Source organism: Teleopsis dalmanni, chromosome 1, assembly GCF_002237135.1.
Source record: "Teleopsis dalmanni isolate 2A chromosome 1, ASM223713v2, whole genome shotgun sequence".
Taxonomy (NCBI): Eukaryota; Metazoa; Arthropoda; class Insecta; order Diptera; family Diopsidae; genus Teleopsis; species Teleopsis dalmanni.
The window spans coordinates 106,034,646-106,106,734 of NC_051846.1; the positions used below are offsets into that span (position 1 = coordinate 106,034,646).

The 72,089-nt window shown below is 34.7% G+C and overlaps 1 protein-coding gene across 1 annotated transcript; it reads left to right on the forward strand.

The window, feature by feature from the left end:
- Positions 1-5,805: 5,805 nt before the first annotated feature.
- LOC119670870 (histone H4 transcription factor) lies at positions 5,806-55,368 on the forward strand. The gene is made up of 4 exons (XM_038081298.1): positions 5,806-6,567; positions 6,621-6,874; positions 38,463-38,525; positions 54,895-55,368. Exons 1-4 carry the CDS (start codon positions 5,934-5,936, stop codon positions 55,087-55,089), a joined length of 1,146 nt encoding a protein of 381 aa, XP_037937226.1. The 5' UTR covers positions 5,806-5,933; the 3' UTR covers positions 55,090-55,368.
- Positions 55,369-72,089: the final 16,721 nt, after the last annotated feature.

The following is a 72,089-nucleotide window of genomic DNA, read 5'->3' on the forward strand; positions in this document are numbered from 1 at the left end:
CAGTGGAAAGAAACAACAATAGACAAAATAATCCAGTAAATCACTCTCAAAATAAACAATTTGCCCAGAATACACCGCATTATCGTCGGGATATACCAGTTCCAATGTAAGTGGACTATGGAACTTCATATTATCGAAGACCAAATAAACAACAATTCCATCAACAACCAAATGTATTTATCCCCCAACAACAAGGACGACAAATATTTCAAAATACCAAGCGACCACATGCTAGCAGCAATTCAGCGCAATCACGGAAATACAGTTTCACAAACTACAGAGAATAAATCATATAAAAGAGGAAAATAACGACTATCCTTTTAAAGAAGAAGTCACAACTGAGTCCCAGGAAAATATTCATTTTTTAGGATAAACTCGCTCTTACCATTCATTATTCGAACAACGAAAAGTGGTAAAGAGCTTCGAATACTAATTGATACAGGAACTTCAAAAAACTATATTAAAAAAACGCATTCTTAACGGGCATTCAAAGAGTGGAAAATCCATTCCAAATAAGATCCGTGAATGGCATTAATAACATAGTGGAGAAATACCGAATAAATATTTTAAGTAAAGTAACAACTTTTTTCATACTTCCAGTACTTGAAAGCTTCGATGGAATTATAGGATACGATTTCCTTAAAGAAATAGACGCAACTATTAACGCAAAAAATGATACACTTTTCCATAAAACAGGAAAAGAACAACTTCGTCATTTACGTTGTCAACAGGTCAACTCTATATCCATTAATTGCAATAATACACCGGAAAATTTTAACTCCGAAGTGAAGCAGTTGGTGGAAACAAATATCGAGGCATTCGCTAATCCCGATAGAGCATTACCTTTTCATACTCAAGTTAAAGCAACTATCAATACAATAACAAACGATCCAATTTATTCGAGAAGTTATCCGTACCCAATATCGGCAGCGGAATTTATAAATAACGAAATAAAAACATTACTAAGAGATGGTATTATCAGAAAGTCCTCTTCAGCTTATAATTCCCCCATCCACGTCGTAAATAAGAAAGGTGTGGACGAAAATGGAAAACCAAAGCTACGCATGGTAATTGACTTTAGAAAAATAAACGAACAAACGATAACTGATAAGTATCCTATACCGGATACAACAGTGATATTGTCCAATCTAAGACAGTCGAAGTTTTACACGACTCTAGACCTCAAGTCTGGGTTTCACCAGATAGTTTTAGACGAAAAAGATAGGCATAAAACAGCCTTCAGTGTAAATAATGGTAAGTATGAGTTTTGTCGCTTACCATTCGGCTTAAAAAATGCCCCTAGTATCTTTCAGCGGGCCATTGATGACATTTTGCGGGATGACATAGGAAAAACATGCCATGTTTATATGGATGATATAATCATCTTTTTCTTAGACAAAGTCAGTCATCTCAATCATGTCAGTAATATTTTAACCAAACTGAAAAACGCGGGAATGCGCGTTTTTACTGAAAAATCTAAGTTCCTTCAAAACGAAGTAGAGTTTTTAGGATTTGTTGTCTCAGCTAATGGCATTAAAACATGCCCGGGTAAAGTCAATGCAATTTTAAACTACAAACAACCAAAGTCGTTGAGATCACTGCGTGCCTTTCTAGGACTATCCGGATATTATCGGAGATTTGTAAGGGATTACGCGGCAATAGCAAAGCCACTGACTGCATACCTAAGAGGAGAAAATGGTCACATTGGAACCAAACAATCAAAACATACTAAAATAAATTTAAATGCGAATGCAGTAAAAGCATTTAATAAATTAAAGCAAATATTAGCTTCAGAGGATGAACTTCTACAGCATCCAGACTACGATAAAGCCTTCGAGCTTACCCCTGATGTATCATCAGTTGCTTTAGGTGCAGTATTGTCCCAAGAGGGTAGACCAATAACAATGGTCTCTAGAACCCTAAGTAAGTGTGAAGAAAACTACGCTACAAATGAACGCGAACTACTAGCAATTGTTTGGGCTTTACAAACATTACGTCACTACTTATATTGTGTTGGAAACCTAAAAATCTTTACAACTCATCAACTTCTCACATTTTCAATATCGGATAAGAATTTTAATTCAAAAATTAAAAGGTGGCGTGCATTTATAGATGAATTTTCCCAAAATTCTTCTATAAACCAGGGAAAGAAAACAAAGTAGCAGATGCCTTATCTATCAATATATTAATAATTTGACTTTAGACGGAAATACAGTCCACAGTGAAGAATCCTCATCTGATATAATTAAAACAGTAAACACCCCTGTAAACCAATTTAGAAATCAACTAATTTTGTCTCATTGTAATTCAAATAATAAAAACACTAAAATCCTATTTAAAAAATTTGTACGCCACACAATAAATTTTAAAAACACAGAATTTCTTTTAAATACAATCAAAGATAAAATAAACCCAAATGTAGTAAATGGTCTACATTGTGATCTACCAACTTTGGCAACAATTCAAAATCTGTTAAGGAAAGAATATCCAGGTGTTAAATTCATTCACACGGAGAAACTTGTCATCGATTTGACCAATAGAGAGGATCAAATGGGGACAGCAACAACAGAGCATAACAGAGCCCATAGATGTCTCCACGAAAATCATAAACAAATAACGGAAGAATACTACTTCCCAAAAATGAAAACGATTCTCAAAACTATCATCGCAAACTGTAGGATTTGCCACGAAAATAAGTACCAAAGAAAACCACCAAATCCAGGTATCGGTGAAACTCCAATACCAAATTATCCCGGAGAAATACTCCATATAGATATTTTAATAACAAATAAGTCGTACTTTTTAACAAGTATCGATAAACTGACAAAATTCGCAATAGTTACACTGATAGCGTCAAGAACAACATCGGATATTAAATTAGGTCTGCTACAAATTTTAAATAAATATAAAAAAACCAGGCTTATCGTTACGGATAATGAAAAAGCATTCCAATCGAATGCATTATCCACTTTTTTACGTGATCATTTTGAAATCACGCAATTTTTCGTACCAACTCTCCATAGTGAAAGCAACGGTCAAGTTGAACGATTACATTCAACGTTATTGGAAATTGCTAGATGTTGTAAGGCTCAGCAGCAAATAGCTGATATGACCGAGCTCATACTACTAGCCACTATTAAATACAATAATACCGTACATTCTGTAACAGATTCCAAGCCGGTTGATTTGCTTGACTCCGAAGATAGTAAAACAATTTCAAAAGTTAAAGAGAAAATTATGGAATCTCAAGAAAAACTACTAAGGAGAGCTAATAGGGATATACATCGTACATCCTATAAACCGGGAGACGTAGTCTTTATAAAAAGAAATAAACGATTAGGTAACAAGTTTAATAAAATTTTTGAGGAAGGGACTGTCGAACGAGATCTAGGCGCTACTGTCCTGATTAATGGCAGAAAAATTCATAAAAGTAATCTCCGATAATTATTTTCTCTCGTTTTTTTTTTATTAGGCTACTACTATTTTGTAAACTTGCAACATCAAGGATCATAGATTACACACCACCACATTTCATAGCGGTCACACATGGAAACGCCGCAATATATGAAAATTATTTTTACTTGGTACACTCAACCAACTTATCAGAATATGAGGAAATGATTATGGACAACACAAATTCTTTTGATCACAACGTCTACACTAAAGATATCCTGGTAAAGCAAACACAGGATATTCAGCGAATCATAAAGACATTGCGGACCACACGTCGATTTGCAAGATCGATCGACTTTATTGGATCAGCGCTAAAATTCGTAGCAGGAACCCCGGATCATGACGATTTCCAATTGTTATCAAGCAAACAGAATATGCTAATAGAAAATAATAATAGACAGACAAACAACAACTCTGTAATACAGAACCAAATTAACGAACTTACAGACAGAATAAACGACTTAAAGACAGCAAAAAATTCTGATAATTCTATCTCGAAAGATGAAGAAATTCTGAAACAACATATCATGAATAGAAATAATTATTAAATACTTATATTTGTGACCAAAAATTATTATTATAATAATTTGTTACCGGGCTAATTGGTCAAATTTTAATATAAATAAAAAGACATTAATTTATTATTTATATTTAAAAATCGTTTATATTTTATTTCCGATATTTCGACTATCTTCGATAGTCATCTTCAGGGAAAACTGCACAAAATATAGGATGTTCACATTTTTATAGCGGATTATAAAGAAAAATCATACAATAAATACAATAATAATGATGACAACAAGAGAAAAAACAACTTGTTGTCATCATTATTATTGTATTTATTGTATGATTTTTCTTTATAATCCGCTATAAAAATGTGAACATCCTATATTTTGTGCAGTTTTCCCTGAAGATGACTATCGAAGATAGTCGAAATATCGGAAATAAAATATAAACGATTTTTAAATATAAATAATAAATTAATGTCTTTTTATTTATATTAAAATTTGACCAATTAGCCCGGTAACAAATTATTATAGAAATAATTATGTTATCAATCATTTAGATAATTTAGCTCTTTCCGTGGTCTTGGCAAAAAATAATATGATTAATCCACTTATCTTAGATAACGTTGAAATAAATGATCTGATTGACTCTGAAAATGTACCACTTAGTTTAAATACCATATTAAGTGTATCCGATGTAAAAGTTTTACAAAATAAAGAAATCATTTTATATGTAATAAAAGTTCCTAGAATAAATAAATATTGTAACTATGTTAAGATATTTCCTGTTATTCATAATAATTCCATAATAAGTTTAGATATAGATGCGGCAGCGGATTGTGATGGCATTATGCAACCGATTCAAAATTGCTTAAATACTTTTATAGCAAACATCTGCAGCTCAGCAACATCATCTTGCCTGTCACAGTTATTAAATAATAACACAGCTGCATGTTCCACCGAATCATCACATAATCTACCATTAATTCAGCAGGTACAAGAAGGTACCATAATATTAAACGATGTTTCATCCACTACGGTTGAAGACGTTCATAAATTTAATATATCGGGCACATTCCTGATAACATTTAAAAATGAAATTACCATAAACGGCACAAAATACAAAGTCACAAAAAACATGACTGATCTCGAACCTCATGCCCCGAAATTTCTCGACATTAAGTTTCTGGAACATAACACGAAACTTTCTTTGCCATATCTTCACAGAATACATATTGAGAATACGAATCATATCTCAACACTAAGTGAAGAAATAAGTTTCCAAAAACGAAACTGGTGGCTCACTATTTTACTTGTATTAATTCTGGTAATAGCAGTAACAACATTTCTAATGGTTCGATCATGCAGAGAAAGAGTAAAATCAAAAACAATATTTGATGACATCATAAATCAATTAACTGGTCGAAACGGGGGCGTTCCGAATTTAAGAGATGTAAGATTTTATTCAAATCAGTTCTTTATCAATCTTAGAAATAAACGGTTCGGAGTAATCCGAAATAAAAGAAATCGTAAAGAACTCATTAATTTATATAAGAACTTGTACAATAACTAGATGAAAAAAAGTTATACAGCAGCGTGAAAGAGCGTAAAAGTGGCATAAGTGTGGTGTGATCACATTTATTTAATACGTGTAACGAAAGTGTTATATAAATAAATTTTTTTTAAGCAATTTTTTTTAGACTTGATTGAAGTTGGTATGGTTTACCTTCTAAAAAAGATATTCTCTGATGTTAGCAATCATGTATGATGGGTAGATTAAGTTATTGTAACAATGTGTTTATTAGTGTATGGCTGGTTTAATATAAAAAAAAGTGTTTTCATTTTTGTTGGTATTTTTTGCCGCTGTCATGTGTGTGCATTTGTTATAAGCAAAGTAGTTTTTTGGCTTTAATTTTATTTGAATGTTAATACCTCTTCATTTGCGTTGTTTAGTGTAACGAATATTGTACAAATATGACAAATTCTATAAAAGAAGTAATGGAAAGTGTTTTGTCATGTTTGTGGAGTCGATGTAAATACATATGCGAAAATTTGTTAGACTTAAGCAAACATATAGAGACACATTTAGAGTTAAATGAATCTCAAACTGAAAATAGCGACTATAATTGCTCTTGGACAGGTTGTAATTACAGTACAGTGCACTTAGACAGATTGCGAAAGCATGTTTTCTATCATGGATACTACAATTTTTTACTATTAAGGGGAAAATATGAATGTGAGAAACGTTTAGATATACCTAAGTGCCATGTTTCCGAAAAGGTTTTTGATTTGATTCCAGAGGTTATTACTAATTATTTGTGTGAATGGACTGATTGTGAACGTAGTTTCGAATCTATAATAGAGTACCAAGACCATGTCATTAAACATGTCATTTTCGAGTGTGATATAGTAAAAACTGGAAATGGAGCAGCTTTAAATATGCACTGTGGTTGGAGATATTGTTATAAACAATTCGAACACAAATATCGTTTAATTGAACATGTCAAAATCCATTCCAACCAAAAAGAGGCAGCATGTTGTCAATGTGGAAAAACTTTCTGTACAAAAACATCTCTCTTTGAACACCTAGTGCGACAAGATAACAACAGTAAAATAAATGAATTTCGAATATAATTTGAATGTAAACTTATTATATTTTAGATCAGAAATTTCAATGTTGCAAGTGCTTTAAATGCTTTCCCACAAAAAAATTGTTGAATTCTCATATAAAAAAACATTTAAATCTTTACAAATGCACTATGTGTTATGTGACTTGTTCATCAAAAAGTTCGCTTGCTACGCATATCAGGTATCGACATATATCGGATAAACCATTTCAATGTACAAAGTGCTCACATAAATGCGTTCGGAAAAGCGATCTGACTAAACATTTGCATCATGCCCACACAAAAAAGGTAAATTTTCAATACATTTCATTAAGTCAATAGAACATGAATTGAAATTCTTTTTAAAAAAATGTATTGTGTTATATCTCGTGTACCGGTACAGTTTGCCATATTACGTTGCCGCGCTTACTACTGTTGTACTATGGTTAGCAAGTGCCAACAATTTACATTAGGGGTATACAGGCAACAGATTAGTTGCTTAGTTGATTAAAAACTTAATTTAAAAAAAAAATTAGCATTTTGATGTTAATCTGTTGCTTGAACGACCCAAAATGCTTAATCTGATTAGTTTGTTGTGTGCAAATGCCTTGGCAGCACTCGTATTAACAGCAGAAGTGAATCATATGTTAACAATGAAATAATCAAATATTCGTAAATATTAATATCATTTAAATTTATCATATAATGCAGCATATAACTAAAATTGCAAACGTGTCATATATCAAAAAGTAGAATATTCAATTTTATACTTTTTAATTATATTAGTAGTAGTAGTAGTAGTAGTATTTTTTTATTTATTTTAGTTCAAAAACAATATAATATTTTAATCTTAAAACTAATCTTACACTTTAATTTATGTTATTACAAAATTAATTCCAAAATATTTACACATTATAATATTGTTACTTATTGAACTAAAGGCATGGCCCAAATGCCGTCTGCCAACAAACTAATTAACTAATAATGAAGTGTTCTAAAGCTAATTAAAGTTAATCCAATAAAGTGTATTATGTCCTCTGGCTGGTCTAAATTACATAATGAACAATGTGTTGAATTTACTTACACATATGGTCTATAGTTTAAATTAAGGAGTTCGCCCCAAGTTTTAAAAATCTGGCTGATAGTTCCAATAGTATAATCATCCTTAAAATAATTCCGATCGCGTAATTCATATTCCAACCTTTTGTAAGCATGTCTATAATCACTTGCCCTTGCTGCCAATGTAAATTTAGCTCTTTCATTCGCCATAATTTATATCAATATATTTTTTTGCCACGAACGCATTACTTCTCTATTTTCGAGCAACAATACCTCATCATGCGTATTAGCAAGTGATTTCCATTTTTCAACAAAACCTGTCTTCGTATTTGCGAGGAACCTTGCCAGAATTTTAGGGAGTCTATTGTCACTCATATTCATGACGTGATTTATATATTTAAAATGTAGTTTTAGCGTCTCTATACATAAACTTGACAATCCTGTTTCTAAATGCAGCATATAGTTGGGCGTGTTTTGTGGTAACTTGAATATTCTTTTTATGAAGTACCTTTGAAGCATTTCTACTTCGTTAAATTCGTCTATTCCCCATACCTGTGCTGTATAAAAGAGGATTGATCTTACCGCCGCTTTAAATACTTGAAACTTTACCGAGAGCGCAACCTCATTTTTTCCTAAAATTACTTCCCATGACGAGTTTATTGCTTTTCTGACTTCGCTTAACTTCTTACTGAGATGTTCATTAAATTTATATTTGTATTCCTTCACTACTTCTAACGCTTCACCATTTAAGTTCCAAATTTCATTTTTCATAAGCCTTCTGCAATTTTTTTTGAATATCATAATTTTAGATTTAGAAATATTTATTTTAAGTTTCCATATCATACAGAAGGAATATAATTCATTGATCATAGTTTGCATCTTTAAAGGTGAGTCCGCCATAAGTACTAAATCATCTGCATATAATAGTAATTTAATACATGTATCATTTATTAAGATACCTTCGGAAAGATAATTGTTTAAATCGTCTATGAACAACGCAAAAAGAAGAGGGCTTATCAAGCAACCCTGTTTTACTCCTGTGTTCGAAGAAAACCACTTAGAAAGACTGTTTCCATCCCATACTGCTGCAGTCGCGTTACAATATAACGCCCTCAGTATGTTTAGCATTTTTGTAGATACACCATAATTACTTAATTTATAAAACATAGCATCTCTGTCGATAGAATCAAATGCGGCTTTAAAGTCTACAAAAAATACGTAAAATTTTTTCCCTTTTTCAACGTGTAATTTTGCAATATTTGTCAGAATAAAAACATTGTCCTCAGTTGAGTAACCTCGCCTGAAGCCTGCTTGGAATTCACTTAGTAGTTTTTTATCGTCGACCTAACTTTGCAGACGTTGATGTAATATGCCTGTAAATACTTTTGCTATCGAATTTAAAAATGATATTCCTCTATAATTTTTTAATTCATGCGGATCACCTCCTTTAAATAGTGGAAAAACTATTGAATTCTTAAAACATCCCGGTACTTCTGCATTATCGTATATGTAGTTGAAAATCTCTGTAATCCTTGTGATACCTTCAGCAAAAGCAAATTTTAAAAATTCTGCTGCAATTCTATCTTCACTAGGCGCTTTATTTTCTTTGCAACGCTCTAAAACCTCTGTTAATTCAACTACCTCGATTTTTTTGTCTAATTCATTGATTTGAATTAGTGGTTCTGCGTATCTAAAACGACTTATATTCTCCGTTGTGCTTAAAAGTTTTTCAAAATAAGTACCTAGAACACCAGAATTAAGATGCACTGACTTACTGAAATTTATGCCATTTACTTTACGTACAATATTCCAAAAGCTTTTGGAGTCTTTTACTGATGATAATGATAAAGCAAGATCATTAGTGTGTTGGAATCTTTTATTATAGCAAATAATTCTGTAACCGTTTTTGGCTGTCTTATACTAATTCCAATCTGAGACTAGGCCCCTTTTTCTCGCCATCTTTAAGTTATTAAAACAGTTTGTCCTTGCAATTTCACACTCTTTATCGAACCAATCTTTATTCCATTTTCTCTTTGTTGGCCCTTGTTGAAATGGACTAGCAGCTTCATTTATTGCTGTTGTAAGTGTTGCTATCATTAACTGTAGCTTCACACATTACATTACTGTTCAATAATTGGTCAAGAATAATCTGACATAAGTTCAAATATTGTTTTTTTCATTTAAGCTTAGGTAGTAGATCCATATTTTTGCAGTACTTTATATGATTTAATTTAAGCGTTACATCCACGGATAAATGGTCAGAGTAGATTTTTTCTTGTATACTAAGTTGCTGTATAATATTTAGAAATAAACCTTTTAAAACACAATAATCATCGTTGCTCCACAACGCGCAAATATTATTTCGCCATCTAAATCGTCACTAATTCTACCATTCATTACTGTGAGCCCTAGAGCATTAAACAACTCTATTAATTTTTTTCCGTTCTTATCTAGAGTTAGATCTTTTGCATTTCTTTGTAATTTTGCGTTTTCTTGGAGTGATTCTGGAATAAACTCAATAGCTTGTGCATTTCCTATTCTTCCATTAAAATCGCCTATAACCATCACATTCATATTGTCTATATCATATAGTGCGTCCCTTAAGTCGGTGAAATCAGCATCCCAATTATTACAATTTATATACACTGGAACAATGTAGGCTTTTTGATCTTCCAATTTTAGTTCAACCACCATAAAATTAGCCATCTTATGGTATTAAATTGCGCTATTCCTTTATCATACACTTCTTTCTTAATACCATAGAGCATTCCAACGACATGAGCTGCTTTTTCAACTGCATTAAAGCCCGTTTTTTCTGAAGCTGCACCTCACTCAAATCTCTCTCAATATATATCTTTGAACCCACCAGTTTTTTTTTACTTCTGATCACCTGCTGCGCCATTTCAGTAGTATCAAGACTTACGACGATGTTCATTTTATTGTTTTTTTCGTACATTAATCGCGTATTTTGAATTGATATATCGTAAAGCCCCAACTTATCATTGCATAGTTTTTTGAATGCGTTATTTGGCGATTCTTCTTTAACCATGCCTTTCACTATCAAGTTTCGCTTCTTCTTTTCTATAACTATTTTGTTGAGTTCTTTTCGATCCAGGTCTCTATCTTTTTTTAACTGCTCAACCTCCATTTTAAACCTCTGGGTTTCGAGCTGCAAGTCTTCAATTTTATTCAGCATTTGTTTTTTCAAGTCTTCGATGTCTGCTTTCGACGCTAGTTGTTGTATTTTTTTATTGACTTTGCTTTCACTGCTTTGGATTGCTTTTAAAATGTCTTGCAACGAAATGTCGGACGATGTTTCAGTCAGTTTTCTTTTTGCGGATTGGCTTATCAAAGACGTATTCGGCGGTGTTCTTTCCATGTTGAATTAAGAATCAGAGTTTTTAGATACAAAATATTTTTTATGAAGCTATTAAAGTCTTTTCAAATATTATTGTTTAAACTTAATTTACGGTCTACTTTCAGGTATTTTACAATACAAGCACGTATAGTGGTGACAACAACCCCTGTTCAATAAATTTTAAAATATACCCCGCGCTCGAGAACTTTTAATACTTCACTTTATTAGGGTTACCAAACCAATCAATTTTTAATTATATTTTATCCCTTTAAAAATTATAGTTTTACTGAATTTTATTTATTAATTTATGTTATTATTTTTGAATTTTCTTTCTCTTTTGGCAGCACTATTAATCAAATTTTCACTAGGCTGAGAATAGTAGATTCTCTGCTTATTTTTTTTTTGTCTGCAAATTTTTGTTGTAATGATCTACTAAGCAACTAATCTATTGCCTGAATACCCCTAATATATTCCTCTTGTACTTGTTATCAACACTGCCAAGAATATATATTTTCTTTTTTAGCGCGAATAATTGCATATATTTTGTTTACTTACTGGTTCAGTAGTTGATCCGTTGATCTTACTGACGCTCTTAATAAGCATTTTATGTCTTTAGATTAAGTGTTTCTTAATGGTTTTTTCTATACGCAGTGGAATCACTCTAATCAGTGTCGCCTATAAATGCCTAAAATGTATGCGGGGGACTGTAATTTACTTTATAAAAGTAATTTGTTTTTAATATAGATTGAAAATTTAACTAATTTTGTAAAATGTTTAGTTAAATTTTTTTATTTTTCATTTTATAGCAATTTGAATATATGTATATATGTTTTCTTAAATTTAAAATTAAATTTAGAAGAATAACAACTCCAAAATAAAATTTTTAATCATAATTGATAATTTAGTTTTTATATTTTTTACCGGGCTTAGGTCGTTTATTTAACACATTAATTTATAAAAATGGTTTTTAAATAAAATAAAAAATATCACTTTTTAAACTGTGTTAAAAATATTTAATTATATATTAGTTTTTATACAAAATTATTTATATCACAAATATTTCGAACTACTTTGTAAACCATCTTCAATGTATAATAACAATAACAAAGAAATAAATAGTGGCGGCAATGTCGGCGACTGTCGCAAAAAGTTGTACATAATATGTTCTACATATTACTTAAACTTTCCTACAAATATCATTTGTACTCAGAAATATAAACATCTTATATATAAAATTTCCATGTCACAATGTTAGTTACCGTACTCCTCCGAAACGGCTTTACCGATTTTTACCAAATTTTATATGCGTATTCAGTAGGTCTGAGAATCGGCTACTATCTATTTTTCATATCGCTAAAGTGATTAGGGTGTCCTTATCCAGCAAAAATATCTTTATTGCTTTAACAAAATTTTTTTTATTTTTTTGACATAAATTTTGTTTATATCTTTGAAAAAGAAAAATTTTTTTCTTAATATTTTCATATCGCTAAAGTGATTAGGGTGTCCCTACCCAGCAAAAATATCTTTATTGCTTTAACAAAATTTTTTTTATTTTTTTGACATAAATTTTGTTTATATTTTTGAAAAAGAAACATTTTTTTCTTAATATTTTATGTAACTACTCCAACAAGTACATCGAGCATTTACATCCACTTCGTTTCTTCGTCTTCGCCTTGCATGGTAGATGGAAAATACAATAACAAATACCGACGGATATCCAATATATCGTCGAAGAAATCCCGATAATGGCGGACAATCATTTATTAAAAATATCAGCAACACTGACATTGACAATCATTGGGTGGTGCCGTATTCGCCTCTCCTAAGCAAGACATACAATGCTCATATTAATGTTCAGTTTTGCAGTTCTGTGAAGAGCCTCAAATATATTTGCAAGTATGTCCATAAAGGCAGTGATATGGCTGTGTTTAGAGTAGAAAATACTAATGTAAATGCTCCTCCAATGAATAAAAACGATGAAGTTACACTCTACCAAATTCGTCGGTACATCAGCTCTAATGAAGCTGCTTGGCGTATCTTCGGTTTTCTAATTCATGAACGGGATCCAGCAATTGTTCAGTTAGCCGTCCATCTTGAAAACGGTCAGCGTGTATTTGTCACGAACGAGACAGTGATTGATCGTGGTACAAATCCACCTAAAACTACACTCACTGCATTTTTTGAATTGTGTAATAGTACGGATGATTTTGGTGCCTTTGCAAGAACATTACTCTATTCACAAGTACCACGCTATTTCACATGGTCTCAAACAAAAAAATGGATGCCCCGCAAGCAACTTTCACCAGTTGATGCATGTCTCAATTTATTTAAATCGAACGCTTTGGGGCGATTTTTTACAGTCAATCCAAGACACACTGAGTGCTTTTATCTTCGATAAAATACACGCTGACCGTTTTCAAGATGGACGGCTAACTGAACAGCTGCTGGATCCCGTTCATGAATTAGAAAACCGATGATACGCCAAGCAGCTTCATTGGAGCTGATGTACCGACCAATTTGGTAGAGCGTAATTTCACCGTTTTTGTTCATTACATTAGTATTTTCTACTCTAAACACAGCCATATCACTGCCTTTATGGACATACTTGCAAATACATTTGATGCTCTTCACAGAACTGCAAAACTCAACATTAATGTGAGCATTGTATGTATTGCTTAGGAGAGGCGAATACGGCATCACCCAACGATTGTCAATGTCAATGTCTGTGTTGCTGATATTTTTAATAAATGATTGTCCGCCATTATCGGGATTTCTTCGACGATATATTGGATATCCGTCGGTATTTGTTATCGTATCATTAGTGAAATCTTTAGGTAAATTTTTAGTACATTTTCTATCTACCATGCAAGGCGAAGACGAAGAAACGAAGTGGATGTAAATGCTCGATGTACTTGTTGGCGTAGTTACATAATATATTAAAAACAAAATTTTTTCTTTTTCAAAAATATAAACAAAATTTATGTCAAAAAAATAAAAAAATTTTTGTTAAAGCAATAAAGATATTTTTGCTGGGTAGGGATACCCTAATCACTTTAGCGGTATGAAAAATAGATAGTAGCCGATTCTCAGACCTACTGAATACGCATATAAAATTTGGTAAAAATCGGTAAAGCCGTTTCGGAGGAGTACGGTAACTAACATTGTGACATGGAAATTTTATATATAAGATATATATATAACAGGGAAAAATCAAACAATCTAAAAAACTAAATATACATATTACAACTCATTTATGTTATTATAATTGTAATTATTAAATCATAAATTTAATAATTTAAAAAAAACAAACTTAGGCATAATCTAATTACAGATAAAATTATATTATTTGCATACAACTTGTACGCGCACACATTACTTACAATTTTGCATAACTATATTCAATGCACCAACAAAGATATAATGCGTACACATTCCCTTAAAACAAAAACAAAAAGAAGAAATCCATACACATTCGCTAATAGCAAAACACAAGCAGCTAACGCATAAGCAAGAACGTTGCATATATTCCAAACGCATAATAGTCAAAAATGTAAAATCGACTATTAGCAAGCAATCAAAATGAAATCAGTTTGCGTTTTTTGCTGTTGCTAATGGATATTCTTATTTCATTTTCCTATGCAATGCGTTAGCAATTATGCAAACAATGCAATTAGCAACAGCAATTCAGACCCTGTATATAATATCTTAAATAGAAACCGCAACCAATGTACAAAGTTAAACTGTATCCAGACAAAAACAAGTTGAAAAGTGGCGAAGTCCATCCTATTTATTTGTTTCGCTTTCTTTTAAACAGAAAAATTACTATTGAGGAGCCACACAAATGTAGTTTTCCAGTACAGTGCTTCAACCGTCAGGAATATGGACACACTAGGTTAGGTTAGGTTAAACCGGCGATCCCAGGGGGATCCACTTAGGCCCATAGGCCCATTGTGATACCGCATTATTTAGAACCCATGGGCTAAAACCATCCAGAACCTTTAACAAAGCTTACGAGGCTACATAGAGGGAGGTCTCGAAGTTCGTCAAGATCCTCAAAAAAGAAAGCCCCCAAAAATTTAAGGCGACGCCGTGCATGTGCCGGACACGAAGTAAGCAGGTGAGAGGGACTTTCGTCATCCTCACCACAACTGCGGCAAAAATAGTTGAACGGTAGATTGAGTCTGCTAGCATGATTACCTAGAATACAATGACCTGTTAGTAAACCTACTATACGACTGATATCTCTACGGGACAACTCTAAGAGAGATTTCGATTTTCTTTTGTTGGTCTGTGGCCACATTGCATACAGATGCCTATATATCGCAGAGTCTTCCCATCTTTTGTTGAAAAGTTCGGCACAGGAAGAACTCAAAATCAATTTGCATGAAGTCAACGATATGCCCAGATTGTTTAGGTGTTCCGAGTGGTTCCCTGAAGCACCACGTCTGGCTAACTCGTCTGCTTTACAATTGTCGTAAATATCCCTATGACCCTATGACTCAGATTAGAGAAATATTGAACTGCGTCGACATCTCATTTAAAGATGTGTAGCAGTCAAGGACCGTGCTAGATGTGAATTGGACAGAACTCAAGGACTTTAAAGCAGCTTGACTATCCGATAGTATATATATATTCCTTTCAAGTATATTACCTACTTCTAGACAAGCTAAAGCTTCCTTAATGGCAATTACTTCTGCCTGAAAAACACTACAGTGATCCGGAAGCCTGTAGCAGGAGGATATATTCAGCCCCTCTGAGAAAACTCCACTGCCTACGCCGCTCCCAGTCTTTGAACCATCAGTAAAAATTTGCAGACCCTCACCCAGGGAGGGACCTCCTGATAACCAAACTTTCCTGGATGGGAATCTAACAATAAATTTTTATTTATAATTTTTATTGGCATTAAGTGGAGCATTAGATCTAATGCTATAGATGGTGTTGTACACAGAGCACTACTTATACAGAGTTCAGCCCTGCGCTGAACCCTGTTAAGTACCGTACAGTACGAAGATTTATCAAGAGCTGTCCACCATATGGCAATGCCATACAGAAGTATTGGGGTAATGACAGCAGTGTATAGCCATTGAGCGATACGTGGTTGCAAACCCCACCTTTTACCAATAGCTTTTTGACAAAGGAGCAAAGCAATGTTTGCTTTCCTAGCCCGCTCCAAAACATTTTCTTTCCAGATTTTCTGGGGTTAACCCCGAGACCACATGTCAGTGTCCAATTGTTAAGGATATTCTGGCCATACTGCAAAATATCCCTTAAACTAGTAGCATGTTTTCCAGTAACTGTTAATGCAATGTCATCCGCATATGCAACTGTCCCGCATCCCGCTCTCCCCAGTTTTTGTAACAGTTCATTCACCGTTATATTCCAGAGGAGGGGAGAGAGTACGCCCCCTTGGGTGGTACTTCTATTGACCCGTCTGTGTGTTGCTGATACACCCATTTGTACTTCAATAATTCTGCCAGTTATTAACTGACCGATAAAGCTGATAAGCGCATCCTCAACACCCAGACGCGAGAGTGCGCTAGCTATTGCACTAGGAAGAATATTGTTAAAAGCTCCTTCAATATCTACGAAAGCCACTATACAAAATTCCTTTACTTTAAGAGTTTTTTCAATAGTACAGGTAAGGGCATGGAGTGCTGTCTCTGTGGATTTAGTGTAGGCGTGTTGTGTCGGTGACCAAAGATTGGGATCTGTAACACGCCTTATTTCAAAGTCTATAATTCTTTCTAAAGCTTTCAGCGTGAAAGATGAAAGACTGATTGGACGGAATTCATTAGGGTTACTATGAGAGGTTTTACCCGCCTTAGGAATAAAAGCAACTCTAACCTTTCTCCATTGAGTTGGAACATAATTAAAAATGAGACAATATTTAAAAATGGTCAGAAGCCAATTTTGTATTTGATCCCAAGAGTTTTGCAGCTCAATAGGATGAATACCATCCGGTCCTAGTGATTTGTATGGCTTAAAGCTAAAAATGGCCCATTTTAGAGTTTGTAGGTTTAACTTGATAGAGATTACCAGTGCGTAGTTTAAACATTCTTAGGATTCCGTCGAAGCAAAGAATCCAGGAAAGTGGGTATCTAGTAATAAATCTAGTTAACTCCCTACTGTTATTTGACCAAGTCCCATCCGGTTTTCTTAGCAACTCAGGAACATATGGATTTTTAGATAGGATTTTGCGTAGTCTAGAGGTTTCAGAGTCCCTACTGACAATATGATTGCCAACTAGTCCTCTTAGACTTACGTAGTTCTTTCTTATAATTCTGCAGAGAGATCTTGTATTCAGACCAGTCACTCTCATTTCTATTTAGCTTTGCCCTATTAAAAAGTCACCTGCATTCTTTCCTCAACTGACCTAAGTTTCTATTCCACCAGGGTGGGTTACACTTCCTACTAGGTCGAGTAGAAGGACAGGCAAGGTTAAAAGCTTCATTAAGTATTGAGGTAAGATCTCCTACCTGCTCGTCCAGATCATTTATATTCTCTGGCGGATAAAGAGTAGTGTTTGTCAACAGCTTATTTATAGATGATTCGTACTTTGTCCAGTTTGTATTCCTGACATTTCTGAAAGCTTTTAAACTGGGGGTACTTGATTTCTTTAAGTTTATAGAAAATTCTAAAATCATGTGGTCTGAAAAAGAGTGTCTAGTGGACACTTTCCATTTTCTGATAGACCCATGAATTTTGGCAGTAGTCACGGTTATGTCTAGAACCTCCTGCCTGTTTTTGGTAACAAAATTAGGCCTATTACCGTCATTACATATAAAGAGATTACTAAAAATAAAATCGAAAAGTAACTTACCACGTTCATTCGTGTTTGAGCTGCCCCATATTTCATGGTGAGCATTTGCGTCGCAACCCAAAATGATATCTGCACCAAGTCTCCTAGCGTCAATTGTCAGCTGTTTTAGGCTACTTGATGGTAATTCTTCGTGATCATGAGCCATATATGCAGATACAGCCCATATCTGGCCCCAAGGTCCCTCAATACTTACTGCGGTTAGGTCTTTGTCACTATACTGCGAAAGCATGAGAGCGTTATATATTTTGTTTATTAATATGCAGGATCTAGGCTTACCCTTATTTACCGCATACATTAAGTCAAAGTTGTTAGTCCTGAGTCCGCATACAAGGTCCTTGAAAACCCATGGCTCTTGCACCAGGACCATATCAGCCTCGTTGTTGCTGAGGCATTGCAACAAGCTGGCGGACGCAGCCTTGCAGTGGTGCAGGTTAATTTGTAGTACCCGCATCATGATTTATTTTGGATGTGGTAGTGTCCACCACTGTTACGTTAAGCGCGCCATCTTCTTCAGATTTATTTTCAGAGTTCAAAAGTTCTTCTTCGTCAAAAAGATGGCGCGTACCAATACTCTCTTCAGATGTAATTGAAGGAGCTGGAGAGGACATAGTGACGTCCATATTTATTGAATCAGAAGTGGCAGGCAGTATTTCTACTGGGCCCACTGAGTTTGCGGTAGCAGGTACTTTTTTTTTTTTTTTTTTTTTTTTTTTTTGTGGATTATATTTATTTATTTATATATATAAAGTTGAGCGTGAAGCTCATACTTCGTTAGTCTTATTCATTCTTCAGCGCAGCGAAACGCTGTTCTGTCCACTAATTTGGAATTTTACTTCCGTCACCTATAGTTTTGTAAGTCAGTCTTACGTCTGTATTGCTAGTGTTATTGACTGCCGCTGCTGTTGTTGTCCATAGCCGTGTTTTGCAGGTCTGGTACTTGAGGTTGTGGATGACGCTCTCGTTGTTGTTTCTGAAGGGCTTTACGCTCTCTTTCTGCATCTTGTAATTTGCGCATTATTGTGTTAGCAAACCATTTAACTGCATTCCATTTTTCATTCGACGAACACATTTCGCTTACTAGGTTTTCGATTGTTGGTGGTCGTCCTATGGTTTCTTGTAGTATTTGGCGTTCTTCAATAAATCTTGTGCAGCTGAAGGCAACATGCTCTGCACTTTCTACTTCATTCGGGCAACTTGGGCAGATAGGGCTGTCGGCCAAATTGAATCTGTGTAGATAATGCAAAAAGCAACCATGTCCGCTTAGTATCTGGGTGAGATGGTACTCCAGCTCTCCATGGGGTCTTGTGAACCATACCTCGATGTTTGGGATTAATGCATAGGTCCATCGGCCATTGAGGGAGTCTTCCCATCTTTGCTGCCATTCTCGCAATGATTGCGCACGTTCAACAGTTCTTTCTTCTTGAGATGGCTTTACACCTTGCGTGTGATACAGCCGGCCTAACTCGTTTGCACGTATAGTTACTGGAATCTTTCCGGCGATAACACAGATTGCGTCATCGGATACTGTGCGGTATGCGCACGCTACTCGTAGTGCGCTGCGTCGATGAGCCCTTGCAACGTGCTGGATGTTGCTATCTGTAGCATTTGCCCATATTGGAGCCGAGTATAGTATTATCGAATCTGTTACCAATGATAATAGCCGCCGTCTTTCGCCTTGTGGACCACCTATATTTGGAAGTATTCTTGCCAATGCGCCATTAACCTTCTCAGCCTTGTCACTCACTGCTAAGAGATGTTGCTTGTAGCTAAGCCTCGAATCAATCAAGACGCCCAAGTATCTTATTGCCTCTTGTGATTTTATTTCGCACTCGCCAATGCACAGGGTCATTTCTTCCTTTTTTCTACGGCCACTAACCAGTACTAATTCCGTTTTTTGTGCTGCTAGTTCAAGTCCGGCTTTATTAAGCCAGTGTTGCACTCTCGCCGCAGCATCATTGCATTTGGCTTCTAATACATCAAGGTGCTTGTCTACTACCACCAGTGCAATATCATCCGCATATCCAACGATTGTCGCTTTATCGGGAAGCTGGAGTTGCAGCACGCCATCGTACATAGCATTCCATAGCGTTGGACCCAGGACTGACCCTTGTGGTACACCACCTGTAATTTTATAGCATTTCATGCCTCTATCAGTCTGGTACTGCAATGTTCGCTCGCTGAAATAGCTACTGATTATGCGTAGAAGGTAGTCGGGAACGCAGTATCTTTCTAAAGCCAACAGGATATTGTGCCACTTTGCCGAGTTAAAGGCATTTTTCACGTCCAGTGTAATAACTGCGCAGTATTTCATTCGGGTGTAACCGCCGCTGCATGCAACTTGCGCTATGGACGTTACTTTTCTGATGGCGTCTACTGTTGATCTCTCTTTTCGAAAACCATACTGCATATCAGACAGGCCGTTGTTGTTTTCAAGATATTCTTGAAGTCGATCACAGATTAAACGTTCTAAGACCTTTCCCGCTGTGTCCAGCATACACAGAGGTCTGTATGACGAAGGTTGATCAGGAAACTTCCCTGGTTTAAGAAGAAGTACTAAGCGTTGCAGTTTCCATTGTGATGGGAAGACTCCTTCTCTTAAGCAAGCATTATATATATCAGCGAACAGTTGTGGGTTTTTTCGTACCGCTGCTTTGAAAGCGACATTGGGAACTCCATCTGGCCCCGAGGCTTTATTGTCGTGTATCCGGCACAGCGTGTTGATCACTTCCTCTGCTGTTATTGTCAGTATACTGTCCTGCTCGATTTGTGCGTACTCTTGCATTATCACTTCCTCTTGTGGAGGGAAGAGTGTAAGCACGATTTGCTCTAGCAGGATAGGGCAAGTTGGTTGAGGGGCTCTCTGGCCTTTTACCTTTCGCATTACTGTTTTATAAGCCAATCCCCAAGGATCGACATCGGTACTATCACGTAGTTGCGTAAAACAACGGACTTTACTTTGCTGGATTGCTCGTTTAAGGTCGCGTTTTCGTGTACAAAACTCGGTGTACTGCTCTTCAAAATCTGGCCGTCGTCTTGCTCGTTGCGCTCTTCTTCTTGCTGTTATGCACGCTCTACGCAGGCTGGCTATTTGATCTGTCCACCAATATGCGGGTTGTCTTTTGCCATTGTATCTGCATCTGGGCATCGATGCATCACATGCGATGTTTATTTGGTTCGCCAGTTGTGTTGCCATTTCTTCTGCAGTAGTGATTTCGATTTCCACATCTTGCCACATAACATCGAAAGCTTCGGCATCAAAGACTGATCTCTTCCATTTCCTTTGCGCGATTAAGTTGTATTGTGTGTGCGATCTTGTTTTGCTTGTGTCGAGCATTATTGCTTGATGGTCACTGTGCGTGTATATTGACTCATCTACTCTCCATCTTGTGCGGTTTGCCGTGATGCTATCGGAAAAGGCTAAATCTATTATCGAATGTCCTCTAATACAAGCGAACGTGTATACGCCAGGTGTATTCAGCAAAACCAGATTCATGGCAGCGAAGGTTTCTTCAACTATCTTTCCTCGTTTATCTGTGTACCGGCTGCCCCATGTTCGTGACCATGCATTAAAATCACCAGCAATGATTATAGGGCGCTTTCCTCTTAGCTCATTTTCTAATGAACACATCATTTGAGCGAAATAATCAATTGACCATCTTGGTGGTGCGTAGCAGCTCACATAGTACACGTCATTCTGTTTCACCCATACGTAACCTCTGCCAGGAGCTGTTATCTTGCTTTGTAAAGCTTTGTTATTTGTCACCCAGATCGCCGCTTGTTTCTCTGAATCTGTAATCCAGTAATGTGAGTGTATATCTTCGTACGGTTCCGAGAGTAAGACCATGTCAATATTGTTCTCTGCTACAGTTTGCCACAATAAATTTTGTGCAGCTTTACAATGGTTGATGTTTAATTGTAGTATCTTCATGCCTTGATTTTCTGTAATGCTTCTTTGTATCGTGGACATTTTCCGCTACCAGTTGTATGTGCACCTTCGCAGAGGACACATTTTTCTGCATCATTGCAATTTGCTGCACGGTGTCCTTCATTGCCGCATCGTCTGCAGATATTTGTGCGATCGGGTCCTTTGCATTTGAGCGCTAAGTGATCGTATGCCCAGCATCTGAAACACCTTTGTGGTGTAGTAACTTCTGTAACTTGACAGCGAGTCCAACCGATAATTAAATGTCCGCGCGCCAGTACTTTTTTTGCATCTTCCGCTGGCAGCATTAGATATGTGGACTCTGTCCCTCCGTACGTTTTGCGCCTACTTTTGATTGTGCATTTATCAGGTCTTTTCACTTTTGCTTGCATTTCAATTGCGTCGAATAACTCGTCATCAGTGTTCAGTACTATATCGCCCGCTTCCATTATGGCATCAACAGTGCCTTGCGGTGCTGCTGGACCCGTATCATTAGGTAAGGATTGCTCCTCGTCCTTTTTATATACCCTCATTGTGATGGCTGAGAAACCGTAGTTAATAACACCCTTTGATTTCGCCAAAGTGGCCAAGGATGCTTTGTCAATCACAAAACTGACCGACCTATATTTACCCTTGACTTCCTCCAGCTTAGTAATCTTCCACGTTGATGTGTTTAACTGTCGGTTTCCTAACCGAATAAGTTCCAGAATCCGCTGAGGATCGGACTGATGGGCTGGTATCCAGGAACGCGCTCTTGGTCGACTAGGGGTTTGCTCCTTAGTAACAATAGTAACAACCTTAAGTTTGGCGCCTGGCCATGCCTCACCAATTCTGGAAATGACTTTGCGAAAAAGATCAACAGAACGCTGATCTGCGCAGGCGATAAGTTTCACATGGCCCTGATGCCATCCACTATCGCGACAAGTGGGACCGTCTCCAGGAAAGTCCTTCAGGAGGTCGACATAAATGTCAAGGAGCTTGAGCTCAATTAAGTCCCACTTAGCAGGTGTAATTGTGCCATCCGGGTCATTTTCATCAATGACTCCCATTATTAAAGAACCCATCAGCATGTCGCTAAAGGATTTTGCATTTGTGGTGTTGCCACGAAATTTTGCCTTTTTAGCATCAGGTTTTGAAGCTGACTCATCTAATGAGCGCTGTCGGTTCGTAGCAGGTTCCTGCTTGTCCTTCGAGGTATCGAGGACCTGCTCAGCCCAGGCAATCCTGGCCTTCATAGATTCGGATGTAACCGAAATATTGCCGTATCTTTCGAGCGGTCTAGTCGCCGCTCGGCGTTCCTTATAACTCCTTCTCCCTGGAGGGCCTGACCGAATTAGTGGTCCAGAGCGCGTCGATACGTTTTGTTTATTACTTGGAGGCACCTTTTTATTACCACTAGAAGTCGCGGTAGGTGCCTTATTTGGACACTTAGTGTCCGAAGATTTGGAGCTCTGTTTAGCCGAGCTCTCCGCTATAGAATTTTTTGTTTTATTAGTTATTGGTTCATTCATATTTAAACCCACGAGTTGCGGAGAAGGGAAGGTCCATCCGGGCAGAGATCCGCAATACCCGGATAAGGCTAAATTACAACCGGAGGGCGCCAGTTATCCGGAGGTCTCCGTTTAAAAACACACTGACGTAGTGCTATTCATCTCATCGGCACGGGTCGAATAACACCGCAGATTACGGGATTTATCGAGTTTTCTTTTCTAGATCCATGATGTTCTGTTATGCCGACATGATAGCCAACATGAAAAACAGGTTCACCTCGAGAAGGATGTGATAAAATATCACGCATCACGGTCTTGATATGCCATAGGCTTAAGGTATTTACATACTGTGTTACGCATAACCATATCCCGTTCAATTTAGAACACGAACCCTATGGACACACTAAGTCATACTGTAAACTTGCCAAGGTTTGTGTTATTTGTGCTATTTGTGCCAACATCCATAGCTCAGATAAATGTCCTGAAAGCAAAGAAAATCCAGCTGTTAGAAAATGTTCAAACTACAGTGATAGCCACACAGCAAACTGCAGAGGATGTCCAGTTTTCGCTTCCCTAAAACCAAAAATTAAACGTTGCCCAAAGACAGCTCGCCCCCCAACCCAATCTGCCAAATTTCTCAGCATCTCATTTCCCACCCCTTCCAAAGAATGTTGGTCCTGGATTGCAACCTCCGCCTCCACCAATGCAGCAGATGACGTACGCAAATGCCACCAAACAAATCCCACTGCTAACTCTACTTCCGTTCCAGGCTTTGAAGCAATTCTCGCATGTTTTACCCAAAAAATTGGGCTTCATGCAAAACATGATGAAGAGATTGATGCAAAGCATGATATAAAACCAAAGTTTAATTGCTGAGTTGATAAAACCCAAATGAATACAATCGCAATATGCCACATGATGTAAAATATCTTGGCATTCATCTTGATAGCAGGCTGACTTGGACTAAGCACATTGAAAGCAAGAAAACTCAAATAAAATTGAAATCGCAGCAGCTTCATTAGCTTATTACCAGGTGTCCCGGTATGAAATGACCGTTTTTTGGTGAAAATAAAACACTAATTATTAAGAGGAAAGTAAAAAGCATTTTATTCAAAGTATTGGCCATTGCTTTCTACACATTTTGACCACCTTTCTGGCAATTTGTGGATACCACGCCAAAAAAATTGTTCGTCTTTTAAAGCAAACTAACCAGACACCCAATTTTCGACCTCCTCGTAGAAATCAAAGTGCTGCTCAGCCAATGCGTGTCCCATCGATAAAAACAAATGGTTGCCAAGTCTGGTGAATACGGCGGGTTAGGTAGCAGCTCCCAGCCAAGTGTTTTGATTGCATCCTGAACCCGTTTTGCTTTGTGTGCAGGTGCATTGTCATGGAGCAGAATTACCTTGCCGTGTCTTCTGGCCCATTTTGGTCGTGTCTCGATCAATGCATGGTTCAAATTTATCATTTGTTTTTGATAGCGACCAGCATTGGCGGTTTCACCAGGTTTTAGGAGCTCGTGCTACACCACACATTTCTGGTCCCACCAAACACACAGCATTGTCTTCTTGCCGAATCGATCTGGTTTTGCAGTCGACGTTGATGGTTGTCCCGGATTAACCCATGATTTTTTCCGTTTAGGATTCTTAAAATAAATACATTTTTCATCGCCAGTAACAATCCGATGCAAAACCGATACTGACGGCTCTTTCGTGTCTTTGAAGCAAAATTTCACAAGTGTTTTTTCGGTTTTCCATCTGTCTTTCATTCAATTCATGTGGCACCCATTTTCCACACTTTTGGGTCTTTCCCATAGCTTTTAAACGGTCAGAAATTGTTTGTTGTGCAACATTTAACATTTCTGCCATTTGCTTTTGACCCAAAGTGTCATCTCCATCCAATATCGTTTGCAATTCGGCGTCTTTAAACTTTTTTGACGGTCTTCCACGTTCTTCATTTCTCGCATCAAAATCATTATTTTTGAACCGTTGAAACCATCTTTTGGATGTTGCTTCTGATAGAGCATGATCACCATATGCCTCGACAAGCATTCGTTGCGACTCTGCACCACTTTTCTTCAAATGAAAACAAAAAATTAATGCTTTCCGCGAACCATCACTTTCTGGTACAAAATTCGACATTTTTAACACGATGAAAAAATATGATGTTGTTTGTTCAATGACTTCAATGTATACTAAATATATTTCACACATGTCATAGCAAACAAACAAAAAAAAATGGCTCGTTCACAACAAATGTTCCCTGTCGGAACATTTGTATCTTTCCGCTCACTTCATACCGGTACACCTAATAAGTGGTCTGCATTGTAAAACAACTTGTGTATTGTTCCAAAGCAAATAATAACACTTGTAATATAATTCGATGTCCATGAATTAGGCGCGCGTCAACAAGATGCTAAAAAAAACATACAGTCGACGATGATTACAATGAAGATAACGATATTGACATTAATATCGGGATGATCGAACTGTCACATCTTTTTTATTATTGCTCATATGTATATTCTCACTCTACAACCTCTAATATACATTATTAAACATATATGTAAGAAAGAATGTACAAATGTATGCTTATTCTAATGTATGTTTGTTACAAAGGAGCTTCATTATAGAGTATGTTTATTAAAACGATATCACTAAATCCCTGTAAAACTCCTGAGCTAAGCTGAGTAATTGCCTGCTCTAAATAAGCGTCTTCCATTCCGGGATGGCAACGAAGGACATTCAAGTGCGCTGAGAGTGTCTTAACAGTTGTGCACTATCTGGGATACAGCCGTATGAAATGTCCTAAGAGAAGGCAGTTGCAAAGATGGAGTCCTTTCACGCTTAAGACAAGCAATGCATAGCAATTATGATTTCAAGGTACAAACACCCATCAGGATCAAGACCAGTAAGAACCTGATTATAGCATACTTTGCACTTTGCAAACTATTATCAGTTTTTGAGCATTTTTCTCTCATTGAGAACATAAAGCATTAATTTGAGAATTGAGTTATGTAAAGTTTTGAAAACATTCATAAAAGGCATGTGTGCTGATTTATCATTGTTTTTTAATGAAAAAAAATACTGTTCAATGTCAGGAATGGCTTGAAAAACATTATTCTGACTCTGCTCCATCAAATAGAAGCATTTGTTATTGGTATGCCGAATTCAAACGTGGTCGTACAGACACCGATGACATTCCATCTACTGGACGACCAAATGACGGTGTTATTCCGGAAAACGTTGAAAAAACACTGAAAATCATTATGTCCGACCGTTATTCAAATAAATTTTATTTTAAAAACTTTTATTTTAAACAAAAATTAAACTTATTAATACGTACTATGCATAAATCATGTACTCATAGCTTCAAAATATCAAACAAACAAAAAAAAAAAAATATACAAACAGAAACGAAATATTTTCAAAAACCAATATCAAAATGAAAGTGATCTAATTTTTTGGTGGAACGCTTTGCTTTGCATTTTATGCAAAAGCTCTGCAATAAAATCTTTATTTGCAAAGTGCAAAGTAAATCATCTTAAGTCTTTGGTGCAACGCTTTTCACTTTTACTTTGCAAAAAAATTCACTCATAAGTTTTGCAAAGTGCAAAGTGAAAAGTGTTGGTGCAATAGGGCCCAGGTGAGTGTTCCAGTTAAGTCGCTTATCTAGGGTGACACCTAAATATTTGACTTCATCGGAGCATTCGATAGCCGTATCTTTAACAAATAGTGATTCAATATTTACTTTGTACCTTCTGGAAAATGGTACAATTACCGTTTTTTTGGGTTAATACTTAGGTCTTCTTTGTTACACCTGTTCGAGACTTTGTGTAATGCCGCCTGCATTACATCTAGAACTGTGGTGTTAAATTTACCTGTGATAATGATTGCCAGGTGATCTGCGTAACCTATGGCATGATATCCAGATTTTTCCAGTTTAACTAGTAGGTCGTCGACTACCAGCGTCCAGAACAATGGTGAGAGAACCCCACCCTGGGGGCAGCCCCGTACAGCATTAATGCTGACGATGGTGCTTCCTAACTTGGACGATATGTTTCTATGACGCAACATTCTATCTATCCACGTTATTGTACATGAGTCTATATCTTTACGGGCCAGTGCTCCAGATATGGATTCGTAAGATGTATTATCGAAAGCTCCCTCTACATCCAGAAATGCACAAAAGGCGATCTCTTTAGATTGAAAGGTGCTTTCAATTTTGCTGACTAAATGATACAGCGCGACCTCTGTGGATTTGCCTTTTAAGTAGGCATATTGGGTGGAGTGGAGTGGGACAGTTTGTTCCAATTTATTCCGTATGTACAGATCAATTAGCCATTCGACGGTCTTCAATAAGAAAGACGTAAGACTAATGGGTCTGTAGGACTTAGGTTGGTCCATAGGTTTGTTCCCAAGTTTGGGAATAAAGATCACGTTCACTCCTCCCCAGGAATGAGGGATATAACCCATAGTAAAACAAGCCCTAAAGAGTTTTATTAATATGTCTATAATAATATCTATGCAATTCTGTAATAGAGCAGGATAGATACCATCGCCTCCAGGCGCCTTATTTATTTATTTATTTTATTATAATTAATTACAAAATATAAAATCTTATAACTAAGACCAGAAAAACGAGCGCTAGCTGCCAGGGCCTTCAGCTCGGATATTATAAATTAAATTTTATTCACTAGGTTACAGGCTTTAATATATTTATAAATTAAAAGTATGTTTTCAATAGTAATTGTTTTTAATAGGCTATTAGGTAAGATATTAGGAAAGATATTACTACGAATAAAATTAAAAGAAGGACAATCGTTAAGTATATGATCTATGGATGGTGTGCTATTACAAAATGGACAGTTTGATGGCTGATCGCCACTCAAAAGATGTTCATGAAAAAGCTTTGAATGTCCCATACGCAATCGGATAAAAATCTTACATTGTTGACAAGTGCATGATTGTGGGTATATAGCTTTTAAACCACTGGTATTGGTCGACTTGTAGCGATGGTTGTACACTGACCATTCCATAGCCCATTCGTCTTCCATATGTTTGTTTATAAAATTTAAAACGTCTTTTCTTTCGGATGTCTGGAATAAGAATAAGGGAGAGCGAATGGCGGCAGAGGCAGCTTGATCTGCTAGTTCGTTTCCTTTAATTCCTGCGTGCCCAGGAACCCACATAATTTTAATTTTGTTTAAAAAACGTATGCAGTTGTTTCTGATAGCACAAATAAGGTCGGTGTTATTATTGATATTTTTTACAGCTTCAATTGTAGATTTGCTGTCGGTACATATCAGAAATTTGCCTTTGTTGCATGTTGCATGGTCAGTAGCAAGTTTTATAGCCAGAGCCTCTGCAGTAAAGATGGAACAATGGGGTGCAACTAATCCAGTAGTGATTACGGAGCCATTTTGTTGTATTATAGCAAATGTGACATGATTTTCAGTTTTTGAACCGTCTGTGTACAATAGAGTCCAATTGTTTTTTATATACGAATCAGAAAATTCTGCAAACAGTTGTCTATACATTTTGGTGGTTGTGTTACTTTTTACATAGGTTTGCAGATCGATTACAAAAGATGTTGGATTAAGAAACCAAGGGGGCTCATGATTTTGTATCATACGATGAGGTTTAATGTCGAGGTCGATGAATTTAGCATATTCGATACACCGCACAATTGTCGACTTAACTCTATTTGTTCGCTTTTGATGGAATACATTTACAACGTCTTTATGTAAAATAGCGTTGTTGCTGCACAGTAGTTTAGGAACAAGTTTATAAGTTGTTGACTTAACTCGATTTGATATTGTAGGTAGCCCAGCTTCTGTCAATAAGTTTATGATTGGAGTTGTGGGGAACGCAGCAATACTACTTCGAACGGCAGCATGATAGGGCGCCTTAAATGGTTGAAATAAGCTGATCGCCCAATTCACCTTGTCCCTGTCGAAGATTACACCAGATAGTGCGTAATCCTGACATGTAGGAGCAGTAATTTCCCTATATGAATGTGATGTTGATGGTCCGGTAACGGAGCCAGGAAAGTGTGTTTGCAATAGAAACTCGAGGGTATCTTTACGACCAGTAGTGAAGGATCCTTTTAGAAGGCCTATTTCATTTGTTTTGACCTTATTTAAAGACTTGTGTAGTCTAGCAGCTTCAGGCAACTTATTAATACTATCACAATGGCTACGCCAGCTGGCCCGTTTGGACTGTCTGATTGTATTGTTGTAGTCGGTGAGTGCAGCTCTATAATATTCCCAACTACCAGAGCGTTTTGCTCTATTGACTAAGATCTTTACTAGTTTGCGCTTATTAGCTAGTTGCGAGTTCCACCAAGGAACCTTACCTCTAATTGATGCATTGCCTGCAACCGTGCTGTTGTGAAAGAAGGTTAGTAATACCTCACCTAACTGGTTTGCGGCCAACTCTATCTCTTCACAAGTTCTTAGTGGCCTAGCTAGAGAAACATTTGCGAAACCTACCAAGTCTCTATACCTAAGCCAGTTGGTTTTCTTTGGCCGTTACACTTTATTTTGCTGTTCGGATATACCGGGAATTTTGAACCTAATATGTTGATGGTGTGAGAGGGACACCTCGTCCGATACTTGCCAATTCCATATAGATTCCTCAATACCTCTGGTGCAAAGAGTGACATCTAATACCTTTTCTCTAGTTGCATTAATAAAAGTGGGTTTACTACCTTTGTTAGCTATACTTAATCCTAACGACATAATATAATCTAATAGGTACTCACCCTTTTTGTTATCGTTACTGCTCCCTCACACTGTGTGGTGAGCATTAGCGTCACAGCCCAAGATTAGCTGCCGCCCAGTGGACTTGCAGAAGTTGATCAGCTGTTGGACTTCCGATGGTGGAATGGTTTCTTCATCACCTGGGAAGTAGCCAAAGGCCATGACTATATCTGCGGACCCTCCTAATGTTGGGACTTCGACTAGAACCGCTGCTAGGTCTCTAAAAATAAAGTTAGTTAACGGAAGATGTTTTACGTCTCCACCGATTAGGATAGCTGCACACGGCACTGCTATCGAGCAGTCATAAACCAGCTTACCTGATTTTGTGTTAAGACCCCGAATGTGGCCACCAAACATCCACGGCTCTTGGATAAGTCCTAGAGCGATGTTATCAGTTTGGGCAATTCTGCACAAGGTGGCTGATGTTACTTTAGTATGCTACAGATTTGCCTGGAGCACTTTAAAAGCGCTCATTTTGTCTTGTTAAGAGACTTACGGATGAGACTTTCACATTTGTCTGTAATCAATACAGAATTATATGGAATTGGAAAAGTATTAGTGGGTGTTGCAAAATCAAAAATAAAAGATTTGGAAAGTCAAATCGCTTCATATGAGGATTGGAAAGATATAACGAAGAATAACCAGGCACGCCTATCAAGCTTTCCTGATATTGAAAAAGAAGTAGAGTTCTTGCGTGGCAAAATCAAAAGTTTGCATGAAGTGATAAGTGATAAGCTATTGCTGGAAGAACAAGTCTATGGTTTGAAAACGCAACTCAAAATTGAAGATCCTGAAGACACACTCAGTAAAAGCGTTAAAATCGAAGCTGAAGCACCTGGAGAAATATTCAATGAGAATATTAATAATAAAAATTACAACGAAAAGGAATTCGAAGAAGATGAACTTCTAGGTATATCAGGGGATACCAATAACCATGAAGGCAAATTTGAATTAAAAATTAATTTAATAACTTCGAAAACAAATTCACAAATAATGAATCTAAAAATTTTGTTCTACACAAATTATGTTTTATATCTGTTTTTTGGCCCCGGAACTCCTCACTGCGGAGGATTTTGTACGGCACAAACATTAAATAATATCTTTACAGAATTGTATGCAGTTTCAGTTCAGTGGCAGTTCGAAGTAATTCTCAAGCATAAGTATTGGAAGCTTTGGGAAAAATGGAAGGAAAAATACCTCATATATATATGATGACTGCGTCAGACATGAAGGAGGCGATACAACTACTACAATATAATCATATTAAAAAATTATGATTAAAATTTTATTATGGCCCCCGGCAGAATGTTCAATCACGAACATGAGTTTTGACCTCCGGCAGAATGTTCAATCATGAACATGAATTTATACCATATATTTAATTATTATAGTTTATAAATCCATTATCACCTAAATTCTTAGAATAATGTACTGAGAAAAAATATAGATAAATAGTAACATTTTTGAGCATCTGTATCTAAATTATTAAAATAAAATATATTCATAAAAACAATAGGAGGAAAATCCCTAGTGTTGGGACTTCCGTCCTTTTTTAACATTTTTAAACCTTTTTTAACAAACAATAACCAAATGTAATACAGTCCATTAAAATCATATTATTTTAACCTTGATGTAGAAATTAGTCTTAAGATAATTTTGTATAAAAACACAACATTGTTTTAAATAAAATCAGTAACTAAAAAATACTCAATCAGTGTACTTCAATAATATATAAGTACATTTTGGTCTTTCGAGCCGGATATAGCAAAAGTGCTATATCAGTGTACATTAATATAATAAACACTACAGTTTGGTCGTTCGAGCCGGATATAGCAAAAGTGCTATAACAATGTACATCAATAATATTACAGTACAGTGCTATATTTACAGTACAGATATATTCATTACTACCTCAGTTTCTAATGAAAGGTCGTAGATATTCCAACTGTATTTCCTCTTGGTATCTCCATATAGTTGACATTCTTTCTTTGCTGTGCTTCGATTATAACAACATTCAACGCATGATTTGATGTACCTCTTAACAAAATTTCGACATCGTTAAAATCAAAAATGTTGTTCAATACGTTTTATTGTGCCATCCACCTAGATGACCAACTTCCTCATGACAAAGTCTCACAATTCTCCATCGCATTCCTTTCGGTATGACCAGTAACTGTTTCCCCTTAACAAAATTTTGACATCGTTAAAATCAAAAATGTTGTTCAATACGTTTTATTGTGCCATCCACACCTAGATGACCAGCTTCATCATGACAAAGTCTCACAATTCTCCATCGCATTCCTTTCGCTATGACCAGTAACTGTTTCCCATAATGATGTCTTTTATAGAGCCGATTTCTTTCTCATGCTGCTCTCGCTGTATTGAATCTCTTTAAAATATCAATAATTCATTGTAAATTTGCATCTTACTGTTGCATCGTTAAGATCCAATCATCATTTGAAATGTCAATCATAATTAAGTTTATAGATACATTATCAAATGTGCATGGCGGTTCAACAGGATCTCGACTCATTGCATCAACGTGTAACGGCCAAAATTTTGTCAACCAAAAATTTGATCGTTACAACATCGTGGGTATAGCTGCCTACACAATAAAAGAAACACTCACTTGAATACATATAATCGACGGTTCCTGCAATAAAGAAGGGAATTGTTAAGTACGGATAAGCACATTAACTTAACCAACTCACCGCAGCCTCCCGCGATACACGCCACACCAAAAACACAACGGGCCACCCCACAACAACAGACATCCAGCAATGGAATTAATATGCATTATGATTCACAGATTTTTCTTCTAAAATTGATTGTTTTATCAATTGTACTCGTAATTATTTGTTTATAATTTGTTTTTTTTAGAAGGAAAAAAAGAGCCACGCTTTAAAAACATTTCGACTGGCACAACACATTGTTAAAAAAAAAGAATAAACAACAAACGAGATCAAAACAGAACTGTCAAACTAAGAAAGCTTTGGTGCAAAGTTGTGGAACTAGGTCAAATCGTAAAGAAAAAAAAAAAACAAGTTCCAGCTTCCACAAGAGTAAAATATGGAATTCGCCCTAAAGCTGGACTGTCACTGGTGCATTGCAGAGGGATCAGTTAACGAGCTTCGATCAACGGTCGTTGAACTTTAACGTACTTACAGCTGGCTCCGTTGATCGTTGATGGTATAAAAGTGCGTGCAGCAGGAAGAAGTGGGGTCTTTTTTGTTTTGTTCGGCGACTAAGGGTACGAGAAAAATTGTGGTGTTGGATTCATCAGCAGAGATTACCGTGTTAATATATAACTTATAGCAAATTGTTACTAATCTGTGAAAATTTAAATTTTACTTTAAAGCTAAGAAATATACACAAAGAGCTGAGGTTGTTGATTTATTAAAGAATTAAATTAAAGAAATGTTAATATATAATTTATAGAAAATTGCTACTTATCTGTGAGAATTTAAAGAATTGTTAATATATAATTTATAGTAAATTGCTACTAATTGGTGAGAATTTAAATTTTATTTTAAAACTAAGAAATATACGCAAAGAACTAATGTTGTTGATTTATTAAAGAATTAAATTAAAGAATTGTTAATATATAATTTATAGTAAATTGCTACAAATCTGTGAGAATTTAAATTTTATTTTAAAACTAAGAAATATACGCAAAGAACTAATGTTGTTGATTTATTAAAGAATTAAATTAAAGAATTGTTAATATATAATTTATAGTAAATTGCTACAAATCTGTGAGAATTTAAATTTTATTTTAAAACTAAGAAATATACGCAAAGAACTAATGTTGTTGATTTACTAAGAAATTAAACTAAAGAATTGTTAATAAATAACTTATAGCAAAATACTACTAATCTGTGAAAATTTAAATTTTATTTTAAAACTAAAAAATATACACAAAGAACTGAGGTTGTTGATTTATTAAAGAAGTAAATTAAAGAATTGTTAATATATACAGCGGCACGACTGGTAGATATAGGTAAGCAGGATTCAGGGCTTCAATAGTATCTGAATCTCGGTTGTACGGGGTATAACTCACGTAGCTTTAACAGTCACGTGAGTCTATACCATAGTGTCGGAAGCGATAGGTAGCTTTAATAGTAACCTAACGTCTCCGGCCCCTGGGCGCTTTAACAGTGAACAGGGAAGGGCGTGTGATCGGCGACCTGTAATACCACTCACGTAGCTTTAATAGTCACGTGTACTGGTATTATATCGTGTCTATTTCTGTCAGTGATTCCATTGCGTCTGTGATATTCGATCCAAGTTATTTGCAGCTAAGAAGTTAGGAGCAATCAGAAGTGACAGGGTTTCATTAAATAAATTTCTTGTGTGGACCTTGGGGACGGCTGAGTTCAACCCCAGCTTTATACGAACCAAAAGAAAGGTTCATTACAAACGTGAGCCATTATTTACCTGGGCGATGGCTTGATGTGTAAACATATTCCAGCAATTTTAATAGTCATCGTGAAACTTGTGGAATTATTGATATTACTGTTTTAATACTTGAAATAGCTGAACAATCCGTAAATATTTTAAAAAGTTTGTCCAAAAGATACATTCGAAAGCGTTGACATGCTTCGACTACCGCTAAAACTTCTAATTCATATCCATGGTATTTACTTTCAACATCTGTACATAACCGACTTAAATTTGCTATGAGCTTTGATATTCCGTTATCTTAACGTTGCATTAATATTGCTGCAAGGCCAACACTACTTGCATCAGTATAAAGTTCTTGTTCTTTACTAATGTCATATATTCCCAAAGTGGCTTATTAGCTAACAATTCAATTACTTTGAGGAAAGCTCTTTCACACTCCGATCACCATTTAACAGCTATATTCTTCCTCGTTAACAGCGTCAACAGACGGCCAATTTGCGCATAATTTTGTACAAATTTCCGAAGTAACCTGTAACTCCCCAGAAACGACCAGGTTTTATACCATTCGCATCGACTTCATGATCCGAAAACAATACATAAAAAAACATTTCAAGAGGTGTGATGTCAAGCCTTCATTACGAATAATTTTCAAAAACTCTTCTAAATGTTGAATATAAATCATCAACAATTCGTTCCACGACACGCTGTTTTTTTTGTTATCTACGTTGTATACGTAACCGCGATCTCCATTTTCATTGTTACCGATAAATTCCCGTTGCACTCATACTTGACAGTTTCCATTTTCAATTACAACGCGACATTTGGACAATACATCAATACCGATTATAACGTCATATGACATGGTATTATCTTCGACCACTAGCATTTCGCAATTATATTTTTGTCCATCGATAGTTATTGTCAAATTTTCTGTCTTTTCGGAACACAAATATTCACCTATTTTATTTTTTGTGGATGTTAACCACTCAGAGCTTTAGGTCGGTCTATGTGTTTTCCCTAATTTCTCATCATTTCCTAAATATTAGCATAAAATTTACTTTGATTTTGTAAATATAGAATTATTTTCTGCTGAGATTCAGCGGTTTTTTAATGTTAATTTCTCATTTTGTTCAAAATGGATTGCTTGTTAATATTTTAGGTATTATGACGTTTTTAGATAAAAATTAAAATATCACGTCATTTATCATGTAGATATAATAGCTTTTTTCAAGGAAAAAGGTGTCAAATGGATCAAATTATGTTAAAATTGTTCATTAGAATCTAAATGTGTCCACAATTATTTTCAGTCTAATTTTGTACTTTTTTTGGTGTTTTAATTTTAAGAAATTAAATATAAGAAATAATATATTGAAATAAAATGAATTTTATTCCGCGTTAAACATTTTATCGAAAAAAAAATGATTGTTAATTAAAAATTAAGTCACTATCGGGGTGAAAACAGTGCTAAATCTCAATATGCTTGCTGTGTTAATAATTATGTTCGTCACTGTACATCGAAATACAAATATATTCGAAATTTTAATGAAGTAAATGCTAATTTATTTTCACAGGGATATATAACAGCCGTTTTCAAAAGTACTTAATTTAGATTCATTGCATTTCATGGTTGTATTTTGCATACATTTTATAGTAATACACTTTACAAAAACATTAACAAAAAAGGGGCCAAAAACGCACAACCTTTTTTTTTAATTTAAAAATTTATAATCAACATTTAATAAGCGCATCAATTACTTGGTTGACAACACTGTAGATGCTACTTAAACAAACGTCATATTGCGACTGCTATAGTGACAGAAGTAAAAGGAAAAGAAAACTAGGCTATTTATTATCCCTGATCATTTCTTAAAGTCAACCACATAAAAAAATCCCTAACTTAAAACTTTTTTTTTGACTTTTGGCCTGTTTTTTGAGAATCGTAACTTAATGTAATTTATTTTCAGTTTTGCAAATATTAAAATCTGCCAGAATGGTAAATTTTTTTTGAGGGCAAAAACACCTATTTCATATGAGTTTTTTTTTGCGACAAACTCATGTAAGAAAAACGGTTCATTCTCCAAATTTAAAACAAAAACTAAATTTATACATTTAATATTTTATGTTTTAAATTACTCATAAAATAGGATTCATCTATTTAATAAAACAAAGAGACCAATATACAAATTGGACGATCATGATTTGAAATATAAAATCCTTGATGGAGGTAAAGGAGTCAACGTATGTTAACAAGTACGAGTATATATTAGTACAACTAAAAATGAACTGAATCGCTGGACACAAACATAATTTAAAAAGTCACACCAATCCTGTGGACTTAATAACAGCTTCACCAACATATTGTATTTAAATAATTCATACCCTTAATTTTAAAGATTACTTGATGTCTTATATTGGCGATAAATAAATTAAACGGTGCCTAAGACGGTTTGGCACAACCGTTCTTTGGCCCAAAACTAATTGTCAAAATTATGCTAGTAAAATATTAAATTTGATCTGGAACAATACCGGTTGCCAATTTACAGTGGTTCACAGCTTCGTACAAGCAATATTTTTGTAGATTTAGTCGTGAGATTTCAAAACATTATTCAAAACAAAAAATTTTGAAATATGCAAATTTTAGAGAATGTTTAGTTTTTATTATAGAACAAAAGAAAATGTATCAAAAATATCAGTATTCAAGAAGTCAAGTGAATAAAAACCAACATTCATGAAATTCTGACCTCACAGCATATTTCGTGCTTATTTTCGATCGCGTTTGTTTAATAAGATGGGTCCACGCACTTCAATTAAAAAGCGCCAATTAGTTTTTAAACATTATCAGTCTGGAAAATTAATTTAAATTTAAAAATTAATTAATTAATTAATTAATTAATTTAAAAAAAATCCTACATTAAGTGCCCCGTCTATCACCAAGAATGTTGAAATGTTTATTGGAAAGAAATGTCATCCAGAAACTATGCTAAGAGTTTTAAGAAATGCTTATTATAACGATCGAACTGCCTGGAACAAGCCATTTATAAATGACAAAATTCGTAAAATTCGCTTGCAGTTCGCCAAACACCATTTGTACAAGTTTTTTCTGGAACTTAGTACTTTTTGCCGATGAGAGTAAATTTAATCTCTGCTTCAGATGGGAAATCAAGTGGCGTACTGAGCTTTGAAAAGAAAATTTACGTGGCACAGTTACACACGGCGGCAAACATGTGATGATATGGGGGTGTATGTCACCGGCAAGCGTTGGTAATCTACAATGTATATACAAAACTTTTTTCAAAGTTTTATTTTTAAAATTTTTTGTTTTAAATATAATTTTGGATTTTCAGACTAAATCTACAAAAATATTTCTTGCACGAAATAAACTGTGAGCCTCTGTATATTTTGTGTATGGTCTTATATTTTTACTTAAAAGTTGTAAGTCATTTTTTTGCAATAAATCGTAAAGATTACAATCCGTATTTTGCAAAAATTTGGTGTGACTTCAACGTGAACGAAAGAGGCGAGCAGTATTATGTCGTTACTGATTCTGAAACGTAGACTATGGCACTCCTAATAAATCATCCTTTTCATTAATATACTTTTATAGAAATTTGATTCTCAAAGACAGTACCTTACGAACCTTACCTATCTTTTCATAGGAAGAAAGAACTTGTTTGGCAAGTGATCAAATTGCTGGGTATAGTCACGTGCTGAATAATTTAAGTGAGACGTCTCTAAACTATTCTTAGTTTTTGAGCTAATCGACATATGTGCAAGTATTTTTTTTAGGAAGCTTAAATTAAGAAATTATGACAGCATAATGAAAGTGTTAAATGTGTTATTATGTTCTTGATATCTGGTTTTATAAATCAGTTATGTGTTATGAACCTTTATAAGGAATAGTGACGTAATGAAGTTTAGTTGTATACTTCAAATTCTTATCTCTTAAAATTATAGCTGAGTAATTCGAAAAGATCAAGAATGTGAATAGTATTGTTTTAAAAAGTCGTTTTTATAACATTAATATAATATTAAGTAAAACTCTTATTTTCCAGCTCTAAGTTTGTACATTTGTTTATTTCAGCTACATCAATGTAACGAAGTTGGATGTACTTACGCTGTAAGAACTTATAACTTATTACGGAGAGTAAGTAAATATAACATTTTTTTTATTACTATTATACCCATAAAAATAATTATTTTGAGTTTTCACATTAGTCAGTTTATAAAATATATAAATTTATTTTAAGACGTCAGAAAAATTTGTTAATACTTAGAAAACCTTCAAATATAGGTACATATTTTGGCATATAATAGAAATGTATCAGATTCCTTATACAGATTATAAGCTAAGCGAAAGTTGGTGAACCATAAGAAATGTTACAGAACACCTTTTGTATGCCAAAGAAATTAAAGACTTAGTGTTTAAATAATCAATTTGTCATAATGTTCTCGCTGATATTATTAACATTTCATTTCCATCAGTCCGCATTTTGAAATGCATTTTCGACATGAAAAATGTGAAATGTTGTTTGATGTCAAAAACATTTATTTTTTTTTTTAAATTTTGAGTCGCGTAAAAATTTGCAAATATGCTTTCTGATTATCATGAAAGGATAAAATACATAAAACAACAGACTACTAGGTTATCTAATACCGTGCAAAAAATGAGCCGAGATAAATAAGACCGCATAAAAGTGTTATTCGTTTTCTAAGATTATCGTGGTGTGGTGCATTACGAAGTCTTTTCTAAAAACGATTAAATAAAACGATTATTTCACCGTTATAGACCGACTACATGAAACTTAGTGAATTTGAAATTAATTTTTTTTTTTTAAATAATTTCGCTCTAAGTTGCTCTAAGTAACCACTTCAGTTCAGATCTTACTTATTATTACTTATGGAACTAATTAGATACAATTATTAAGAGAAGCATGTTTTTTATTATACCGCTGAACATTTGTGTGATAGCCAAAGATCGTGTTACAGCGCAGGTTGTTCTGTGGCAATAATTCTGTAAAGACTAGAATTTCTATAAGTAAATAGTGTGCGTGTTTATACAATTCTTTAAAATAACAGTGTGTGAGGCATGATGATGAGTTAACAAAATTAATTAATCCATTATCTTACTCGAAAAACAACAACAACAATATTAATTAATCCATTATCTTACTCAAAAAAAAATTTTGTCAAATTTAAGTAAACTTAACTTAATGGTAACTCCATTAAATTCTTGAAGTTTTCCGACAGGATGATATTCCAAAGATATTTCTAATGTTGTAGGTTTAAAACTGGTGTTCTTAAGCAAATAAACCAAATTTCAATACCAAATTTTTAGAATTAAAAAAAATGAAATAATAAATCCTGCTACTCAAATAAAACATTATTTCAATTACTCAATTCTACTCTGCGGATATTGACGGAATAACATAACCAATTCTTTAAAAATATATCATTCTATTTATGCAATAACATCTGACAACATCTGTCAGAATGACACTAGAAATAAGGATAACAGAACATATAAAAGCATTATACATATTCCTAAACTCTCTAACCAAATACTAACATCTAATATTCATGACAAATCAAACTATAATATCACACTAAGATCTGGAAATACAATAAACGCACTGTATTCCAACTTAAAAACAAAAATAAATAACTTGGACAAATCGAACGTTGTATACCAAATTAATTGCAAAGGTGATGGGTATGACGTCTGTGATCAAGTATATGTTGGAACGACCAAAAATAAATTAAAAACAAGAACGGCTGGACATAAACACAGCATAAAAAATAAAGTCGGTGTGGAAGCCAAAACAGCCCTTGTTTCACATTGTATTTCCACACACCATGAGCCAGATTTAGAAAATATAAAAATTTTGCATCAAGAAAATAATCATCGCAAAAGATACTTCTTGGAGATGCTCGCAATTCTAAAAATTCCACCTGACATAAGGCTCAATTTTAAAACTGATGTTGACAACTGTGCCCAGATGTATAAAAGTATTATACATCAATAAACAAGTACAGGATTAATAACTTAGTATTAAACATTAGTATTATATAATAAAACATTGTACTTTTCCTTACATATATTTACATATATATAAATATGTATATATATATATTTACACACACATTTATCCTTTTGTCTACCATTATGTATTATAAGTGGTATAGTATTTGAATATAATGTTTTAGTTTCCTGATGATGACTTTAGACTAAAGTCGAAATATCGAAGAAAAATAAAAATTATTGAAAAAACAAATTGTGAATTCTTAATTTTTGTTTTTATTTTTAACAACAATAATAAAAAAGTTTTGACCAATTAGCCTATAAAAAAATAAACACTTATTAAAATTATTTGGTCACTATTCTTTTGGTCGCTATTCACAAGAATCTCATAAGTTCATTACAATTTGATATTACCCTCCTCCTCCTCTGCAGACCCTACTCGGCCTTATGATAGAGAAAACATGTATCCATGTTAAATGCAGATTTTGAAAAGCGTTGTAAAATTTTAATACTATTTTAGTTAAATTTTAAAATTTTGCGAGAAGCACAGAGGAAGAAAATCAAAAAAAAACTTTAATTATGTTATATATATATATATATAGAAATATCAACAACAGCAGAAACGTAAAAAAGCACCATGTGCAAAACCATGGTATAGAAATAGAATATATAGCGGATTGTTTTTTTTAGAAACAATGGCGAACGATTTTTGTGGCGTAAAATTTGCTTAAATAGGGACTTCTATGAGAGAGGCATTATGAAATTACTTTAAAAATGGCAACAAGTTATTGAACCAAACGGCACATATTTAACTTAAATCGGAGCTTTCTAACTATGGTAAATAAGCATACAATTTCATGCAAAAATAATGAATTTGTTTACTACACCTGTTATGTTGCAACGCATGTAAAGCAAATGGCGTCAGAGCTAGACTTTTAAACTTTATTTAAATGACATATTTTACCAAAGACAATTTTCCAACAATTAAAAATTATGAATATTTTGAAATCTAAAAGCAGGAACAAATTTTAAACATATACATTAAAAGTATGCTAAGCAGTATTCTTCAAAATTCTTATTATCCAACTAAACATCTAGTAAATTCTAGAAGTCATCCAAAAGAGGTCACAACTGAAAAAAAACATTGAAAAAATCCACGATATTGTATTAGATGATCCAAAAATAAAACTGCTTGAAAATTATCATATCAACGTGTGTCGAATATTTACACGAATATTAGGGTATGAATAAGCTTTCGGCAAGATGGGTGTCACGTTTGCTCACAATTGATCAAAAACGATAACGACTTTGTCTTTCAAAGCATTGTTTTAAAAAGTTTATGCTCAATCTAGCTGACTGTGAGCATCGAATAGAGACAATTACTAAAACGTAGATCTATTACTTCACATCTGAGGAAAAACAACAAGCCAGAGAACGGCACACCATCGGGGGTAGTGCTCCCAAACGACCACGAACTCAACAATCGGCTGAAAAAGTTTTGACTTCCGTATTTTGTGATTCAAGTCGAATAGATTTCATAGACTATTTGAAAATAGGAAAAACAATAACATCAGACTATTAAAGGTTAATCCACATAAAAGCGAACGCTTGCAAACGAACGAACATTTGCAAGTAATGTGTACGACGAAGCAACCGCGTACGAATCGATTTGTAGTTATTGTTAGCATTCGTCAGAATTTGTGTTTGGCAAGAAAATAGAGTTTGATCGTTCGTTCGTTTACATTTGCTAGGTGATCTGGACGACTACTTAACGCAATAGAACGTCCGCGCAATTTTATTATACATTTGTACGTTAATAACATGCAAACGAATGTTCGTTTATTTGATTTGTTCTTTTGTACAGCAATAGTGATTAAAAGTAAACGCCATAAGAGCGCTCAGCTTGTAACAACATTATATAATTTACAATATTATATAATACTAGATAAGCCGGCAAACGTTGTTTTGCCTTATAAATTATTTCTAGTTTCTAGATAAATTCTAGTGTAGACAAAAAGTAACTTACTTATTATAAGTGTGTAAGTATGTGGTATATACGTGAAATAGGCATGGAGCGCTTTATACGATAAGGGAATATAAAAATAACAAACGCCAAACAATATTATTTTAAAGTTATTATTTATTTCTTAAAATTACATATCACATATTAATTATGATAGTAACACTAACAAACATCAATCTTTAATTGCTATAGCGTGAACAATATTTTTTGTTAGCCCATCTTTAGCGAGCACAAACAAACTGGATGGTTTACCGTACTCCTCCGAAACGGCTTCACCGATTTTTACCAAATTTTATATGCGTATTCAGTAGGTCTGAGAATCGGCTACTATCTATTTTTCATACCGCTAAAGTGATTAGGGTGTCCCTACCCAGCAAAAATATCTTTATTGCTTCAACAAAAATTTTTTTATTTTTTTGACAAAATTTTGTTTATATTTTTGAAAAAGAAAAATTTTTTTTTAATATTTTATGTAACTACATCAACAGTTACATCGAGCATTTACATCCACTTCGTTTCTTCGTCTTCGCCTTGCATGGTAGATGGAAAATGTACTAAAAATTTCCCTAAAGATTTCACTAATGATACGATAACAAATACAGACGGATATCCAATATATCGTCGAAGAAATCCCGATAATGGCGGACAATCATTTGTTAAAAATATCAGCAACACAGACATTGACATTGACAATCGTTGAGTGGTGCCGTATTCGCCTCTGCTAAGCAAGACATACAATGCTCATATTAATGTTGAGTTTTGCAGTTCTGTGAAGAGCATCAAATATATTTGCAAGTATGTCCATAAAGGCAGTGATATGGCTGTGTTTAGAGTAGAAAATAATAATGTAATGAACAAAAACGGTGAAATTACGCTCTACCAAATTGGTCGGTACATCAGCTCCAATGAAGCTGCTTGGCGTGTCTTCTGTTTTCTAATTCATGAACGGAATCCAGCAGTTGTTCAGTTAGCCGTCCATCTTGAAAACGGTCAGCGTGTATTTTTCACGAACGAGACAGTGATTGATCGTGGTACAATTCCACCTAAAACTACACTCACTGCATTTTTTGAATTGTGCAAAAGTACGGAAGATTTTAGTGCCTTTGCAAGAACATTACTCTATTCACAAGTACCACGCTATTTCACATGCGCTCAAACAAAAAAATGGATGCCCCGCAAGCAAGGTTCACCAGTTAATGCATGTCCCAATTTATTTAAATCGAACGCTTTGGGACGATTATTTACAGTCAACTCTGAGTGCTTTTATCTTCGACTGTTGTTGGTTAATGTTACTGGCCCATTATCATTTTAAGATATACGTAAAGTAAATAGGCAACAGTATCCAACATATAAAGACGCATGCCTTGCACTCGGCTTGCTGGAAGACGACAACCAGTGGAAGTGTATGCTTGCTGAATCTGCATTGAACTGTACAGCAATACAAATTCGTTATAGTGTTAACTACATGTTTCTCAGCTCGAGCACAGATATTGTGAGATAATCACAAAGATTTAATGACTGATGATATATTGCATCAATATCGTACACGGTGTAACGAACTAACGATAACATTCAGCGACGCTATGTACAATGAAGCATTGATTGCTATTGAGGATCTTTGCATTGTCATTACCAACTTATCACTCACTCATTTCGGTATAAATTCGTGAACTGCAGTACAACACTGTAGAAATGGCAGCGATTGTTACTCGCAATGTCCCACTAATGAATGACGAACAGAGAACCATTTATGACCGCATTTTGCTCGCAGTTTCAACAGGATAAGGTGGGTTCTTCTTTTTGGATGCACAGGGTGGAACTGGCAAAACATTCCTTATTTCACTAATTCTTGCTGAAATACGATCAATTAATGGCATCGCATTGGCCGTTGCATCATCGGGCATTGCGGCAACTTTATTGGATGGAGACAGAACAGCTCATTCAGTATTTAAGCTGCCACTAAATATTTAAAATAACCCTGACGTAGTGTGTAACATTAAAAAACAATCGTCCATGGCCACCGTGCTGAAACAGTGTAAAATTATCATCTGGGATGAATGTACTATGGCACACAAACATTCAATTGAGGCGTTGAACAGGACATTGAAAGATATTAAAAACAACGACAAACTATTTGGCGGCACTCTGTTGGTGCTTTCAGGTGATTTCAGACAAACACTTCCCGTTATTCCACGTTCAACATACGCTGATGAGATCAACGCTTGCTTAAAATCATCTCCATTGTGGCGTAATATTGAAAAAGTACAGCTGAAAGTAAATATGCGCGTTCAAATGCTTCAAGATCCATCCGCTGAAACATTCTCAAAACAACTCTTAGATATCGGTGATGAAAAAGTTGCTACAGATGAAACGCTGATTCGCAAGATACTCTCATTGAACAAATATTTCGCGATGTACACACACAGTACATAAATCATGAGGGGCTTGCAGAAGGAGTTATTTTAGCAGCAAAAAATGCAGACGTTGACAATTTAAATTTGAAGATACAACAGTTGTTGTTGCCAGGAACTTGGTATCATACAAATCTATTGATACAGTTTGCGATGCCAGCGAAGCTGTCAATTTTTCCACAGAATTTTTGAACTCACTGGATTTGCCAGGCATGCCACCGCATAATTTACAATTGAAGATTGGATTTCCAATTATCTTGCTTCGTAATTTAAACCCGCCACGGCTTTGCAATGGTAAGCGATTAGTCATTCGAAAATTGATGAAAAACGTTATCGAAGCCAGCATTTTAAATGGCAAGTTCAAAGGTGAAAATATATTAATACCACGGATTCCTATCATACCTACAGATGTGCCAATTCAATTCAAACGAATTCAGTTTCCGATTAGATTGGCATTTGCAATGACAATCAACAAATCCTAAGGCCAAACGATGTCTATTTGTGGTTTAGATTTGAGTACACCATGTTTTTCACACGGGCAATTGTACGTAGCATGCTCTCGAGTGGGTAAACCATCCAGTTTGTTTGTGCTCGCTAAAGATGGGCTAACAAAAAATATTGTTCACGCTATAGCATTAAAAGATTGATGTTGTTTGTTAGTGTTACTATCGTAATTAATATGTGATATGTAATTTTAAGAAATAAACTATAATAACTTAAAAATAATATTGTTTGGCGTTTGCTATTTTTATATTCCCTTATCGTATATAGCGCTCCATGCCTATTTCACGCATATACCACATACTAACACACTTATAATAAGTATGTTACTTTTCGTCTACACTAGAATTTATCTAGAAACTAGAAATAATTTATAAGGCAAAACAACGTTTGCCGGGTTATCTAGTATAATATATAATTATAATATTATTATTGAAACTATTCCTATTCTTTATTTCTGTATTGTAACGACATTTTCGTAGCTCCTTCCGCCGGGATAATACTCAGTGGCTTACCCTGGGTCGTTACAATAAATTTTTAAATAATGACAGACAGTGTTTCTTTTTTAATATATTTATTTACTACGATGTTATCTTAAAAATAACAATGTTTCATTCTTTATGTTTATATTGAAATTGATGTTTATTTTATTTACTTAAACTATATTGAAATCACGATATATATGGTATTAAATGTAGTATATATTATATATCCGGTGTATTCTCTGCTGCGGAAAAAATGATTAATAGTTAATAGTTGGTCACGCTTTATATTAGGATTTAGTAATAGGATATGAACATGTTGACGCTTATATTTGCTACCGTGGAGGGATATAAACGTGTTCACGCTTATGTAAGGTTGCGGTAGGAGGGATATATATATATATGAAGAAAATTAATATATAAGTGTTCTTTTATACTTAGCTTTGCGGGCGACTTGTATGCTGATATTCGATTGTCCAAGTCCCTGGTGTGTTTTGGTGTCTTCGAGAGTTTATTAAGAGCCTCCGCCTGCCTCTGATCACTTTGATTACTAAGTCCCTCTGCATGCGTGTGATGACTCGCGCGTAAATCACTCACTGTCTCTGCGTGCGTGTGATGACTTCAAGTGTCGATCACTCACTCCACACTGGTTACATGTAGGTAAAAATTTCTACCCTTACTGTATAATTCCATTTATTTCATCAACTTTTCATTCCATTATGACTTTTGAATATATAAAAGTATTATAAATACTAAATAGTTTTATCTTGTGTAGGACACTAATTTATTGATGATAAAATTGCTTCTTATATGGTCACTTAAAAGTATATTCTTTCTTAGAACTTATGAACTGTGCTTCCATTAATGAACTGTAAAAAATAGTTAATGATTGCGCATATTGTAATGTATGTTTACTAAATATATGGCAGGATCGCCATGTAATGTTATGCATATACCGAATATGTATATTTTATGAATTTATTTCCAGTATTATCTTAGCTCTCCAGCCGCTTATTATAACCTTTCAGCAATTATGTCGTGTAGGATATTGTTCTCATCAGCTATTGTTCTCATCAGCTATTGTTCTCATCAGCTATTGTGCCGTATAGAACTAGAGACCAATCAATCATTAAGAAGACAAGTGTGTTCTTTGATCTTAGAATTAAATCTGGTTTATTAGGCAAAATACTCCGGTATTTATAGCGTTTATAACTTATGTACTAACAATGTTTCAAATTTCTTATGTACTATAAATAATCCATTAATATTCTAGCATACTCATAATGAGTGTTTATCATTTGTCATATTTAATATTTATTATAATTATATTACTCTTCCCTAAAGAATTTGGGTCATGCAAGTGCAACGACCATACATGCTTTATCACTTGGCTCGCGCATTATGTTACACATGCATTTGTAACTGCATGAGTCAAGTGCATTCATAAATGTAACGTGATGAAAGTCAAAGCGACAGATTATGTCACATTTGCTTTGTCTACAATGCAATGACTTGTCACATATAGCATTGACGTAGGTCATGGGCACAACAAGATGTTCCAAGAAAAACGATTTAATAACCCATTTATTATGCAATTCCTTTTATTATTTCATTCTTTTAAATATTTTAAACTAAATTGTGAAAAAATTCCATGCTATTATAATGATCGGAAAAACCAGTCATAAAAATATTGTTATCATAAAAGACAAAGAGTTAAAAAAACAGTTCGCGGCAAATGGACGTGTACTTAATTCGCTCTGTAAAATTTAACTAAATAGTAAATTTGGCTAAGTAGTAAATTATTTGAAGTATTTACAGTATCTTTTTAATTGCACATCAACAAAGTGTTATAGTTATGAAAGTATTCTGCGCATGATTTGCTGAATTAATGGTGTAAATTGTGTGCGTATATATATTGTGATGGAAATCGATCAGAATTTGGCGCATTTATTTATGGAACATAATTTTTATTAATGATAGTGGAACTTAATTTATATAATATAAACAAATCTGATAGAGACAGATAGCTGCAGTCGTGATTAAATTTTTATACACAAATACATAAATCAGCTGATAAAGACAGCAAAAAAACAAAAAAGCTTTTAAGCTTAAAAATAATAAATTAAAAGAAGTGTTGTAAAACTTCAAATCAAATTATATAAAATATAATTGTAAAGTTTAATTGTTCAATATTAGTACGAGAAATTTTGTGAAGAATTGAAATTAAAGTTTTTGCATTAACATTTATCTGAATTCTTACTGGCCGGAAAAAGTGTGTAAATAAATCAAGATACTCACAGACAAGAACCTGTTTCTATTTATAAGTCTTTAGCTATACATGGATGTCAACCAAACTCCACCCCAGGGTGGGGGGCAAACACCACTCTCGGTTAAAAATATTCAAAGTGACATGTCATCAATCCAGCCCGCAAAAATTAAAGAAATGGAGCTTCTATGCCTCCAACTCAGAAAAGAAATTGAATTTCTCAAAGCAGAAAATGCCTCCCTTCAAAGTGCAAGTGCAATATTTCCAGACAGAAAAGATGGTGAACAAATTGAAAGACTCACTTATGAGACTGATGAGGAGGAACTTGCTAAAGAAACAGATTGGATTTTGAAAAAAAAGCCAAGCAAAAAGCGTAAAGCCGTAGAATCTCCAGAGTGCAACATATCCCCATTGAATTCCTCTAATGTGGCAACTATAGCGAGCAGTAAAAATACCCAAGTGGAGCTGAAAATAGCTCGTCCACCACCAATTATGGTCTCTGAAGATTATAAATACTCAGAACTGCAAGCTGTTGTGAAAAGTAACTGCAAGAAAGATTTTTTTATTAAGCTCCTCAATAGCGGTACTTATAAAATCAGTACATTTGAAATAGGCGACTACAGAGCTGTTACAAAAGTGCTGTCTTCAAAAAAAGCTGCCTGGTATTCGTATGAAAACAAGCATCTCCGACCATTAAAGGTTATTGCAAAAAATCTTCCTCATTCATGTGACCCAGTCGATATCGTATTCGATCTGAAACAGCAAGGTTTTAAAATCGTGAACGCGGTCAACAAATGGAAATCACATTCAAAGATTCCACTTAATATGTTCATGCTTACATTTGAGGCGACAGAGGATATAAAAAAAATATATAACATTAAAGCTATTTTAAACTGTGTTGTTAAAATTGAACCAATAAAGCACTCAAAGCAAATACCACAGTGTAAAATATGCCAAGCGTATGGTCACACACAAAATTATTGCGGCAAATCAGCCCGGTGTGTTAAATGTGCTGGCAGTCACAGTACTGCAGAATGCAACAAACCTGATCAGCACCAACCAAAATGTTGCAACTGCGGTGAGGGACACCCGGCCAATTACAGAGGTTGTATAGTAGCCAAAGAACTTCAAAAATTGAGAAACAAAAAAATTGGTGAACAAAACAAAGGTAAACAGCGTAATCATATATCGGCTGAAAACCAACCTGAAAATAATCAAACTGATGTTCTAAATAAAAACCCAAAATCGCTGAATAATAAAAAAATATATTCGGATGTAGTTCAATCCAACACTGAGGACGATGGTAATTACAAAATACTAACACAAATACTGGAAAAAATTACTACTCAAGAAAACTTTTATAAAGCATTGGACAAACGCTTGACTAGGCTAGAGCAAAAACTCAACAAAACAAATAATGCTTAGTTATATAAAAATAATGCTATGGAACTCGAACGGTCTTTTTCAACACATTAGAGAGCTTGAAACAGTCCTATCAGTCAGAGATGTTGATGTTTGCTTAATTAGCGAAACTCATTTTACTAACCAAACATATGTTAAACTAAAGAATTACGAAGTATATAGCGCAGTCCATCCTAGTAATTGCGCTCGCGGAGGAAGTGCTATTTTAATTAAAAAATCATTAAAACATTACGAGTCTACAAAAATATCCAAAGAGGAATTCCAGGCAATAACTGTTGTCCTTGACTTACAAAGCAAATTACTACTAACATCGGTATACAGTCCGTCAAGACATTCAATTAAATCCGAACAATACAAAGATCTTATAGAAACTCATAAGCATCGCTTCATTATGGGTGACGATTTCAACGCTAAATATACGCATTGGGGCTCTCGCCTAATTACAACGAAAGGTAGAGAGCTCCTCAAAGCTATACAGCAAACTGGCTGCGAATGCTTGTCATCCGGGAACCCAACCTACAACTGACCCAACAAAGGTGCCTGATCTACTCGATTTCTTTATAACCAAGCAAATTTCGTCCTACAATTTAAAAATAACAGATGGAGCAGAACTAAGCTCCGACCATTCCCCTCTCTACATAACCCTCTTCGAATCTGCCTTAATAAATAAAAAAATGTCTAAAACTTGAAAATAAATACACAGATTGGAGTTACTTCAGAAGAATCCTTAATGAAAACACCATTGCTACAAAAGAAATTTGTGAAGAAAACGATTTTGAAAGCGAAATTTTGAACCTTACAAATTTACTACAATATGCGGCATTGTGCAGCACGCCCACATTAAGGAATGCAACTTATCCTCATAAATACCCAAAAGCCATTGTGGATCTTATGCGGGGAAATGAAAGATGCGGAAAAAGTGGCAGCAATCCATATTTCCAGCAGACAAAACCATTCTTAACAGACTTGCAAAAGAACTCAGCCTAAAAATCAAGCAATTTAAAAATAATCAATTCAACTACTACCTATCTAACTTAAGTAATGATCGTGCTACCAACTATTCTCTCTGGAAATGCACACGAAACCTTAAGCGACCTTTAGTACACAAAGCTCAAATTAAAAATCACGCTAATCAATGGGCTAAAAGTGATGAGGAAAAAGTGGATGTCTTTTCCGAACACCTGTCAAAAGTGTTTTCCATTGACGAAAACGTTAATAATGCAGTAATCTGCCCTCCTAGGACAGCACATTCATCCTGTATTCCACCAACCACCGAGCTTGAGGTAATGATGATTATTAAAAATGAACTTAAGCTAAAAAAAACCCCAGGTTATGAATTGATAAGTGCTGAAGTTTTAAAAGAAATTCTTGCAAAATGCCTAGTTAAAATTACGAATATATTTAACGCTATAATACAGATGCGAACCCTTCCATCTCTGTGGAAAGTATCTGAAATTATCATGGTACATAAGCCAGGAAAGGATATTAATGGTTACAGACCAATAGCACTTCTGCCTGTACTTTCAAAAATATTTGAAAAAGTCTTACTTAAAAGAATCCTTGCTATGATTGAAAGTCAAAACATAATACCTTTACATCAGTTTGGTTTTAGGTGCAATCACTCCACTATAGATCAAGTCCATAGGATTACCAATGTAATAGAAAAAGCTCTTGAGGAAAAAAAAATCTGCTCAGCTGTGTTTTTAGATGTCTCGCGGGCTTTCGATAAAGTCTGGCACTCCGGATTGCTTACCAAAGTAAAAAATATTCTCCCAACGGAGTATTATGACGTAATCTCCTCTTATCTGATCGTTACTTTCGAGTAAATCACGGTGATGCCTATAGCAAATTGTATAAAATTAACGCTGGAGTTCCGCAAGGTAGTGTCTTGGGTCCTCTCTTATATCTCATTTATACACACGACTTGCCAACGAGTGCAACGACGTTCACAGCAACTTTTGCTGATGATACTGCAGTCCTTGCAGTTGGAGAAAGCGCAGTAATAGCAGCTAATAATTTGCAAAATAGTATGGACAGTATAATTGCTTGGACAAAGAAATGGAAAATCAATCTGAATAAAGAAAAATCAGTGCATGTAAATTTCACAAATCGAAACATCAGTCATATACCTGTATACATCGATGAAGCACAAATCCCTCACGCGAATACTGCGAAATACTTGGCTTTGACTTTGGACGCTAAACTAAGATGGAGCGAGCACATAAAAAAGAAAAGAAGTGAATTAGATCTTAAATTCAAATCGTTGAAATGGTTAATATGCAAAAAATCAAAACTGTCGCTTTTCAATAAACTTGTATTATACAAACAAATGCTCCAGCCAATCTGGACGTATGGAATACAGCTATGGGGTTGCGCAAGCAAAACACAAATTTCTATCATTCAAAGATTCCAAAATTTCATGCTACGGAGTGTAACAAACGCGCCATGGTACGTGAGAAATTCTGACTTACTAGCGACAACTGAGGCAATACACCGTCTAAAGCGCCAAAAGCCGTGCGATCTTTGGGCTGAAATCATTGAAATGTACTACAGTTAATTTATTATTGCGTGGAATCGCCTAATCTGTTTAAATTTAAATTGCTTGTTAGTTATTTATAACTAGTTGCTTTCTGTCTTGTTTTGTTTTATTTATTGTTCTTTAATACCATATATAATAAAACAATTTACAAAAAAAAAAAAAAAATCATAAAAGACAACATTTTATGAAAATTATACAATACTTAATAATAACATAGAGTATGTTACCACATTCGTTTGTTTTTCCATCGACAAGCGAACATTCACGAACGCAAACAAATATTTCATTTCATATAAAATATTCGTCCACATCTCACAGCAAATGCAATCGAACAAAGGAACGAATTGGTGCACATTTCACAGTAAACTCAAATGCAGCGGAATACTAGCAAACTCTACAAATGAGTTCGTTCGCATTTTGCTTCATCGTCTAGACCAGATCGCTTCTCAAATTTTCGTTCGTTCGCTTAGTTTGCTATAAATATTTTTATTCGCCTAAATAATTCGGTCGCATTTGTGCAAACGTTCGTTCGCTCATATTTGCTCTGTTGAGGATTTACCTTATTGTATATTATTGGCCAATTGAATGAGGAAATAAAGAAAAAACTACCACATTTGTCAAAGAAGAAAATGTTATTTTTGCAAGATAAGGCACTATAGTAAAATTAAATAATTTAAGGTACGAATTGCTTCCTTACCAACCGTATCAATTTGCCAACCGTAGATTTGGCTTCGAGTGACTATTAATTGTTTCTAAACTTGAAAAGATGGTCCCAGGAAAAGAGATTTGCATCAAAGGATGGAGTGGATAGGAAACTGAGGTATATTTCGGAGAGCTTGATAAATCTTGCGTTGAGCTAAAAGATTTTACATTGAAGCATAAAATGTAAATGTGTTGTGTTTTTATTACTTAGGCTTGTTGTTTGATTACAAAAGAAACTAAGCAATCAGGATGCTTAAATGTAATAATTATAATTATGGTGAATTAGACCGATAATTTAATGATATGAGATCGCCAACAAAAGATATACGAAATTGCTGATTAGCAAATATCTTATATGTATGTGTTCATAACATTTTACGAGAGCACGTAAAATGTTATGATGAGCACATACAAAAAATCACTAAAACGTATAATTTGCAAACCTTACAAGAAAGTTATAGATGGCATAGAAGCATAAAAACACAGATATTTTCTATTTACTTTTTCTTATTTATTTGTCTGACCTTTTGATTATTTATATGAAATATATCAAAAATATTTTAATATTATTATGTTGATTATGTGCACTCCGAGATTCTTTTGACAATACTTTTCCCGATCTTGATCTCGTTGATTTCCATATTGTATTAACAGCGGTGATATTAGTGATGCGAATCAATCTAAATGTCTTCTCTCTAGGTACTCGATGACTGTCTAAAAATATGAATTTCCTGGCACCCAGTTAATGTATATTAGTTTTACCTATATAAATTAAAATATCAATCTCAATATTTGGACTAAAAAATAAGGTCAGATATTCCTTCGTAGAAGAAATATTAATGTCTGCTTCATCCAGTGTTCTTTTTCTTCTTGTAAATATGAACTGTACCAACGACAAGACATATTCCATATCCATGCAAAACCTACTATTCACAAGCATGTAATCACATTATTCGTCCAATTTGCAAGAAGAAACATATGTTTATGCTCACAATATAAGATTTGAATACAATATACTTTCTTATAAATTTGTTTATTATGTATAAAAATTTACCCCTCTAATCTGTGAACTTGACAAATTTATAAAGTATTAAAAATTAATCAATATTTTTATCAAGCAAAAGGTTTTTTGCTATTCTGTGCAAATTTTGATAAATTTCAAAAATCAGGTGCCTTGTGTTTTCACCACACGAAGGTTCCAGTATAGCACAAAATACTGGAACCTTCACAAATTGTCAGCTGTAGTGTATCGTAATGTTCGTAATGAAGATGATGCACTATCCAATGAAGAGCAACATGAAAATACTGAAACAGAAGTTGACAAAGACGAATATATTGCTGAAGACACAATAGTTAAAGCGGCAACAACACAGCTCACAACCAAAATTGCACTCTTATGATGATAGCACAACTCAGAACAAAAAGCATGATAATTATTACAGAAAGCAATCCAAAAAAACAATAGAATATATTTATAATGTTAAATCTAATTGCTGGCATACAATTTTTTACTTCTTTAATATAACTTGACATCTACACATGACAAGTATTTATGCCCATTGTTGAAACACCGATAAGAATCTAATTACAATTTTAATATAGAAATAATTTGGAATTTTATATATATAAAGAAAAGGAATTTGATCCTTTTGTTTTGCTTAAATGAAACACTTAAAGTACATTAACTTATATTTGAATTTCATTTAGCCCAAATTATTAAATAATAAAATAATTTCATTTTTAAATTAATTAAAGTGCATTATAAGCATTTTAATATGAAAAATACTAGGTGAACATAATATTCAGATAGGTTAGTGTTCAGTTTAGAATAAGTATAAATACTGTATAATTTTAATGAATAAACTCAGATTCAACTAAACATTGAGGCTTTTACTTTACTAAATTCAAGTTGTCTAGTTTCAACTTAGTTAGTTCGCCTTGTTGTGAACACTAAAGGTGCCTAGCTGTGCTAGCGCTACGTTTAACTTTCTATACTTCCCTAATCTCTTTACACAACAATTTTAGTTGTGGTTGGATTAGTAATGAATGAATTTAATTTAAATAAATATACAAAACTTTGTTTTTATATAATCTTTTTTGGATGTGAATATATTCGTAAATGGTAATATGAAATTTTCTCTTTTTTAGCATTACTTGGAAATTCATGAAGACTCGCCTATTATTTATCTCTGTCACATATGTGAAAAGCCGTATAGAAATGGAAAGACCCTTACGCAGCATTTAAAAGTTAAACATCAACTTCAAAGACCAGAAGGACACAAACGATTTATTTATCGTGCTGATGAAAATGGATTTTACCGTTTAAAATTTAATGAAAAGTAGTAAAACTTAATGTATTATTTTATTAATATAAATTGTATTGAAAAAAAAATAAAACTTTATCCATATTTATATTGTACTACTTAATTACCACACGAAGATTATAGATGCGGTACAAACTGACTCCTGTCATTTCTGTTATGAGAAGGAAACATCAGAACATATTCTATGCAACTGCCCAGCGGAAGCAAAACAAAGACTCGACTATCTTGGAAGCGGGATCTTAGTCCGAAATCAAATAGGCAAAATCAAGCCTACAGCAATTACAATATTTATAAATAGTCTAGAATTGTCTTAGTGCGACCTTTAGGCGCACAATAAATCTTTTAGGTCGGGGTGCATTCATAGCCTATTATTTAATAATAATAATATATTGTACTATAATTTATGTCATATTTGAACTAATAATTATTATATATTTCAAATTTATACATTATAAGTGATGTTAATGATGTTAGTGTTGTTAATGAGGCTTGTGTTGTACTTATTACAGTATTGTGTTGTAAAGCTTGTGTTGTATTTATTACAGTCCAGAAGGAACTGGTACTTTATTTCTGGTACTTATTTACAGTATTTACATTTAATGTTTCAACTATTCATATGTTCGAATGCGATGTTCAAGTTGATTATGCTGTAGGTCAGGTAGCTGCCACAGTACTCCGCCTCTAGTGAAGCTAAAGTGCGAAACAAACTATTTTGACAAAACGGAGTCATTTAGCTTCAAAGTCGCTGCCATATAATTTCGGTATGCATGCTGGTTGCAATCTGTCTGATGACATAAACCTCTCCTTATTCTCGATAAATATTTTAAATATCTTTTTCGCTCTTTCTAGTACTTTATATGATCTATTGTGGGGGCTCTGTAGTGGCTTTTAAAGAGCGTCACATCTAACGAATTCAGTGTATAATTCAAGATGGTCGAATTCGGTTTGCTTCGAATTGTGCGTGGTAACGGCTCCCCCAAGTATAAGTACACATCAATTGCTCTTGAGTTTCCTTTGCATCCGGCTCTTTGCATTTCCTGCAAGCATCGTTGTGAATAAGGTTTAGTTTTCGGGCATGTGATGCAACCAAACAATGACCTGTCAACATACCATTTAATGTTCTACAGTTCCTTCGATTAAACGATATATCATTCTTGGTGTACTTTCTTCGTATATAGTTACATATTAGCATAGATGCTAATATTTCTCTATTGCCACAATGTATCAACCACATTGTTGCATAAAAATTAGTCACATCATAAAGTTCAATAAAAATTCCTTATACTCAAATGTAAATAAACATAAATTAAATACCCAAACGACCACACAGAACTATTTGAAAATTCCACTTATCCCGTACATTGTAAAAAATGCTACACGTTTTTCACATTAAAAATTGTTACAAAGTAACAACCCCTTCCTTAAGTGACCATACAATAGCTTCAACAAAACAAAAGCTATTGTAAACAAACCTTGAGTACATGATCGTATGATCAACAAAAGTCTTTGTACAGCATTAAGTGACAGTACCCAATGCTGATCATAGCATAATTTTAAGTATGAGCTTAAAAGTGACGCTATGTTATAAACAGCAAACTTTTGAGTTGTCATGCTAACAACAGAGAAACCTTTCTGTTAGAACAGAAACTTTAAGCTGTTTTCATACAAAATTCAAAGCTCAAAAATATAGCTTTTGAGACCTTGAATTTATCTCTGTTAAACCAGGTATAAAACCCTAAGATCAATCCTGTTAAGTTTAGTTTTTGTTAAAGTTACAACTATCTCCTTCGGTTCCGATATAGTGAAAAAGATTTCATTCGGTTGATAAAAGTTACTAAAATAAAAAAAATTTAAAGTTACTAAAATTAAAAATATTAAAAGTTACTAAAAATTAAAAATATTAAAAGTTACTAAAATTAAAAATATTAAAAGTTACTAAAAATTAAAAATATTAAAAGTTACTAAAATTAAAAATATTAAAAGTTACTAAAATTAAAAATATTTAAAGTTACTAAAATTAAAAATATTAAAAGTTACTAAAATTAAAAATATTAAAAGTTACTAAAATTAAAAATATTAAGAGTTACTAAAATTAAAAAATATTAAAAGTTACTAAAATTAAAAATATTAAGAGTTACTAAAATTAAAAATATTAAAAGTTACTAAAATTGAATATTAAAAGTTACTAAATCTCTTCTGGCCGCAGTACCGGCTGTTGGGCAAGTTTCACGCATACTCTTTATTATTATTATATTACTAAAATTGAAAGAAATATTAAAGTTATTAAACCCATAACTTATTAAAATATCAAACATTAAATACTTATATATTTTTGTAAAAGTTTAAAAAAAATATTTTAAAGTTATTAATAAATATAAATTAGAATTTAAAACTATCCCAAATTGTGTTTTATTCGTTTATTTCATAACCTTAATTCACTTATAAGCGTGCAACCACGTAATTATATGTGTCTACACATAATTCTAGCTGCTCTACAGGTGGTTAAGTTCCGCCACCTTACCTTTGCTCTCCTTATCATGTGCTCGTTCAGAAGTTTATGTATTTGTTTCAGAGGTCTGCGTACTTCGTTCGTTTGTTCCTCTGAAAGTTTTGCGCCATTTTTAGCAATAGCATCAACTGTCTCATTTCCCTCTATGCCTTTATGACCAGGAATCCAGTACATAAAAAAGTCTGCGGTTGCAGGCTAGTCTTGCTGTAGCTTCCTTGCATTCTAGAACATTTTTGGATGATGACCAGTAAGATTTGATCCCCTTAATGGCTGCTTGGCTATCCACATAGAAATTTATGCAGTAGTTTCTCGTTTCATCCCTACACACAAGCTCCGCCGCTTTCTTAACAGCAAACACTTCTGCTTGGAAGACACTGCAGTAGTTGGGAAGTTTAAACGGCATTCTTACGCTCAATTCCGCACAATATATGCCAGCTCCTACTCTCACTTCCATCTTTGAACCGTCTGTGAAAACATTTATGGTGTTGCATTTTGGCACCATGCCTTTTTTCCATCCTTGGTTTTCGATCACAGTTTTTATTGTTGCTCCTGTGTACACGATCGGGATCATATAATCTGAATCAAGAGTGGCGTTCTGATTTACAACGTTATGCCCAAAAGATCTTCGAGTAAGTTGCCCAGTGATGCGTAGTCGTTCGGCTGTTTTTGCCGCCATATTCTCGGCAAAGATATCAATTGGGGGTAAGTTTAGTATAGCTTCTAGAGCTGCCGTCGGAGTTGTTCTTATTGTACCGGTGATGCACATCGCTTCGTGTCTTTGGACCTTTTCCAGAGGTTTTATATATGTTTTCTTTTTCACAACTGTACACCAAACTAATATACCGTAAAGTAATATATGTTATGTCTGACTATAACCGTGTAGCACCAGTACATAAGACCGGGTGAGAGACCCCATGTACTTCCCAGCATCCTTTTACATGCGTATAAAGCATTTGTTGCCTTCTTTACCCATTCCTCTACATTAGGCTTCCACGCCAGTTTGCTATCCACGATTATTACCAGGTATTTCGTTTCAGTGGCAAAAGAGTTGCGTTTAAGTTAGGTGGCATCCATGCTGTGAACTTGTACAGCATGAACTTGTTTCTTGTGAAAAGTATTGTGTCAGTTTTTTCTGCGTTTACGCTTAAGCCAGCGTCGGTCGCCCAGCTGTAAATTGATTTGAGAGCGTCGCTCATTAACGCACTTAGAGTAAATAGGCATCTCCCCGTTATAACTACAGCGATGTCGTCTGCATATGCAATTAGTTTCGGAGCTTTACCATCAAACTGTTTAGGAATTTTATTGATTACCAGTAACCAGAGAAGGGGTGAGAGAACGCCTCCCTGCGGGGTTCCTCTACATGTTTCCCTAGTTAGAGTTGTATCGTTCCATTCTGCCCTTATTTGTCTGCAGCTTAAAAGACTTGCAATCCATTGATATGTGGCCGAGTCTATACCAACATCATCTAAGCTATTTAAAATAGCTTGCGTTGATACATTATTGAAAGCACCCGCAATATCCAGAAAAACTCCTAGAGCGTATTCTTTGTATTCTAAGGCCTTTTCAATATTAGAGACAAGTGTATGGAGAGCAGTCTCCGTGGATCTGCCCTTAGTATAAGCGTGCTGTGCTCTTGACAGAACTTCAGGAGCTAATTGGTCTCCTATATGTGCTGCTAGTATTTTTTCAAAAATTTTGAGAATAAAAAAGGTAAGACTAATTGGCCTATAATCTCTAGAGTAGAGGTGACCATTTTTTTCCTGCTTTCGGAATAAAAATGACTCTTGCCACTCTCCAGTTTACAGGTACGTAATTATACTTCAGGCATCCTCTAAAGATATTTATCAGCAATGTTTTTATTAGGTCCGAAGCCTTTTGTATCATAGCTGGATAAATGCCATCAAGTCCAGGAGATTTGTATGAGGCGAATGATTTGATTGCCCATTCCAGCCTCGCGTGAGTGACAATATTTTTTCCTGCGGAGCCTACTGTACTCCTGACCGGTTCGGTATTGCTCACAATTGCACAGCCAGGAAAGTGAGTGTTAGTAAGATCTACAAGTGATTCGGTGTTAGTTTTTGTCCATTCGCCGTTTTCCTTCCTGACAAGGTTAGGCATAGTTGGGTGTTTGGATAGTAGTTTTCTAAGCCTAGCTACCTCCATCGTCTTTTCTATACCTGCGCAGAAATCCTTCCAGGAGTTTCTTTTCGCATTTCGAATGGCACTTTTATATTGCTTCTGAATATCTCTGTACTCGTCCCAGATAACTTCACTTTCTGCTAGCTGAGCCAGCTTGAAGATTTCGTGAACGTAGTGTCTTTTTGTTCCCAATTCCTTATTCCACCAAGGTGGTTGAGATCTACGTTTAGTACGCATTGACGGGCACGCGATGTGGTAAGCTATAGTTAGGTCTCTGGTAAGTTGGTCAGCTAGCTTCCAGATCCACGTAAGAGTCAATTGTCGTAATTTTTTTCAGTCTCTGTTTCAGAATTTTTCGATAAAGGTCCCAATTCGTTTGTTTGGGATTTCTTACAACTTTTCTGCTTTTAAGAAACTGAAAATCTATTTGGAAACTAATATATTTGTGATCTGAAAGTGATGGTTCGTTAAGAACCTTCCATTCTGTCACCTGTACATTATCTTCTGTGAAGAATGTTATATCTAGAACGTTTTTGGAGGTCGGTCCAACATAGGTCGGTTCCTCTCCTCTATTAGCAACACTAAGCCTACTTTGTATTATGTAATTAAAAAGAGACTCACCTCTGTCATTAATGTCCCCAAAGCGTATGATGTGCGTTGGCGTCAGTACTGATTATCAGACTTTGCTCTCCTTCGCCAGCTAAATCTACCAGTCTTTGGAGTTCTTCTGATGGTATTTCTTCCTCATGTGGCATGTAGCAAGATGCGAGAAGTATGTTCCTGTCGCCGTCAACCGCCACTACCGTTAGATCATCTGTAGAGAGAAGTTTACAATATAAGAATTAATACCTTTCTTTACCAGTATAACAGTTCTTACCCTTGTTACCCCATGTGGAATAAATGTGTCATAGTTTCGTGAGTTTAACCCAAAGATTAGGTTGCCCGAGGCCAGCCATGGTTCCTGAATTAAAGCCACATCGTAGCAGCCCTCTTCTAGATTAAGGAGGAGCTCAGCTGAGGCAATTTTACTGCGATGGAGATTTATTTGTAGAATTTTTAGCATGAGCTTCCGATTCTTCCCCGGGGTTGGTTTCAACACTCATCTCACCCGGTTCCTCTCCTTCGCGAAGATTGAGGGACGAGCTTAGGATTTCTTCAAGACCGAGATCCTCCTCGATTTCCTCCGCAGCGAGTGTATTTGAGTTCCTATAGGTCGGGTGTCGTTTTTTGAGGTACACGCTTCCTACTCCCCACGACATCTTCCCGTATCGTGAATACAGAATGTCCTCGGCCATTTTGTTGATCAATAAGATGTAGTTTTGTCCCTCGTCCTCTTTGGCTGGCTTGAGGACCTTTAACACCTTCCAATCGCTTGTTGGCACATCCGGATTCTGTCGTTGTAAGAGACGAAGAGCATCCTCTGGCTTCACCACTCGAGGTATAAGAACCTTCGCTTTGGGCAAAGACGGGATATCTTTCCTGTCCACTACCTCCACAGCTGCCCCTCCCCATAGGCCTTGGAGCGTTTTAACTGCCTCCCTTAACCAGTTCAGGGTAGAGTCGTCTTTACACTTCAGTAGTTTTACTCCGTTGAACCAGCCGGCGCCGTCAAATGATGGCATTGGAGCGTCTGGTTCCGCGCTCATTTTGGCGAACATAGCATTTAATAGCTTCATTTCCACTACCATATTTTCCACCTAGTTTCTACCATTTGACCCTGTGGATCACTGCGGTTGATAAGTGCCACAATCAAGCGTCGCTTGGCCACTATCTCCGCCATTGTTAGTTTAGATATAGACGCTTCCTGTTCTTTGGGATCATTGGCTTTCGTCTTTTTGGTGCTGTTGCTACCTTAGATGTGGACGCTTCCGGCCTTTTAGTAGTGTCGGCTTTCGTTCTTTTCGTAGCAGTTTTATGTTGAAGGGCAGCCTCAACTTTACGCTTTTGTCTCTTTCCAGAAGGACCTTCGCTTTCCGTTAAGCACTGCCTTTTACATGCCATATCCTCCTCGATTCGATTCTCAAATTTGGAATCCGAGGGTTCACACCACCTTTTACCCGCGAAAAAGGCTTGACCTTTCTCTATCTCCTCTTTTGCCCAGACTATCCTGTCCTTCTCCTTTTTGACAAATCATTCCGGTCTCCGAGGCAAGCGCAGAGTTTTATCGCAGCCTTATATCTGGATTTGACTTTCAACCTCTCCTTATTTGGTTCAGCCCTAGGCATACGAATGGGCTTTAGCAGCTTCCCCCGGAGAACAAAGAAGAGTTTCCTCTTCAATTGTGTTTACACTAGCAACGTTCTCGTGATCCGAGTCTACAGGGACTATGGCATCACTGCGATGCATTGTATTTTTGTTTTTTGAAATAGCGCATTTGTGACCCAAGTCTACAGGAACTTTGGCATCACTGCATTATTGTTTGGCAGTAGCAGTACAACTGCTGGAACTTGCTCCGATCCCAGCAGAGGTGCAGTCACTGGCGTGCGGCTTATAAAATCACCGCGCCCGCCGGTGGTACTAACTGCGCCTCCCACCGACGTTTGGGCTAATATCCCAGCCCAACTTTCTTCATTCTTCAACTTCATTTGGTTTTTTATGGAAAAACCTGCCATTTTGCATTTTTTGTCTACTACCAGACACCTCAAAGTTATGACTAGGGAAGGGGCTCACCTGCACTGACCCTATAGATACCACGACCACTACACATGAGACTTTTCCTTCATCTTAGCTAGACACATCACAGTCCTTGACAAGTCGCGTCATGTTGCTTAGCTATAATATCCGAGAGCTTCATGAATCGAATTGCCAAAAAATGGATGATGCCCATTGCCCGGTCAGCACCCACGGGGAGGGTTTACAACGAGGATTTTCGCCGACCCAGACTCAAATAAATCTCCAGGAAATTTTAGTGTAGTACCGTAAACCATTTCTGCAATTGAAACGTACTCATTTTCTAGTACTTTGCATCTCAGACGCAGTAACACTAACGCTAGTGCTTCAACCCAATTACTTGTTTCGTGACATTTTAAAGCGGTATCAAATGTTCTATGCCATCTTTCAATTACTCCATTGGATTGTGGATGATATGGAATCGTATGAATCACTTTAATATACAAACGTTTGGTTGATTTCCGGAAAAGTTGCGATTCAAATTGCCTACCTTGGTGTGAAACTATTTGTTTTGGTGCTCCAAATCGTGAAATCCATGTCTGCATAAAGGGGCATTGGCAACTGATACTACTGATATATCTTCAATGGGCAATGCTTTTGGTCAATTGTCAAATCTGTCAATGGAAGTAAAAACATATATGTACCCTTGAATTTTGAATTTCACTCGCGTAACAGTCGGACGTGTTTTGCAGTCGCTCCTATTTAAGTGCAAAAAAGTAAAAAATATCAAACTTACAGCGTCGGAAGTTAAAAGAAAAAAACGAGTAAACGGAAATGAAGGTTGGAACAATAAGTTGCGGTACGATTTCATATGCTTAAAGTGATTTAATCAAATAATAGCTTTCACAACTTATAGCATTCAAATTGCGCGCGTTTTTTAATTTCTTTTTTTTTTAAATAAAACAAATAAGGCGCTCTTTTGTGGATCATATATTAGTAGCCAAAGAAGAGTGATTTTTTTCAATAACGCAATAAAAAATAGTAGAGACAGTCTTATAATTAATTGTATAAATAAGTCAAAAATACCCAAGCAAACTGTTGATAGAGACAACTAACAAACATTCAATTTTAAAAATTATGATAGATATAGTTTATGTAATGTATGTAAAATAACAGAATAATTAACATAAGCTTAAGATAGTTGGTACACAAACCATAAGGTGATTTAAGATGATTTGAAAATTAATTAAAAAATAAAATTTATCAATTAACAATCACGCATCGGACGCCATCAAAAAACCAGAAGATATCATATAATCTGTCGGCTAAAAGGATGTTAGCATAAACCTCGCCTGAAGACGGACCGAATTGCTCTAATTATACTCTTAAAGTAGGCGATCTGAGTGTGAACCAATTAAAATATATAACTAAGGATGGCAACAAGGACGTTTTAAAAAAAACTACATACCTTTCTGTGGATGTCATGGCGCTAAGTTGAAAATCTCAAATCATATAGGGCTTTAGATAGAATTTCTATGCTTGACACGCAAGCAAAAAAGAAAAAATTTAATTTTTTAAGGTCAACTGGCGAACAAAGCATTAGGTAAACAAGTACAAAAACAATGCACTGCTGTTCTTCGGCATCTACAAAAATAAAGGATACTAGAAAAATTTCAGAAAAAGACGGTAAAATGACCGTTCTAAAGCTACATGTATTTTTCGTCACTGGCGATATACAAATGAAAAAATATGGATATTAGGGGGAGAAATTTAGAAATTGTTAAAGAATATATACATATATATATATTTAAATTTGGTTTTTGAGTTAAGTACATAACTTTAATAGAATTTATTTAAATAACTTTAATTAACTTTATTTAACTGAACAAAATTTTTAATAACATAACTTTAATATACTTTATTTAACTTAACAAAATATTTAATAACATAACTTTAATATACTTTATTTAACTGAACAAAATATTTAATCACGACGCTATCCAACTGACGCTATTCAACGAACTTCCGTTACTCTCGTTCACTCGCTTTTGACATTCGCAGTCACACATATGTTAGGTGACCACACGTTGTTAAAATTTTAAGGTGCCCAGTTGTACGTTTCTGATGTAGGTTAACAGTCGGCCCTTCCTGACGTCAAGCGTCCTCGCGCTCGGAATCAATTTCTTCTTCGTACGGAAATTGACACCATGGCTTTAGGAGATCAGACGCATAGATTGATTTATAATGTCGTAGTTTTCGATCGGATCCTGATAGGTCTTCGATGACGTAACGGTCATTATCGAGAACTTCGGTGACTACGAACGGTCCTTTATATCGACATTCAAGTTTACGGGACGTGCCTGTGGATGCTGGTTCTCGTTCTGCTAGAACTAAATCACCTTGTTCATATTTCGTTGGTTTCCTGTGTTTATCGTCGAAACGCTTTTTCGCGTTTACCCGTTTACTATCGGTGTTATTAGCAGCAAGTAATCGTCGGCGGTGGAGTTCTTCTTGGGTGATGGGAATAGTATCGTCTGTTTTGAACGAAATAATATTGGGGCCACCATCTGGCTATACGAGGTATCATTTCTCGCTTTTGCATGGCCAATTCTACAGCATTGCAATCGGTAATGACCGAAAACAACTTTCCATAGATGTAATATTTAAAGCGGTCCACAGATTCGACAACTGCAAGCGTTTCTAATTCGTAACTGTGATATTTCCTTTCCAGTGGTGTGGTAGATCGACTAAAGTACGCCACCGACTTCCAATCTCCGTTGTCATTTTGGAGTAAAACACCTGCGAGTCCGATGGCACTCGCGTCTGTATGCACTTGATGGTCAGCTTCCACTCGGTAGCCCGTTAATACTGGTCCGGTTGTTAGTGCTTCATTTAGACTCACGAAGGCGTTTGTTTGTTGATCTGTCCATTTAAAGACGGCGTTCTTCTTAAGTAATTGTCGCAACGGTTCGGATATAATTGCGGAGCCTGGTATAAACTTACGGAAATATCCCGTTAACCCTAAATAGCGCAGCACCTCTGTTTGCGTTGTAAGCATGTTGAAATTTCGGATGGCTGCGGTCTTTATTTCACCCGGCGTTATCCCGTTGGGTCCCAACTGATGTCCCAAGAATTGGATAGCATCTTTCAGAAATTCGCATTTTTTTAAATTCAATGTTAAATTAAATTCTTTTATTACACCTAAAATTCGTTGAAACTTTCCGAGAAGTTCTTCTTCATCGTTGCCGCCGACAAGCATATCGTCCATGTAGTGAATCATATCGCTGGGTTCCAAGCGCGTTTTAATTTTTGCCATCAATTGTAGAAACAGAACTGGTGCGTTCTTCAGCCCGAACGGCATCCGTTTAAACTCATACAGACCATCAGGAACCACAACTGCAGTATATTTACGACTGTTACGTTCTATAGGAATTTGATAATAACCACAGTTAAGATCTAACGATATGTAGATTCGATACTTCGTTGCTTCTTGTAAACTTTCTTCGATATTGGGCATTGGGTAGCATTCTTTTCGAGTGAATTGATTAATCCGACGGTAGTCCACGCAAAGTCGATATTCGCCATTCTTTTTTTTCACAAGCAACATTGGACTCGCATGACTTGATTCAGACGAAGCTATAATATCGTTGTCGAGCAACTCTTGAATTTTCTTCGCAACGATTTCTTTTTTCGGTTCCGGAACTCTATACGGGATTTGTGCGATCACCTCGTTGGTCGTTAACTCAATTTTCATTTCGACTACACTAGTTTTGCCGATTCCATCCATACCTGTAGCGAAACATTCTCGGAATTCATTCATCACCTCTAACAGCTTTCCCTTAGAATCTGAATTTACAGTGTCCATACACACGTCATCTTCCGTTATTGGACTAAGTTTATTAATTTTACACGTCGTTTTTACTTAGTCTTCGAATTTGAACTGTCCGTTGTCATATACGGCACGTATATTTTCGCAATTAAATATTTCGTCCCCGAGCAATAGATCGTAATTCAACACACAATCTTTGAAGACGTGCAACGTCAACGGTTTTTCAACCTCATCGATTTTCAAATCCGTGTCGATTTGTATCTCAGATCGTTCTATACCACCACCGAATTCACCGATGGTAAATAGGTTTTTGCTGCGCGTACCACCAATATCGTTGGCAAATGTTTCCCGGACCATATTACATTCGCTTCCCGTATCAATAAATGCAATGGCTTGCTTGCCACCAATCGTTATTTTCTTAAGAAATTTATTGTCGATTATACTTGTTTTTCGCACGAAAACTGATGGTTTTCCGCAATTTTGCTGTTCATTTTTGGGGTGCACCTTATTACAATCTATACAACGAGGACGTTTTGGGGGTCTTGCACAATTTACTGACAAGTGCCCTGACTCACCACAATTGTAACACATAACATTCTTTGCCTTACTGAACGATTGTATTCTTTGTTCGCTTTCACCCGCATTATGAAAAGGCTTTTCGTTTATCTTAATGCAATTTTGTAAAAAGTTCTCGCATGCTTCACGCATTTCTTTAACGGATACGAATTTTTGCGGAGCAATCGCCATTTGTAGTTCTCGATGTTTTAATCCTTCTTGGACGTATTTCGTGATAGCCATCTCACTAAGATTATGACGTCGTCCTAGCGCAGAGACACGAAAAATGAACTCAGTTATTGTTTCGTTTTGCCTTCGAGCAACGCGCGACATATTGTAATGTATATCCGCTTCATCGTATTCGCAACCGAACTCGGTGACAAGCTCATTTGAGAACTCCTTCCAAGTAGCATGCATTCTTGGTGATGCGTCCACCCACATGCGATTTCTCGTATAGAATGCGCGTTACGGTCCTTTTTAGGCATTTCTGAGGTACTGTTTTAATTGTTTCTAACGTTATTCTGGTTAATGGCTACTTGTTGAACTATTTGCCGCATTTCGCTAATTTGTTTTCTCAATTCTTCGTTTTCACCCCGCGAAGAAATGTTAACGTTCGAGCACCGTTTTTTTAGTTCATGTAACTTTAATGTACGTAAATTTTCCATTGTTTACCGTTATTGTTTTTATTTCGTTGCCGTTTGCTAAATGTCACTTTACTGCCGTATGCATGTAAAAATGATTTCGTTGCCGTTTGCTAAAAGTCACTTTACTGCCATATGCATGTAGAAATGATTTCGTTGCCGTTTGCTAAAAGTCACTTTACTGCCGTATGCATGTAAAATGAAATCAAAAACAATATCGATTTAAACAAGCAAAACACTACAAAGCCATAACGCACACAATTTTTTGTTTCTTTGAACTCGCCAGCGAAGTCTCACACTCACAATTTCTTAGAACTCGCCAGCGGAGTCTTGACGCGCACAATTTCTTAGAACTCGCCAGCGGAGTCTTAACGCGCACAATTTACGTACAGGTTTCGCAGTTAACCGTGAGTAATCCCACTTCTGAACTTTAAATTTGGTTTTTGAGTTAAGTACATAACTTTAATAGACTTTATTTGAATAACTTTAATTTACTTTATTTAACTGAACAAAATATTTAATAACATAACTTTAATATACTTTAACTTAACAAAATATTTAATAACATAACTTTAATATACTTTATTTAACTGAACAAAATATTTAATCACGACGCTATCCAACTGACGCTATTCAACAAACTTCCGTTACTCTCGTTCACTCGCTTTTGACATTCGCTGTCACACATATGTTAGGTGACCACACGTTGTTAAAATTTTAAGGTGCCCAGTTGTGCGTTTCTGATGTAGGCTAACATATATATATATATCTATCTATCTATGCAGATAAGGCAGTGAAGCGAAAGAAAGAAGTAAAGGAGAAAAAAGAAATGACGAGAGAAGAAAAGAGTTTTTTGGTTAAGACACACGCGTTTTTGAGAAGTTGATAAGTTTTAAGAAGTTTTTAATAAGTTTAATATATTTTGAGAAGTTTGAACTTTTTAAGTTAAAAAATAAAAACCACTAACTTTTACTTTATTGTTAAAGAAGTTATTATTAAAGAAGTTTATTACTAAAGTTTTTGATAAGTTTAATATATTTTGAGAAGTTTGAACTTTTAAAGTTAAAAAAGACAAAAAAAAACACTAAATTTTATTTTATAATTAAAGAAGTTTTTTTTTGGATTCAATAAAAGTCTGAGGTTCTGAAAGAGTATCGAAAAATATTGCATATTTTTTTAAAGAAAATAACCACATCTATATACCATATATATAAAATATCCATGTCACAATGTTAGTTACCATACTCCTCCGAAACGGCTTTACCGATTTTTACCAAATTTTATATGCGTATTCAGTAGGTCTGAGAATCGGCTACTATCTATTTTTCATATCGCTAAAGTGATTAGGGTGTCCCTACCCAGCAAAAATATCTTTATTGTTTTAACAAAATTTTTTTTATTTTTTGACATAAATTTTGTTTATATTTTTGAAAAAGATAAATTTTTTTTTAATATTTTATGTAACTACGTCAACAGTTACATCGACCATTTACATCAACTTCGTTTCTTCGTCTTCGCCTTGCATGGTAGATGGAAAATGTACTAAAAATTTCCCTAAAGATTTCACTAATCATACGATAACAAATACCGACGGATATCCAATATATCGTCGAAGAAATCCCGATAATGGCGGACAATCATTTATTAAAAATATCAGCAACACAGACATTGACATTGACAATCGTTGAGTGGTGCCGTATTCGCCTCTGCTAAGCAAGACATACAATGCTCATATTAATGTTGAGTTTTGCAGTTCTGTGAAGAGCATCAAATATATTTGCAAGTATGTCCATAAAGGCAGTGATATGGCTGTGTTTAGAGTAGAAAATACTAATGTAAATGCTTTTCCAATGAATAAAAACGATGAAGTTACACTCTACCAAATTGGTCGGTACATCAGCTCCAATGAAGCTGCTTGGCGTATCTTCGGTTTTCTAATTCATGAACGGTGTAATAATAATATCTTGTATTAATAAGATTATATATATTAGTTAGTTTTTCCGTATCAATTAAATCAAACACTTCACGTTTTGCTCGTCATTTTTAGACTGATTTTTATTTTTACATTCTCCTTAAATCTAACATAATTTCTTATGACTAATTTCCAATAGAATCTTATCTAATGATTCTATTGGTTAATACTTTAATTACAATCGTCTAATTGGTTAACCCAAATTAGACTTATATAATGTTTTACAACAAAAATAGTTTACATACATTTATCAGTGATATTCTACTTCAAAGTGGCACACATCTGGTGACCAACTGTATTGAGGGTAAATCATATTGCATGCACAATTGCTTGCAATATGATCTGTGAAACACTTAACATAAATTCATGTGCTGAGCATGCCTCAATCCAAATTGTCAAATGCATATTGGAACAATTAAATATGCATACAAATACTTTGTCATAAAGAAATGACAAAACAGACGAGTCAAATTTCTGACTCATAAATTATTTCATACTTGACAATTTAGGTTTTTCGGTCATGCTTGATTATTGAGTATTTCGGTTTGGTGTGACACATTAAATATCGCACATAACGTATTGTGTGTGGTCATGGTTAATATGCCACTACACCCTGACCCTTTAAGAAAAATTTTTATTTTTGATTGTTTAATAATTGAAAAGAAAAATTTTGAATATGAACATTTTTTTCTTTATTTAATTTTTGACCATTTTTAACTTATGTTGTTACTATGAGCTTTACAATTATCGTTTAATAAGTTTTATTTTGATTTACAATATATTTATTTTATTTAATTAATTATCATTATATATAGCATCATTAATTTGTTTGAGTCTTACGTATTTAATTATATTACTGAATTAGATAGTACATTTTTGTAATATATAGATTGTTATTATCAAATAAACAAATTAAATAACAAGTCTAAAATCTAAAGTATTTTAATTTAATGAATTGAGTTTAAATGTTAATATAAAGTTGTCTTCTTATTGTCTTCTATTTATTCTCTTGAGGAAGTTCTATTACTAATTGTTTTATTATAAATTTTACTTTCATCTTCTTGTAAATAACTTTGTATTGTTCTTAAGTAGGGTTTTTATTTCATTGTTTACATTAACCATTACATTACTGTTATCTATGCCTGTTATTGTATAAGGACCTGAGTATGGACTTGTACATTTTCGTCTTTATTAATACCTCATCACCTATTTTCAGTTCTGCTGGGTGGCTGTCTTTTTTAGATATTTCTTTTCGTTTAACTTTTGCTTCTATACTAGACTTTCTTGCCTTCTCAAGCTATAACCTTGAGTCGTGCTTTTAGTTCGTTAGCATAATTATCTAGATTAAATCTACCTTGTGTATCATTTATTTTTTCGTTTGGTAAGGATGGTAATTTACCAAATACAAGCTCATGTGGTGTGTAACCTGTATCAGAGTGGGGGCAGTGTTGTATGCAAAAGTATAGTACAGTAACCAAACATCCCAGTCGTTGTCAGCGGCAAAGTTTAGTAGGTATTCGTTTAGAACTCTATCGTTCCTCTCTATTGTATCAAGTGTTTCATGATGATACGGGGTTGAAAATATTTGTTTAATTCCCATAATATCAGTAACTTTAGCAAATAAATCATTCAAAAATTCTGTACCTCGGTCTGATTTTAAAATCCTAAAGAAACCGAATTTTAGTATGAGTTGTTCTATTAATGTTTTGGCTATGGATTTAGCATCTTTATTAATCATTGGGTATGCAATTATGAATCTACTTAATTCACATTGCATAGTTAATATGTACCTATAACCGTTCGCTGGTCTTAAGGGTCCAACGGTGTCGATTTGTACTGTTTCGAAAGTTGTATGAGGGGTTGTAGTTATTTGGAATTCTTCTCGACTGTGACGGTTTTGTTTGTTTTGTTGGCATTTTTCACAAGTGGTAATATATTTATAATTAAGTTTGTTTATCATCTGGTTTCGTATTATTTAAGTTGAAAAATTTTTTCAGCTATCAGACCAACCACAATAAAACGCTTTTATTTAAAAATTTTTAGAAGCAGATATTTCGTTCTTTATTTTAGAACATCTTCAGTGCTATAATAATTATACAAAAAAATTACAAAATAAAACTTATAAAAGTTACACATTACAATTAAAATATTACCTTAATTTTTTAATAAAAAGCTTAACTTAAGGTTTATAAAATTACAATTAAAAACAATTTAAACGTTAAGTAACATATATATAAAATGACACTATTAAAGGCACAAATATTAAATTAACAATAATTATTTTTGTTCTTAACATCACATATGTTCGATATCAGACAATAATAAACATAGAAACAAAAATAAGGAAAATGGAATTATAAAATCTATTTTGTTATATCAAAAACTTTAGTACAACTTATATAGTTGTCTTTGTTTAATAAATTCAAAAAATATAATATACATTATTATTATTTCTCTTAAAACATCTCAGAATCAATATCAAACGGTCAAATTATTTTCTTTCTTCTTTTTGTTTTCTTTTAACCGATATTTGTCAAGTATATTAGAATAAAGAGCACTGAAATTCTCTGTGTCTTTTTTAAAATTCACCACCTGGTTGTAATTTAATATAATGTGTATGACTTCAGCTAGTACTCTTTTTTGGTAATTATTTTCAATTTCAAGAATTGAAGCATCTTCGAAATTGAAAGTATGTTTAGCTGAATGATGATGTTCAGATAAGGCTGTTTTTTTATAATCATCAGTGCGTCTGCACGTACTTTTA

What these genes read in the sequence shown, in the direction of transcription:
- LOC119670870 (XM_038081298.1), top strand. Translation starts at nt 5,934, where the DNA reads ATGACAAATTCTATAAAAGAAGTAATGGAAAGTGTTTTGTCATGTTTG. An exon ending in AGTGCGACAAGATAACAACA is followed by an intron (nt 6,568 to 6,620) that starts GTAAAATAAATG and finishes ATTATATTTTAG; the next exon opens with ATCAGAAATTTCAATGTTGC. An exon ending in CTTATAACTTATTACGGAGA is followed by an intron (nt 38,526 to 54,894) that starts GTAAGTAAATAT and finishes TCTCTTTTTTAG; the next exon opens with CATTACTTGGAAATTCATGA.